The 66587-nt window shown below is 41.9% G+C and overlaps 7 protein-coding genes and 1 non-coding gene across 12 annotated transcripts in view; 3 read left to right on the top strand and 5 right to left on the bottom strand.

Moving 5' to 3' along the window:
• Positions 1-14526: 14526 nt before the first annotated feature.
• Positions 14527-17659, top strand: LOC142971838 (protein MFI-like). Its single transcript, XM_076112533.1, has 8 exons — positions 14527-14531; positions 15335-15425; positions 15511-15603; positions 15680-15733; positions 15836-16045; positions 16383-16513; positions 17298-17444; positions 17590-17659. The coding sequence occupies exons 1-8, from the start codon at positions 14527-14529 to the stop codon at positions 17657-17659; spliced, it is 801 nt and encodes a 266-aa protein (XP_075968648.1).
• A 4310-nt stretch (positions 17660-21969) lies between these two features.
• trnac-gca (transfer RNA cysteine (anticodon GCA)) lies at positions 21970-22041 on the bottom strand. The gene has a single exon. It is a non-coding gene; the product is annotated as a tRNA-Cys (tRNA).
• Positions 22042-22262: 221 nt separating this feature from the next.
• On the top strand, positions 22263-24811 carry pomp (proteasome maturation protein). Its single transcript, XM_076112579.1, is given in 7 exon segments — positions 22263-22299; positions 22302-22345; positions 22670-22767; positions 23134-23194; positions 24178-24279; positions 24405-24498; positions 24585-24811. Coding segments are annotated over 7 exon segments (489 nt in total). The 5' UTR covers positions 22263-22277; the 3' UTR covers positions 24653-24811.
• Positions 24812-27417: 2606 nt separating this feature from the next.
• Positions 27418-37533, bottom strand: slc22a17 (solute carrier family 22 member 17). The gene is made up of 9 exons (XM_076112578.1): positions 37057-37533; positions 33641-33744; positions 31807-31961; positions 31541-31706; positions 30831-30955; positions 29453-29558; positions 29062-29285; positions 28336-28447; positions 27418-28045 (listed from the first exon to the last, which is right to left on the bottom strand). The coding sequence occupies exons 1-9, from the start codon at positions 37531-37533 to the stop codon at positions 27769-27771; spliced, it is 1746 nt and encodes a 581-aa protein (XP_075968693.1). The 3' UTR covers positions 27418-27768.
• Positions 37534-45252: 7719 nt separating this feature from the next.
• Positions 45253-46037, bottom strand: cebp1 (CCAAT/enhancer binding protein (C/EBP) 1). The gene is made up of 2 exons (XM_076112497.1): positions 45715-46037; positions 45253-45558 (listed from the first exon to the last, which is right to left on the bottom strand). Exons 1-2 carry the CDS (start codon positions 45979-45981, stop codon positions 45253-45255), a joined length of 573 nt encoding a protein of 190 aa, XP_075968612.1. The 5' UTR covers positions 45982-46037.
• A 1445-nt stretch (positions 46038-47482) lies between these two features.
• Positions 47483-51472, top strand: ngdn (neuroguidin, EIF4E binding protein). The gene is made up of 11 exons (XM_076112561.1): positions 47483-47536; positions 47816-47875; positions 48195-48266; positions 48393-48530; positions 48622-48706; positions 48828-48880; positions 49084-49195; positions 49296-49470; positions 49611-49755; positions 50946-51009; positions 51296-51472. Exons 1-11 carry the CDS (start codon positions 47516-47518, stop codon positions 51313-51315), a joined length of 945 nt encoding a protein of 314 aa, XP_075968676.1. The 5' UTR covers positions 47483-47515; the 3' UTR covers positions 51316-51472.
• Positions 51473-52208: 736 nt separating this feature from the next.
• On the bottom strand, positions 52209-64851 carry pabpn1 (poly(A) binding protein, nuclear 1). 3 transcript variants are annotated; one of them, XM_076112555.1, is made up of 7 exons: positions 64382-64851; positions 61760-61868; positions 60870-60937; positions 60079-60185; positions 59254-59341; positions 58359-58546; positions 52209-52940 (listed from the first exon to the last, which is right to left on the bottom strand). In XM_076112555.1, the coding sequence occupies exons 1-7, from the start codon at positions 64514-64516 to the stop codon at positions 52745-52747; spliced, it is 891 nt and encodes a 296-aa protein (XP_075968670.1). In that variant the 5' UTR covers positions 64517-64851; the 3' UTR covers positions 52209-52744. The 3 variants fall into 3 exon arrangements, with proteins under 3 accessions (XP_075968670.1, XP_075968672.1, XP_075968671.1); XM_076112557.1 differs by lacking the exon at positions 64382-64851 and adding an exon at positions 63942-64099; XM_076112556.1 differs by lacking the exon at positions 52209-52940 and adding an exon at positions 53558-54118 and having other exon boundaries at positions 64382-64849.
• A 488-nt stretch (positions 64852-65339) lies between these two features.
• Positions 65340-66587, bottom strand: part of zfhx2 (zinc finger homeobox 2) — an 11949-nt gene continuing 10701 nt past the window's right edge. For all 3 annotated transcript variants that reach the window (XM_076112553.1, XM_076112552.1, XM_076112551.1), the window contains exon 5: positions 65340-66587. This exon is cut by the window's right edge and continues 1857 nt beyond it. The gene's annotated coding sequence lies outside the window, so the exon portion shown is untranslated.

The raw sequence follows: 66587 nt of genomic DNA, 5'->3' as shown, positions 1-66587 counted from the left end.
TTCAAAATTGAACTTTGCAGTGCTGTAGTATGATTAATGCATGTGGATTGCATAAGATCGTCAAGGTATCTAAGAACCTGGTAATTCAGTGTAAATCAGAGTTGGCCCAGAAAATCCATCCAGTGTGGTGGGGGGGGGATGTAAAACCTGTGATGCCTCACTTCGCCTTAAAGAGCTGTCCAACTGCTTTGATTAACTTCATTTCTGTGACTATCAAAGGAGATTTTAAACCTCCCACAGGGACCTGTGTCTGCTGTTTCCACCTCAAAACAATAACACTCCAGGAGTAAAAAGATTAAAACTTCAAATTGCATAAACTGCAAGTCTATGCAATCTAGTCGTCTTGTGTTTATTTAGATAGAATTTGTATTTGTTTTAGTTATTTTGGCTGGCGAAATATTGGCTTCCATACCAATCTCAGGTCCTTCAAAGATTCCCCTCTTTCTTCATTGTCATTTTCATCTCCCAATGTTCATCTTTTTTGCAGGTGTGCCTATCTGTATAACGTATCAGTGTATTTCAGAAGTCAGCTGGCATCACTCAGATTCCCTTCACATTGTTGAGGTGGACAGCAAGCTGGCCTCAGGTGCAGGTTCAACCAATTTTGAAGTCAGGAGGTCAGACAAAGCTGCATGCGTCACATCACCCTGTTTTACCGTTGTGGATACACTCACGTCATCGTGTTCACCTGGACAGCAAGCATGCAAGGAGAGGTATGGAGCAGTGGCAATTTTCCAGAAGCAGAAAATCATTTAGAAGCAGCACGTCCCGCAACACGTCTCACCGTCTACAAGTCATGGTTTAGGATATTTATTTTCTTCCATCAACACACATTTCAGCCTCTAGAGAACGATCACCCGCGGCAGGGCGACATCCACTGGAGCTCGGTGTAATCATGACAAATGGCCGCCAATTTAAAAGTTGACGAAATCATTCCTCAGCTTTTCAAGCCTCACGCTGCCAGAGGCATTTATGGTAATGCGTATCATGATGAGAGCTATTTTTGTATTTCACCTCCCGCGCTTTGTGTACTTACAGCACCATTTGTCTTCAGGGAAATTACTGTATGCATACTATTCTCTCTCTCACACACGCACAAGCCACAAACGAAGGGACCCTTGATGGGTCCATTGAGACCGCTGCAAAAACAAGAGGCATCGCAGGAGAGGATGTTGCATACAGGAGGGCAGGAGGAGACAGAGGAGAGACAGGAGAAAATGAGAGGTATCGGTGGAAGAAGCAGCAGGGGAGATAAGAGGACAGATATGCCACAAAGCCATGAAAGACAGAGAGAGAGAAAAGCGGTGTTTCGAAAGGTAATAATAGGAATGAAGGCGACTATGGGGGAGGGATTGAAAAGAGAGGGAGAGGGTATAGACAGTTGGTGGGAGGAGGAGGAGGATGCACCCCACACACGCACAGCATCATTCAAAGTGAACTCTAAGAGATGCAAAGAGGCACAAAGACATGTAGAGGTAGTAGGTTTGTCATCCACTTATGAATTGATTATATTGTGCAGTTCACTGTTTTGGCATTTACTTGGAGGGTCTACAATATGAAAATATCATGGACTGATTTGAGAACTGCGTCTGGAAAGTGAGTGCCAGTAGAACCAAATCCTCCAGCATTGACATCAAACCAAACACCCTCAGTTGGTTAAATGGTGAGAAAATATGTTAAAAAAAAACTCTCCGCTTGGTTCAACTGTGTGTCAGTCAAAATGCATTTAAAGGGGCGAGGTCGGTTAGGTGTCCGAACTGGGGAGGGGAACAATTTATTCAAATGTACAGTAGATATAGAGAGCGAGAGCAAATTGCTTTGGAGGTTCCGCTTGTTATTGCTTTGAGCGCACGTTAATAACTGAAGGTGTATCAGAATCTTCATCAACTCAGACCTCCTGTCGTTTGGACTGTGGTGGCTGGTCAGTAAGAGAAGAATGTTTGGAAGAAAATCAAGCTGAAACGATAAAAGTGAGCGGGACAAAGTGGGGGTTAGTAAACTGAGTCTCTAGTATGGGCTCATGGCAAAATCCACTGGATCGTATACTTCCTATGTGCAATTTTTCTGTTAAGACATTGTAGTCTCATGGATGACGTTAAACAACTGTTTACATAGACTGAGTGGTACTCCTCATGACTAGAATATGCTGACTATGTAAATCTTTGGCTTCACCTGAGGGCTTTAATATTCCATGGTCTACCCTGACAAAAATATATTAAGTTCACTCATTTTTCACGTATTGCTAATTTGTCTAGCAGCACACAGTATTTTTGAGCATCATGTTTTTGGGCTTTTCCCATTTTTTACACTGTAGTTCCCAGCATCCATCATCCGACATCTTTTTTGTTTTCATAATAGAGCTGGATCAGCAGTTTTGGGGGCAACGTATGTAAATGTCAAAGCTCGGCTGCCTGCTTATCCCGTTAATCATGCTCCAGTAGAAACATTTCAAATGCATGAATGTTGTTATACATGAATGTTGTTTGTGTAGATAAAAATGTAAATCATAACGCTAAGTCAGAATACGAATGCATGAAATCATATCACACTGTCCAAAAGCAGCCATACATTGTTGACAAAATAATCCTGCATATCCTCCATTGTTACACCGGAGACCATTTTAATATTGCCTTTTTATGAAATGGTGAAATGCATAATGAAATGTAATCTTGTTTCTTTACAAAATAGGCAGCAGTTTTTTATACAATCCCCAAATGGATGCTTGTACAATATGGATGAGTGCAAACTGAGTGTCAACCAGTAGAAGCCACCCTGTGACACACAATAAACAGCAGCTGCCAGGCTCAGCATCGCACGGTTGACGGAGTAAATTACAACTTCTCACTCGCGGAGATGCTGTCTACAGACAAGTACAAGACATGATGATGGCAGAGTGGCCCCTCGAGAGTGAAGCTGAAGCAGATCATTCTGTCTACTTACGCATGATTTTCTTATTGTACATACAGAAGGGATGTGTAATATTAGCCGTTTGTATTGTAGGGAAGAGGAAAGTCCTGTCAGTACGTTTTTTTATCGCATCTTTCCAGCTGTAGTTATTCTCTATTGGCTCAGTATGTGCCAATAGCTTCCTCTCCTATACTGGTTATGACTGATGACAGCCATTTTCCTGCTGTCTGGACTGCAGTCATCCAAGAGTACTCCCTTGTCATTCCCAATTTTCAAAGATGTTAGATAAAGAAAATATAGCCGGTTGGATATCGTTGCTCCCATCCGGATCCAGTGTGCTCACTCAGAAGATGTGAAAAGGAAGCAGGCTATCCACCAACACACATCTGCTCACAACAAGGCTTTTATAACTCCGGAGGTATTTATACACAAAGTTAAACAGTTTTCCGTAATAAAACGTTTAAATGTTGTTCCTCCACGAAGGTGTCTACTTAAATGGCTTTGAATTTAATTGCAACAGCGATCATCGATCGGCTCCCCGGATCAGACGATTTCGTCATCCTCTGTGACAAATTGTCTGTAATTAAAATGTTTTCAGAGCTGACACGCTGCAGAGATCGTACACAGTTTGCCAAATGAGTTTTGGAGAAAGACAATCATTTTATTGTACATACACAATGACACAACGATCTGTCTCCTTCCCTTAAAGAAAGACAGACAGGTATTGACAACAGCCAACTGTTTTTTTTTTTTATTTCAAACTAAATGTGTTTAATATTCCTGTGCTTATAATTTAGTATCTTTTAAGTTATTCTCATTTGGCAGTCCTGGTGGAAAGTGATGCAGTCTGTGTTTTCAGCCCATTCATTTCAGAGTCTCCGAGCTGGATACATTGACTGTTTTCAGGTGGTTTTGTATGCACCTCAGATACATGCTTATTTGAATTCTTTGGCAATAATCCTCTGCTCACAAATGCTCGCACAGAACCCTGGAGGTAAATATATATCTACTTTACATATTTTTCTTGCTTTCCAAGATTTGGCATACTTTGGAGAGAAGAATGGAGAGAAGGGAATTGGATGAGCTGCAAGTTCATTTGCAAGTGATTTACTGTTGTTATGTGAGAAGAAAGTTTACGTGGTCGATAGCTGAAACAGGGTTCAGCAACAGGCAGTATGTGCAAACAAGCCCAAAGGAGCTAAGGCTGGGTGTGAGGAAGGAATATCAGTGTCTGAAATGATAGGAGAGTTTTTAACTAGTCGTGAGAGTAAGGGCGCGGTCACACCAGAAGTGTGCAAATGTTTTAGCTATAGGTGGTGCTTGAACCTTGGAGATGTAGGAAGTAATCGCTGAGCTAACTCCCGTAACTAGCCAGGAAATAGTCAGTAACAGCAGCTCTCCAAAATCCTTTCTGTTTCCTGTATACACTGCCATTTATTTGCATTTAGTTCACAATTTCTAATCAATGAAGAGTCATTGAAGAGGTGAAAAAAAGTTATTCGAGCTAGCTAATAATAATAATAAATAAATAAAATAAAATAATTTGGTAAAATAATTTCATAACATTAACAAATATAAATAAAGCATTTGGTTAGATAGCCTGCTAACTATCAGTTACCAAACTCCTGACACACAACATTCTGCATACGATTCCTTTTCCATGTTTATACTCAAGTGGAGGGTTTTGCCTAAACAAAAAAAATGCAAAGCAGGCATAAGCTACGATAGCTTCTTCTAATTGGGACTCTCCAGCCCTCCGTTCTCTTAATGGCAGCACTGTTAAGATGGCTTGCTGTTGCTCCAGGGTGTGAATTTGCAAAATAAAAATAAAAGTTGAAAACAATGCAAAAGATTTGTTTGTGTATACCTTAGTGATGCATACATTTGCGCTGGTGGTTAGTGGCGAGCCTTTAACCAGTGTCATTTTGAAATTCCATACTGTACCCAACAAGTCATGTCAGGCAGTCAATAATAACATGAATAGTGTCTGGAAGAGCTGACATTTACTAGGCTGTGAGTTTATATATGGTAGACTGTGCTACGATTCTGGGCTGACGATAACACCTATCTGCAGCCGGGTTTAAAAAAGGCAATATCAGATTCATTTTGGCGTAAAGATAGGGGAGACCTCAGGGAAATTGCAAGGATTCATAGGGGAGTTGTTGAGATATGTCTTTTGTGAAGAAAGAACAAAGGATTCAGAAAGCAGTGGGTCAAGAAGCTTGAGGTGCATTCAACTCTGTACATCAGGGAACGTGTTCCATCAAATCAGCAGACAATGTAACTTTGAAGGAAGACGGGCAAGCTGTGTCTGATTTCTAGGAAGGTTCTCTCCTCTCACTCCCCCAAGACAGATACATTTAGACTTGAGGGCAGCAATAAATTGGCGAGACTTAGTAAGATTGATTGTATGATATTTGTCCAGTTAATTTGGTTTGAAACAACATCCTGTAACATCATTAGCCTGTATCGATGTAACAGCCCTGTAATTAGATTTGTGATGGTAACTTAAGTCATGATTGAAACTGAATAATACTGTGTCCACATACATTATATAACACAATACTACTTGTAGTACCTTGGTACTGACTGTCTTAAAGGGGTATCTGAAATATTAAAAAGCTTATCAAAGAGGTCAGTCTTCCTTGTGATAATTGAAATGGCCTAAATGATTCCAGACACAGTATACTAGAGAGAAAAACCATGCTGCCAATGATCTGGAAGGGACGCTTCGGTGATTCTGGCCCCATTTCCTGGTTTGACGTGATTTCTATCTGGACAATAACATCCGCATTTCCACCTGGTATTATAAGAGTCTGCATTATCTCAATTTTGCCTGCATTGTGATCAGATGTCAATATGCAAATTTACTCATTCTCACTCATAACTTCCTTGCTGCCATTGTTCGGGGCTGTCAATCATGATATCAGCTGTTCTGATCAGCTGGTCTCTTCTCTCCAATAGCACAGCGAAACAATTACATTAGCCTATCATCCTGCTGCTGTCTCTTTTAAATACGATTGTCTCTCTACCTTCAGTACATTCATGCTGCTGTTACGTGCCCCTCCACCTATCCGTCTCCGCCCAATCTTTGCAGATCCATCAGCTTCATCAACTCATCATTCTATCAGCCTCATTAGCCGTGGTGGCTAATGAGGCTGATAGAATGATGAGTGTCTGGGCTCCACGGGAGATTTATCTTGCTGCTGCTCAGGGCCGACGCCCCTCGATTACAAATCTCAAGCGCCAAAGACTCTGTCAAGACTTTATCATCACATATCATCTGTTAATAATAAACAATTATCTGATGTGTCTCTCCTGATTGATATGCTTTTACTTTTAGTTTTTGCCAGGTAGGAAAGTGACCGTTCAACATGTTAGGCTGATTTTTTCTGAAGCATGCGGTCTATTGATCAAATGACCCAGCAAGGATATCCAGATTCAGATCACATGGTAATGAAAGCCAAATAATGGGATATTTGTGACTTCGTTTCCGTGTCTTAAACTGATTAATGAACTAATCTTAATCCTATTCTACTTCTATGTAATAGTCTGTATATCCAGTATATACTGTTACTGAGAGCCTCGTCATTTAATATTTAGTCAACTAAGTGAGCTCCACGGGGACCAATACAGGGTCTAATAACAGCACCACTGCTGCCTGCAGCTTTTTCTGTTATACTGAGGTCTGCAGGAGTCACTTTGGATAAGCATCTTGAGAGCATCTTGTGATGGGATACCACAAGCTGCGACAACGAATCAGGCATCGGACCTCATCCAAGTTTCGTGACCTGGCATATACTCAAAGCGTATCTAGGACCACATTTTAACATGACACACACAGACTCACAAGGTTAAAGCATTACCAGCCACACGCTGGTGTGGAAAAGCAGAAAAGATGAATTAATGATTGTAACTTAAGTTAGAGTTGAAAATCTAACTTCAAATGAAAAACACGTTATTTCCTGGAGATCGTGTACAGCTGTTGTTTATTGCAGGTCAGATAGGTCGCAGACAACCCAATTATGAACACCATTGACACTTTAACAAAATCCCCAAAATGTATTAAAAACACATTTTATAATCCACACATACGTATATGAGCAGAACAAATGCAACTCGTGCAACATTCCCAGCAAATTGAACAAAGCTGCAGGGAAAGAAGACACTGCTAATGGATTCTTCTTGAGAATACTATCAATGCATTAAGCACCATCCCAGCCATTCGGAAATGAAATCAACAATCCAAGCACTCCGTTTGAAGACTGCGGCTTTACAAATGCACCTCGGAGGATGTGTGAAGAATCAATCTTTTGACTGACTGACTGATAAAAGAAAAAAATGTATTTGTGCAGCTTGAAAATGAAATTGAACTGTTACAGTAATAAGGGATTTCTGTTGCATTAATGCAAAGTATAAATAGTGCTAATGAAAAAAATAATCAAGGGTCAACTTGTTGGCATAATTGTGAATATTTATGTATTCTTTAAAGCCCCTTAAAAAGTATTTTTCCATTTCATGTATTTGCATCCATTAGCACGCCATTGAAGTATTTCCTGCTGGTCCTATAGAGATGATAAATGACTTACAACTACAAGTTTCCTCTTCCTTCATATAGAGGATGTGGCTCAGTCTGTGAACTTTGTCAAGAGTAGTTAGACTGCAGACTGTATAACCATTAAGATGCCAGCAGCACCTGCAGCGATACACCGATGTGTTCCTGTTTCCTTCAATAGTAGCCCATTGCAGCTCAGACCTGTCTTCCTGCCTTCATCTGCAGCAGAGCCAGCCTCTCTCTGCTGGCTTTGGGAAGTTCTGCACGGACTGGAAAGCCATTAACAGGGTTGTCTTGCACGTGCCGGCGCTGAGTCACCCATCCTGTGGAAACTCCTCCTGTGTCTGTGTCAAGAGTGACGGCTGAATGTCAACTGAATGTTGACCTTGTCTCTCGCAGTAGCAATTTCCAGCGAGAGACGAGCTTTAGATGCTTCACTTTTTAAAGTAACAATCTGCCCCTTTTGCAGATTTCTATTTGAAATTCCCGACTCTATACAACGACACAACAACTCTCATGTTTAATTAGTCCAAAACTAATACCAATAATTAACAAGGTTTTAGACAAGACCCTATGTATGCCCTATTAACACTATCGGACTGGAATTAAGAGTTACCAAGTGTCTTTTGTTTTGCTGATTGCATTCGCAAAATAAATCATTTCTGTTTGTCCTGAACACCCTGAGTCACCTGCATGTTGCTATTAGCACTTATTAGACAATTAGCACAGTGGGGAAATGCGATACAATCAGTGTCTCTATTCAAACCTTTACAATTGTGATGGAGGAGAAGAAAACATTGTTTTTTGTCCCAGTCAAGGCCATGTTAAAATAGCTCAAAACATGTGGCCCGTAACAACAGCGACTGAGGCTATTTCTGCCTTTTCAGGCTTTATCAAACTCCTCATGAACAGCTTTGAACAAGTGTGTTAATCTTGAACAATGGGGTTTGCCATGACTCAAGCACCTAAAAATAATAATAAAAAAGTATATCTGCACACAATCTGTGTGTGTGTGTGTGTGTGTGTGTGTGTGTGTGTGTGTGTGTGTGTGTGTGTGTGTGTGTGTGTGTGTGTGTGTGTGTGTGTGTGTGTGTGTGTGTGTGTGTGTGTGTGTGTGTGTGTGTGTGTGTGTGTGTGTGTGTGTGTGTGTTGCTTTTGATATCAGTACATGTGAGGTCATTTTCTTAAGGGGAAAGGCCAGTGGATAAAAGCTGCAAAAGGAGGAAGCACCTGTTCTTTCTCATTCAACACACACACACACAAACACACACACACACTGTGCGGCACATTCTATAGTTAAAACAAGAGTCTAAAGCTATGCTAGCAGATCTGTGAGGCTGTGCTTTGTGTTTGGCCTCCAGCTTGTTTTCAGACTTTTTACTCCGACCTGCCACATCTTTTGTTTCATGAAACGCTGCAGAGACTTTATTGCACTCTTCATTATAGATGAATTTGCACATTTTCGGACATACTCACTCACACTCATGGTGCCAGGGATGAAAAGCCAACACTCAGTCGGGGGTGCAGTCATATAGAGCTATTGCTGAAATTTACTCTGTTTTTACCACTTACAGCAAATTAATATAAAAGAGAATGTATAAGCAAACCGCAAAATGCATGCTTGCGGTTAATTTGCAAACATGTCACACTTTGAAAAAACGAAAAGAGTCCAGCTTTTCCGTTCCATTTGTTGCTGCCACAAGCGCAGTTCTGTTTAGGAAGCTTTCCCTTTTGTGGGAGAAATGTGTTAATGAGTGATACACTCCTGCTGTTTGCTTTTCAGTGGCACTGGGGTGATCCAGGGAAATAAAGGCACTGTCTCTCCGGGTAGCATTAATGAAGCACACAGTACACTGGTATTATTTCTACACTGGTTTCCATTGTGCTGGCCCTGAAGGTACCCCTATCTGAAAGAATCGGCACCACTTTTCCTCGCGGTAAATGAGACTCAATACACATGATATGAACTCAAATCAATGCATTCACCTCAAGACTTAGCTGCTATTTTGACCGAATGTTGAATATATTATTATATATACAAGTTTAATATTCAAGACGTCACACTTCGCTGGCCACATTTATTTAACAACCAAAAGGCCCAGAGAGTCATTCTAAAAAAACATAATGATTTATCAGTAGGAAGTGGCAACGAAGACCCTCCGAGGCCGCTTCGTCTACTGCCGAATATTTGTTTACGTTCAATTACATTCATGGTGGAAAACAGGAAGGCTTTGCCTAACGAAGCCTCGATTCCTGTTGGGCTTCTGCTTAAATTAATCATAATAACGAGACAAAGAGGCAGCAGTCTCAGACAGGCTTCTTGTGGTTTGTGATGATGTCTGCGTGCATGTGCGAGTAAGCGAGTGCGCGTGTTTGACTGTTTGCCCGTGCAATCCCTCTTGTCTTGTCGGCATCGACGTGGACAAAATAAAGCTATTGATTGCGTACACCTCCACCTGGTGAATGTGGAGACGCACACACAGACGCACACTTCCAGCATGATTACAAGCTTCTTGAAACAGTTGTGCAAGCTGTGATTACATGTGTATATACATTTAATATACATTTAAAGGAGACGGCAATTAAAGTCAGATTAGCCTCTGCTCCTATAGCTTCTGGCTCTTAGTGGAGGATATCATGCAGCAGATAGCATCATTAATCAGTCTGCCCAATAAGCTGAGACATTTCTCCGTCCATATTCTGTGTATCTTAATTGTGCAGGGCGGTGTTGTTTTAGCTAGGCCTACTTAACACTGTAACCAAGGTAAACACTACACTGGCTGTATAGGGTAAATAAACAGACTGTAAAAACATTGCAGAGGTCACATTCGCGCAAATACCATGATGGGTAAAATGTACTTTGCATTCAATCTGATCGCTCTCAGTCATAGTAATACTATCAAATGTAGTATTTGGCAGTAGCCTACTTGCTATCAGAAGTTAGTCGCAAGACCTGTTACAGACAAACATATGATGCTATGATAGAATCAAGTTCAGACTAGAAAAGAAATGCTCTTGAGAATTTTCAGGTGACTTTAACCACGTTCCTGCTTGGTTTTGTACAAGTACAAGTATCAGGGGATGACAGGCACCATTCTCAAGGAGCTTATCTCTTTGTAAAGCAGCACAGCAAATTGACAGCTGGGATGAAAACCAGAGTGACTGGGTCACCAGGAGGTTGAGAGAGAGACAGAGAGAGGGGAAGTAGGCATACAGACAGCAAGTGAAAGACAGGAGACCGATAACAGCGAGTCAGAGAGCAAACAGACAGATGGAGGAAGTGTAGATACAGTAGGTAAAGATTGACAGGCTCCTCTGAGAGCCTGTAGGGGAAAAGAGAAGGGAAATAATAATAAAAAAAGGCCAATTAGTGTTCAATCAGTTACTCTATTTAACCTGAGATGAAGTGAGACACATTAATGGAAGCTGCATGTTGCCTCAGACCACTGACGGCAGACACAGTGCTGTAGCTCTCTAGAAGACGAGGAAGTTAGGAGGGTAAAGACACACAAGGAAAAAAGGAAAGGAAGGAAAATGAGCAGACTGAGGAGACAGCGGTGAAGCTAGTTGGATGTATACTATTCGTTTTTAATGTCTGCTGAAGCTTGAATTCATACTGTTACCTTTTTGAAGAAGAAGCTGGATGTTTCAACCATTTGTTGATTTATTACTTTGAGGGAGTTTTGACCTCTCTGCTCATTTGGTAGGTTTCCTTTGTTGTTACAGCTGACTCAGTTTGTTGGGAGGCGTGTCCTGTGCAGTCTGCCTATTGTAGCCCGTCATTTAATGTCAAGACCATCCCAGCCCTTATACAGCCCATAATCACAAATAGTACATTTTCCTCAAGTCGATTTACAAGCTGTACAGCATGCAACATCCTCTACCCTTAAACCCACATGTTTGCAAATTATTTTTGATGATATGTAAATACAAATGTGAGTATATGTATGTATAAATAGTATATACAGTATAGGGGGAAATAATTAAAATCATTATTTATATAATCATGATTTGTTATATATGATAGAATCTTTCCATGTACCTGCTTGACTGCAGAAGTATGGGGCTTTAAATAGCTCTGGATGGGAATCACGGGCACTGATACTATTAAGTTCACTCCATCCAGATAATTGCACTGATGCTGTTTAATTCATCATGTCAGTAGATGGATGCATGTATGATGGATGGATACTGCCAGAGTAAATGGGTGCATCATTGGTTTTAATGTCAAAACTCATTGTACAAATCCAAACCAGTATTCTGTACTTCTTGTAACACTGATGTTTTTACAGATGTCGTTACACTTTACACGTGTGCATTAGTCTCATACTAACCCCTGCAATTTAAGGCATGAAGGGCTCCATGAAGTGATTGATGGTGTGTTCGGGTTGGTCTCACATCGATGAGGGTCTGGAAAGGCAGAACGTCTCCATTTGAGGGAGATCATTAACATGGCTGTCGTCCCTCCTGGGCCCTGAGGTAAAAGCCATTTTACAGATTGTTTCCTAGCAATCAGCAATCAAAGGAGGAAATGGCACAGTTAGTATGTGGCTGATGAGGAGTGAGTAGGAGAGAAAATCATTCAGCGACACGCGGGCTGTCTAAATATGGAACACCTAGTTGACATTCAGAGTTTATATGAAAATGATGACACGCATTGCAATGGTATGAATATGAATGTTGTCCTTGTGTCTTCCTGTTCTCATCAGTAGATGTGCCAGGGACAGGTCAAGGGCAGCATAAATTGGTCAAGACATCTGTAAATCAATCAGAATCTCTATTTCTTATTCCACACATACAGAGATCATTTTCATTCTGCTACAAACCCTTCAATGGAGAAGATTGAAACACTGGTATTGGAGTCAGTGTGTGCAGATCACAACATTCGTCTCTCCTCTCCCTCCATCTGCTCACATTTGATCTGAGGAGAAGTTTAAAAAGAAAGCGTCTTTTCATCAGGTCTCTGGCACTGTTTCAGTGGGTGTTGCTCTTGGCAGCCAAAGTACAAACTAATGGATGTAAAATACAAAGCTATCAATAAATTAGTAGAGCTGTGTGTTCTCATCACACGGGACAGGACAGAAATGTCAGCTGTATCAACAGCAAGCCTATATGCAAAGCCAATCTAATTTCACACTCATTTCACTTTTATAAAACCGATTTGTCTCACACATTCAGAAATGTATTGTACTGTCTGACAAAAGCTCCTTTCCCCTCTACCGCCTTCAGAACACAAATTCAGTCAAACCCAGCCAGTCAAGCCAAAGGTCTACAAAATATTCAGAAGGCAAGGCAAGTTTATTTGTATAGCACATTTCAACAACGAGGCAATTCAAAGTGCTTCACTTCTAAATCCAAATGTAGTTAACCTTGTGTAAAAAAAGTAATATTTCAGGAAAATATTGTCCGCTATGTGCTGGAAGTCTGAGAACCAGACTGATGCAAATGTCTGCCCTTGTTAGGAGTCAGGATGACAGAGCGTTCCCCCTGGAGAAAATAAACAGACTGAAAGAAGAGGCGGAATTCTGCTTTGAAGAGACACGGACTGAGTTTTGTTACGTGTCCGCAGGCTTTGGTGAGGAAACACAGGACATTTGCATAATGGACATCATCTGTCTAGTTGGCAATTCTTACCAGCAACTGTTTTGGTTCAGAGTTTCGAGCACAATTAGTTTTGGAGAGCAAACAATACTTTCTCCCAAGTTATCTGTGAGCCACGAAAATGTTGCTACCTTTGCAAATCCAGCAGCTCAGAAGAGAGTTTCTGACTGTGGATTCATCTTCCCTTTGATTTAAAGTGTTTGGTCTGAAACTGTCACGGCTGATTTGTTTTTGTATACGTGACTGGATTCAGCTATAACTGGGCTGATTCAGTTTGGCACACATGGTTGGTTGGAGACAAGTTAGTGACTCGCCTTAATAACATTTAATCCATTGACGACATGAAGCGCCAGACTTTATATAGCCAAGAAACACTGCAAATGGATTGGCCTTTGAGGGGCTGGTGCCATGAGAAATGACCTCATGTGTTCTTTTATTTCCAACAACAAGCACTTTGAAATGATTGTCAATTCAAGTTCACTGCCATAAAAAAGAATACTGATGATGGTGAAAATGAGAATTAAAGACTGCAAAACATGATCATGGTTTGTGTGTGTGTGTGTGCATGTCAACATGTATGCTTTTGAGTGTTTCTTTACTCTCTGTAACACTCTCTCAGATTTAGATTTCTACATTCAGTCATTACATACTCATAAAGGCACAGCCTGTGTCATGTGTAATGTGAGAGTGGTGGGTAGCCATATAAGCTACACCGTTACTTATTAAAGAGCTCCATCTAATGGCCAACAGGTAAAAATGTCATTTATTTACCTTGACCTGCACTGAATATAAATCAGGTCTGTTTTCCTCTCAGACGCTGATAAACCAATTGTTCTTTATTAAATAATCACTCCGGGTTTTTTTTGTGTGGCCCTGGTTTGTTCCTAAAGCGTTTAGTGAGTATTGTTTAAATTACTACCTGATGTCAGATGATTATGGATTAAAAATAAGGGCCACACATTTGTGGTGGTAATAGACAGAGAGGATGCCTTGAAAAACAAGTATTTTCATAAGGCAGAAAAAGTCAACTAAGTGTAAACATCTTCTCAGCTTCTTCCAGTCAGGTCCTGAATTTGACCCATTCAGCCACCACAACTTTCTCCCTACATGTACCGTTTCACTTGTTGTACTACTGTACTTATTAGCCATTCGACAAGCTAACTATTGCTAAATTAAGTAGCATATTCAACTTTGCCAGGTGTAGCTTCCCTGTGACTATTCTCATAGACACTCTGTTTGTATAAATATCACAAGGTGTGTAACATATTTTTGCACAAGGGAATGAACAGGTATTTGCTAAACTCGACTGTCAACAATCACTTTTTTTGGGAGAATATACCATTAAATGTAATGATTTATTGCAGTAACACATACACACTCGGTTGCTAGGTAACCTCATGAAATACCTCATGAGTCAACTCGTGTTAGCGAGTTGAAGACATACCTTCTAGTACAGACCCATCATGAGGTAATGCTATTGTTTTCTTTTGTATTTGACTGCGAATGCAACATTTTAGTCAGGGTACACTGTTAAATCTATATTGAATCAGGTTATTAAATACAGTGTGTAACCTTTTTGGTTTTATAGTTTTTTACAACGTCTTAGCGTTCTCTAACGTTAGCTAGATTAATTCACAGAATTATTCTCTAAACTATTTCTCCAGTTATTGCCACTTGGAGTTTTATTCCCTGAAAAACGATCATTACCGAAGGACCTCTGTGGCATATGAACCCATTTAACATTAAATGCATTATTGAATTATACATCACAACAAACAGTAATGCATATATCATATCTTGTCAATACATTTCTTGGGTCCTATAAGAGTTTGTATTAGCATTTTAATGTTGTAGCGGATGAGGTGGAGCTAATTTTAACTACATTATATCCTGTTGGGTAGATTAATCTGTAACAATAGATCTAATTTTATTAAAATGACCACGTTCTGTGATTTTAATTTGTGAGAAAACAACCAACTATAATTGTTAATAAATGCAGTGTAAGCAGTATATTATTTCCCTAATATAGTGGAGTTGAAGTATGAAGTAGCAGAAGATGAAAATACTTCGGTAAAGTACGAGTACACACCTCCAGATTGTACTTGAATACAGTACTTGAGTAAATGTGGTTACATTTCACCAACGGCAGTCAGAAAAACCGGGCTCCTCACAAGAAACATCAACGTTTTAGTAAAGTTACATGTTGCTGCACTGTCTGCCTTCTCCCCTCCTCATCCTTTTCTCTCTTCTCATTTCTCAATATTCCTCCAGCTTACAGGAAGAGGGTCCCCAGGAGCCGCAGCAGGAGACACTGCGGCAGACAGCAGCCACAATAATTCAGAAGACCTGGAGAAGACATGTGGTGGGTGCTGCTGCTGTGGGCGCACATGCACGAATGAAAGCCAACAGGCATAAATTCAAACATAAATTTTCTTCCCAAACTGTAGACCAGAGAGGTCTTCAAGTATTTCAAAGAGCTTATCGGTCATTGCAGCCAGCAGGATCCCCAAGCGATCCTAAAGACTGTTAATCCTCGAGAGGTAACGGAAATAATGCTCTCTGTTAAATGAAAACAACAAATAAAATAAATGGTGAGATTTGATTTTCCTGTGGCAGGCTGAGTTGCTGGATGGTGCTGCTGGTGCGTGCATAAGATTTCGACTCGGAGGGGTAGGAACTAAATAGGGAGATAGCGGTAAATCACTCAACAGCTTTGTGATTATGATAATGCACACATACTTCCTAACATCTTCCTTTTGCCTTTGCCTTCAGATTACCTTTCCTCCCAACATCTATTATAAGATCTTCACCCATCGACCCATCACAGACTTGTGTGCCAGCAGCCCAAAGGCCTACACCCAGCCAGGCCTTAAGAAGCCTGTGCCCCGGCAGACCAACAACGGCTGGCCTCTGATGCAGGAGGACCGATCGGGAAGGTACCAGCGCATGGAGAACAACAGCTGGAGGCTCTTCTGTAGCAAGGTGAAAAACCTGTCAGAGTAAATGTTCTCTTCTGCCCGTTATTTGTACAAATATTGGTGCAGAAAGAAAGATGCACTACCAATACAAGGTGTAATTTTGCCCTTTGTGGCAAGAGTCTGACTCAGTCTTTAAGAATAGATATCCAGCTACAACAGGCATTTTATGGCAGCTTTTGTCTTCATCATAGTTTGGTGGAAATTCAGCTTTATGAAACATAATGCTCTCACAAACTGTTTATTTAACAGAAAACAAAGCCAGACATGAATTATCTTGACCGCCACTAAAAGCAGATGTTTTAAAGTCAGTTGTATGTGCTTCCTCTCCATCTCTCTGATAGGCGGTTCCCATGAGTGAGCCCAAAGAGATTGAGGCTAAAGAGAAAATGGATTTTCACTATTCCATGTTGCAGCGGCAGCAAGATGTGGGCAAGTGGCGGAAGAAGAGGAAAATTGAATGGCTAAAGCAGATGTGAGTTTCATATATGTGTCTGTCGCTTAAAGCAAGTCTTTTGCTGTGCAACTGCCGCTGGGGCCTCAAGTGGTGAATACAGGATAACAGTAAATGCTAGCCTCAGTTTGTGTCTCTTGTGTTTTAATTAAGAAATTCCAGTCACGTATACAAGCATCAGTTTTTCTGAAAGATAAATTCCTGTTCCCCTTTGAAAACCCTAGGTCGATTTACAAAACATTGCTAATTTGATGGTATATTGAAGGTTGTGATGCTTTAATCCATTTTGCCAGAAATGACATAGATAGACAAAAACAACTGTACAAGTTACTGCACAAATGAATTAAGGGCATGTGCAATTTTTGGGTTCTATCTTTGTTTAGATCAGAAAATGGATTCACAAAACATTTTTATCATTCACCAAACGGAATAGTTATTTTATATTGATGGACAGTTTTTTTTTTAGGATTCTAGAAATACCTTGAAAATAGTCAAAAATGTTGCAAAGGGACCTTACAGGTTTGTATCCTGTAGGGATAGCAATGTTGTCCTATGGGTCTTTGGTTTGAGTGAGTGACTCAAGGATTAATATTATTTCTAACTGATTTTTTTGTTGTTCTTGTTAATACATGACAAGTCTGCAGTGAAATAAGTAATCTGTTTCTGTTCATCTTTACAACTTCCAAACATTTTAATCTCCTTTTATGCTCTTTGTTCTTTTACAAAATGTGGAAATACACATCTGAGGCAGGGTCGCGTGCAGTCTTGCGTATAAGTGTGTCTGTCCTCTCTTTGTTACATACAGGTACAACCAGGGCCGTCTGCAGACTCACCCAGTGGTCAATTCCGCCCAGGAAGTGATGGACGCCATTGAAGAGAGGGGACATGATGAGATACTGGACCGGGAGCTGGATGAGCTGATGGCCTGGACCAACGCTATCAACTTTGAGGAGTAAGATCCACTCCTCACTGTCAGCTAGTAGACAGCGAACCTTTGTGACTTTCTGTTGAAGAGACCGGTTTTAATTCAAACTGGGGTCAAGAAAATGTTGTATCTTTATCATTTTGTAACATATTTTGCTCTTTTTCCTGTGCAGGTACTTGCAGGAGTGGATGTGTCTGGCCAGTAGTCCCTCCTCTAAGCCAAGCAAAGGTGAACATCTGTAGTGATGGCAGCACAACAATTGCTACTCGTGGCTTTAAAGTATTTGCTGTAATGCTGTTTAAATTTATTCCAAATCATTTTTGAAATAATAAAGTATGATCAATGGGATTATCTTATGGTGATGTGTGTTATTGCATTAGTTAAGTAGACTTTATTCAAATAATTATTTCTGTTTCGTGTCATTAGAGTGACTGTGTATGTGAGATGAACTCCTGACCCAGAATAAACAAATCTATTATTGAATCTCTGTGACATCTAACGAGATCAAACTGATTACAACTGGAGACATCTGGCGCCCACATAATGTATTATGGGGGCGCGAGGGGGGGGCGATTTCTCCCTGTGTTCAAAAGTTATGGACCTAACGTGTCTAAAAATGACCTTGGCGATCATAATGACGCCAGTTGTCAATACTGCACTATGTTAGCATCTGGCAAAGCGTCGTGTGTTCACTGACAGTAATGTATTGAAGCCAGGAGACCGAGCTATCTTTACCGTGCCCTGAAAACGTGGATTTGCTCTGTTTTTGTTTGACTGCATTTCATTAGTAACAGCTAGCGATACGTTTAGGCTTGTCAAGCCCTTCGTCTAGAGGAGACTTCAGGCTTTCTAACGATGTATTGCATATGCAAATTAACCTTTCCTGGGGGCGTATACAGTCACGCGTAACCGTGCCAACTGCACGCTCCGCCATGCGCTTTAACGCACAGCAAGTTTGCTACTCACACAGACCACGTCTTCGACCATAGATACTTCGTTTTTGCAATTTGCAATGGCTAAAAATACAAGGAAAACTAAGTATTTCGTCAAAGAAGCACTCGAAAAGAGTTTTCAGGATTCCTCCGACAGTGACCTGGATTATGCCACAGGCGAGGAGGATTTGTTCGTGCGTCAAATTGATCCGGTCATAGACAAGTAAGATTATTCATATCACGGCTGGTTTACCCTATATTTATTTCATGTTTCACATGTGTTATATATCGTTATGCTATTCTGCTGTGTGTTGTTTGCTACATAGTCGCTTCTGGTGGAGAGACATACTTTTTCCACGTGCTACAGTCCATTGTATGTATTTGAGTTCAGGATGTTTTGTTCATTTGACCACATTTCAGTAGTTATTACTTGTCTTCTAGCAGTCTAGCTGAAACAATTATTGTTATTGGAAGTTGCATAAAGTAATTATAATCTTGTTTATTCTTTTTCTCAGTGTCGATGAGGAAGATGATGATGAAGACTGGGAGCCTCCACAGGCCTCTCCTGCTGCCACCCAACCGAGAGAAAAAAGAAAGTTACGGTATGTGTTTCATCTGTGAGTAGAAGTATTTTGCATGCTATTATTGTACTGTTACTGTTATTCTACTGCATTGTCCCATGGAGTTTTTATATTTGCATGGAGCTACAAATTGGTGAATATAATTATTATTACAGTAGTGATACCAACTCATTCTAAAACTTTTCTAACAGTCTGGATGAGGAGGACACAGATGAACCCCCTGGGCTCAGTCAACAACCGGGGCCATCGTCGTCAGTCCCTCCCCCACTACCATCCAGGACAAAGAGAAGACCTGCACCTCCAGCACCCCCCTCGAAGCTCACACCTTCAAGACAAAGAGGAAAGCCATTGACCACACCCGCACTGAGCACAGGTCGGAGAAGTGTGTCAACGACCCCATCCAGCTCAACATCAGCACAGCCTGCACAGACCCCCACTACACAAAGGAGAGGTGAAGAGGAAGTGGAGGAGACTTTAAAATGGCTTGAGACAGATAACCCTGACACGCAGCCTCGCCCACACAACTTTAGCCCTCGTCATCCAAGTGGCCCAACTGTCAGCCGAGAAGCAAAGTGGTCACCCTTCCAACTGTTCAAGCTTTTTTTCAACGTCACTGTGGTACATATTATCGTTACAAACACGAATAAGATGGCACAGAAACTGAAGGCGGCAGGAAAAAAATTCAGATGGAGACCCGTAACAAATGACGAGTTTTTCACGTTTTTGGCCATCATCATTTTCTGTGGACTGGTGAGGTGCCCTACAAAAGCTGACTATTGGAAGAAAGTACCGCCGTACAATTTCCGCTTTCCAGTGTCAGCCATGAGCCGAAATCGGTTCTGTGTCATCTTCTGGTGTCTCCACCTCAGTGACCCTGATGAGGATGTAAAAAATGAAGAGAAATGGGGAACTCCACAGTGTGACCGGCTTTTTAAAGTCAAGCCACTTTACGATGACATTTTGTTAGCCTGTAAATCATCCTATCATCCTGACCAGAGGCTGGCCATAGATGAGAGGATGGTAGCCACAAAAGCAAGGCTAAGTTTCAAACAATATTTACCACTAAAACCAACAAAGTGGGGAATAAAACTGTTTGTGCTTGCCGACATGCATGGCTACACGTGGAATTTTTTCATTTATGAGGGGAAGACAGCGGCACCGTTGACAGATGGACTGGGCTACTCTGCTGTGATGAGGCTTCTGGAAATTCCACTGTTGGGAACAGGATACCAGGTATATATGGACAACTTCTACACCAGTCCCAAGCTTCTGACTGATTTGGACCAAAAACAAATAATGGCTTGTGGGACTATGCAAGAGAACCGTAGGGGTTTCCCTGCCACGAAAGACAACAAACTGGGGAAGAGGGCCAAGCGGGGAGACATCAGATGGCTACGAGTGGAGAAGTTGCTGTTTGTCCAGTGGATGGACACCAAACTGGTGACTGTGGCATCGAACTTCCACCAAGCTTTCAGTGGTCTCAGTGCCACTAGGAGCCTGAAGGATGATGATGGAGTTGTCCGCAGAATTGATGTCTCCATTCCAGATGCTCTGAAGGACTATAATACCTACATGGGAGGAGTGGACCTTTCAGATGCACTGATAGGCCACTACAGTGTTCTCCATAAAACAATGAAGTGGTACAAAAAAGTGTTCTACCACATGGTGGACATTGCTGTGGTGAACAGCTACATAATTTACAAGGAACTTACAGTTCACAAAGGAGGGACCCCCGTGACACACAAAAGGTTTAGGGAGCTCCTTATCAGAGAAATTACCAAGCAGAAGCCTTCTCAGCCTTCACAACCAGCAACATGTGGGCCCATCTTTCCCACTGAACATGCAACAAAGGGTCGAAGGCAATGTGTTCTTTGCAAGAACAAGACACCTGTGATTTGCAGGAAATGCACCGCTCCCCTCTGCCTTCTTCCAAAAAGGAACTGTTTTATCCAGTGGCATGACCAACAGAAGTCATGAAAAAAACATATGTAGAGATGCTTGTAGCATATATTTTGTTGCCAAATGTTTGATGTTCATGGTTAGGGCATGCCTTTTATGCCTTTTTTTCTTTCTCAATAAATCTGCTCCACTTGGAGTCAAAGTTATATTTTGCATTGTTATTAGTGGTTATTACACAGTTATACACATTGGTAATACCAAAAATCAATTGAAAAGTTGGAAATTGTAAATTTTTGAGTATTTTAGCTCCAATTGATGAAATATATCAAAATGTAAAGGAAAAAACACCTTTAGTGTGTCAGAATAGCATTTGGTTACCATGTGTCCATTTGGACACATGGTTCTTTTTAGAGCTCCGCCTGGATCTCTTCATGGAAAAAACACTGTAGAATGGTCATACTTTGTCCAATCTTCTTCAAATTTGAGGCAGGTGTTCACTGATAGTGGAAGAGGTTTTAAATGCCGTACGTACTGTAGATGAGTGGGTCATTGCTGTGGCTTCCTGTGATGACAGAAAATGTAGACATTTACAAACCACATATTTGCAGACTGAATTACTCATATCCAGTTTGCAGACAAACATATCAAATCTACTGTGAAACAATAACTGCATCTGAAGAAATAGGAGACATACTTTCCAAAAGCATTATAACATTTAGTAGAGACCATCATGTATGATTGACTGTTCAATTTTTGTTGCTTTGAATGTTAGAGTGTATGCAGGAAAGAATTGTAATACAACGATCTGATGGACATTTCACTGGTGACTTCAGTATGTTTCTACTTTTCTGGCAATCATTTTATTTTGAATGAAGAATTGTATCTTTAAAAGGCTTGTGTCTTGATAGATTTTATATTGTTTATATCGACATAAACTTGGAATACTTTACTCATATTTATTTATTTATTACATAGATTTTCACAATTTTCCAAAAACTTTAAATAATGTTTCTATTAAACATATATCATGTATCAGTTAATCTACAAATATTGTACAAAGCATTAACAGTTTTGTAAAGTGTGTAGAACAGTTAATCAGATCCTTATTTACAAAATATGATGTCGCTATAACTAGAAAAGAGGGGGTACCCGGATTTGAACCGGGGACCTCTTGATCTGCAGTCAAATGCTCTACCACTGAGCTATACCCCCTTGTCCCCTCTACCACTGAGCTATACCCCCTTGTCCTTTACGGCGTCAATATAATTCGTGCAATCATCCATGAATATATGATCGCTATTTACTTTCCACTTGTGTTAAAGTATACTGGAACAGTTACACGTCAACAAATAAAAACAAATCGGCTATGAAGACGCATCGGTGCATAATACAACGGGCTTTTAAATAGCAAATTGTACACAGCACCGGTTTCTACAGGATGTGACGCAATGAAAACGCGACACAACCGGATATTCAAGTGTTTCGAAAAGAAAGTAGAAGAGACGGAATCAAAATGGTATTGTTGCAGTCTAATCTCATCTCATATAATATAATGTATTCTATCGTAACCATATCGATGACCATAATATTGTTTTCATAGTTATACACATATTTATTCCAACTCCTCTCATCTTTGTCACGTGTCACTGGATCCTCTGAAATCTCGCAACATTAGCGGTGATTTTGATTAGTCACTCAAGCTAATGCTAGCTAGCGCTGAGCTATGAGGCTCCTTACTGCCCGAAGACGATTTTATCTTTTGATATTTGTAACTGAGGTATGAGAGCTTAATATTAACAGTTGCTAACGGTGGATGTGTATCTTTATTTGTTTGTAACAGAACACTCGAGGACTTCGCTCTCAGCTGAAAGACAGTGTACCTGTGGCAGGCTTGTGTCCGCAGGGAGCTTATGGAGTGCAGGACACTCTGCGGAGCGGGTGAGACACCGCGACAATGTTATCATTTTATCCGTCAGTGTGTGTATGCTTTTAACAAATATAAAACACCATACTTGTGGGCCCTTTGTACCTGGTTCTCCATTGCATGTAGTGTCAGTATCGATGTTGAGAATCAAGAAACATTAACGTTACAGTTTGTCACACAGATAGAAGATTTTCTACTGTAAAATATCCTCCTAATCACGTTTCTTGATATTAATATCCGTGTCTATATAGTTATAAGTTTCATAAATTCATTGTTGGTCAGGTTATATTTTTGATATTATAGATATAGATTATATACATGTATTGTATTATGTACATAAAGCTGATTTTCTTCTTCGATTTGTTTCTTTTGCTCCACAGCTTTACCAGCGTAAAAAATGAGCTTCTTCCAAGCCACCCGCTGGAGCTGTCAGAGAGAAATGTGAGTAATCTGAATTGTGAGCAGTTTAGATTAGACGTCTTCTCAGGACTGTGTGGTTGTGTACAGAGTCATTAAAAACTGCACGCTATGGTCCTTTTTGACTTGTTGTAGTGGGTGTAAGCTCGGGTGGATCTCGTAACACTATCGATGGCTCGGTTACATTTAGGTGTCCCCTTCAGCGTTGCCAGTGTGCCAGCTAGGCCAAGGTGATCTAATTAAGTAGCACTGCTATTTTATATGTTCTTCAATTACCTGTTTTCCCAAACTAACAAGATGGCACTGACATCAACCAACACTAGGGATGAGTATCGTTAGGATTTTATCAATACTAGTACTGCTATCTATACTGCTTATCGGTTCTGTTCCGTATCGATGCTCTTATCGGTTCTTTTTGATTATTTTGTGAGGGGGAAAAAAGACAATTAATTAAAAGAATCAACATTTCTTTGTTATTCTGATGTAAACAAATAGTCTTTATTGAACGGCAACAGCAGAAATGTTTGAATAACTCCCTATTGTTGACTATACTATGTCAATGCCAACAACAAATGTAAATCTGAGAACATTCCTACAGGGAGGAGTATATTATTATTATTATTATATAAAGATATATTTAGAGTTGAGAGGCTCGGTCCTCTCCCGACAGTAAAGAAACATTTATTGTTACGGTGTGTTGGCTGGAGTGGTAGTGGGACTAGCAGCTTCAAAATAACTTATAACAACACAGCTGCTCCCTTTATTAAAAAATATGTATAAAACAACTCAATATATTGTTGAATGTTGTTGTTTTTTTCAACCTGAGTCTGTCAGGGAGCTCCTAAAATGGGTCTGATCAGGGCCCGAATATCTTTGATCGTAACTACACAACAGATGGCCTTGTTTTATTAGTAACAAGCAGATCAGTAGCAGTAAGAACAGGGGAAAGTCTAATGGTGGAAATGTGTCTTTCTTTCAATATATTTGTGTGTTTCTGTGGTGTGCAGTTCCAGCCAAACCAGGACAAGATGAACTTCTCTACACTCAGAAACATCCAGGGCCTTCATGCTCCGCTGAAACTGCAGATGGAGTACAGGGCAGCTAGACAGGTAACACACACACACAGGAGCTGCGCGTCCCAGTAATCCACCTCCCCAGTTCCTCCTTTGGCTCCTCTCCCTGTTTATTGTTTTTAAGTCACCCTTCTCTCTCCGTTACTCCCTCCTCCTTCCAGATCCAGCGCCTGCCGTTCTTACAGAGTTCAAACCTGGCTGTGGACATTCTGCGAGGCAACGACGAGTCCGTCGGCTTTGAGGACATCCTCAACGGTGAGAACGTCACCCCTTCACCGTCTCACGACCATTCGCACAACTTGTCTGAATATGACGTCTAACCACCTGCTCTTATTCTGCAGATCCAGGCCAGAGTGAGATGATGGGCGAGCCGCACATGATGGTGGAATACAAACTGGGACTGTTGTGAAGAAAGATGGACGCACAGCTACACACACGTAGATTTAGGTTCATTATTTGTCTGCATACATTTGTTTATCTGCTGTGTTGAAACAGTCACTCAGTGCTGTTTTTGTATGATTCCAATCCAGTTGGTGTTTCTAATAAACTTCATAACCTTCCTCTAGAAGCTGGTTTATTTGACAAATGATTTAACTTGCAATACAAAAGTCATCAAATGATCTGAAATTGTGCAGTACAGCCAAAAGTGTTGAGGTCTTAGATGTTGGATCTTCATACAACTGCTATTCTTCACAGTTTGGGTTATCTGTGAAGATGAATCAGTCATTTTAATAGCTTTCTGTTTTAAAGCTACACTGTAGCCGTTGTAGTAATTAGTTCCACTTTACTGATAACATGCATTGATAAGTTCCACTCATGAACGCTGTGACTGAAGGTGTTTGCACTGCTGTTATCAGCTGCTTGAAAGCTACGATGAGGGTTTTCTGTCCACGATACTTTTTGTTTAATAATCAACTAAATGAGTCCTTTACAGTGCAGACCTGTTGCAAACCATCTATGGGATACGTTCTTAAATAACTACTGATCATTTGCAAGTGTTCATGTGCTGGAATTTGATTGCACATATGAAGTAAGAGTAGATTTAGTATCCAATATAAAATAACTGCAGCGTCGTGAGAAACATTTATGCAAGTTGGTTGCGCTTATTGTTTTTTTGACAAGAGAATTGTACCATGTATGGCAAATAGGCTACTGGTTATTGTGTAGAGTAAAGCACCTCATAAATTAAAAAATATATATACCGGTATTTAAAAATAAAAGTCATGAGTCATAATTTATCGGAAAAAAGTCATAGTATAGTGTCATAAAAATAAATGAAAAAGTGTAAGTATAGTATGTCGAAAAAGTCAAAGTATAGCATGAGGAACAACATAATGAAAGTCATAACAAATATATATAGTATATCCAGAAAAGTCATACTTTAGTGTGTCGACAAAATGTACAATAGTCTTCTTAAAAATGTCATAAAAGTCATACTATAGCATGTCGGGAAAGAGTTTTAGTATAGTATGTCTAAAATGTCAACACAATTTTAAAACAAATCAAGGTCTCAGTGGACATAAAGAAACCCTTAAAGGCCCCACACGGAGGAGGAGCTAACCTGGGAAGGAAGTGTACACAATGGTCCCGACCAACAGTATGAAAAATATAGTTTTTGTGATACATAAAACATTTATACTAGATCATAAATACCAGTCAAATATTGATATGACATCACAAATACACAGTAAATACAGACACCCATCTAAACCATCAGCTCACATGATTCATACAAAAAAAAAAAAAAGCCCAAGTCTCGTTAATTTAACCAGTTTTATTTGACATTAAATCAGGCTATATAGTTAACTGCATCATACTCATTGAACAGCTCATCAGTGTTGTCAGACATAATACTACTAGTGATAATAAGTATCAGTGTATATTTGTTAGGACTGGTTGAGTGCAACATACAGAGTGAATAAACTACTAACAGAGGACGAAGCCGTCGGCTAAAGTGAGCGTCCTTCCTCCTCGACGCCAGAGTCCAAATGAAACACGTCCCGCTTCCTCGAAACACGACGCACCCATCAAAATACACCGGGATGGGTTTTTTTTTTGAAGCACTGAAACCGCCATGCTTTGGTAATTCTCCGTCGAGATTTAACAATATGCAACAAGGCATCAGCCAGCGCAAAATAAAGAAGCCATGAAGAAGAAGAAGCACATCCTTTGGTGCGCGGTCGAGGATTTGGAGCTTCTGAGGCCCTCTTCAGCTCCCACTGAAACCTCGTGGAGCACAATCACCGGGCCCGTTCTCCAGCATCGATGAACATTCAGGCAACATGACAAGACAAACCTCCTTCAAAACTTCCACATTTAAGTGCTGAGAAAAAAATACAAATGATGTGCCTGGTTACACAAGTCACCGTTTAAAGTTCTGCTGTAGTTTGTTTGTACCCGTCTGTTCTCTTACATCTGAGACTGGTCATCTAGAGAGGTATTAGAATAGTCCTTCAAACATGTGACAGTTTACAGCTTCACTGCTGGATCAGAGAGTCGGATTCATCTCAATCCTGTTTAACAATATTCAGCTTAATACTTTAAAATGATAGGCCTCTGGATAATTTATCGATTATGCTTAATAACAACATAAATAAGACATAAATATTGCTGGCTCCAGGCCAGATTCATTTTTATTTGTTTTGTTTTTTAGCTTCTGATCCCAAAATTGATATCAGTTGATTTACGCTCCTAAAACTGTCTCTTACATTTTAAGATTTGGGTGAAATGAACCACCGTCGTCTTGAATACGAATGTTTGACAGAGCTCTGCACCGCTGCACAGCGTACTGCACTGAACAGTTTCCAGCCCCCAGAAGCTAAAGAAACCGACGCTAGAGTATTTACACGGCACCCACACTCCATCGAGTCGTACAACGTTGGAGAACTGTGGTCCACATGGGAGACTTTTACCACGAGTGTCACGGAAAAGTATACAAAGCTGACATTGCTTTGATTTTGCACTTCTAGCTGTTGTCGTACACAGCAAAACACGACAAAAAACAACAACCGCTCTATGCAGGTTAAGACAAACGCTTGGCATAATTTGCGACTGCTCTCGGAGCCACCGGTCTGGAGTTGTAAGCGGCTAACATCTCTACGACAGACGCGTGGCGGGGGGGGGGGGGGGGGACAGCGTGCAGCAGTATGCTGGTGTGTCACATGACGGGGGGGGATCACCTGCCGTCTGGTCAGGAGGAGATGACGATGATGAAGACTTCCCTACATGCATCTGTGAGCGTTGTGTGTCTACACACACATCTCAGTGGCAGGAAACAGAGGATGGTGACGAGAAATGGAAGCTCGACCCAACCTGCCTGCGTTTGGAATGACTAACGGATGATATGTTAAGGAGCTAACGCCGTCTGATCACGTTCATCGCCATCGTTCATGGTCTGTCCACAGTCGTCTGCTCGGCCTTCCTCCTCCTCTGCATGAACACAATGGATGTGAATGTTCTGGCTGCAAAAGTTGGTGATTTGAGCGGAGTCCATCTCACTCTTTCGGGGGTCTTTTTTTTTTTTTTTTAGGTCTCTGGGTTGGGTGTGGCCAGCAGCGGCACATTGTCCCGCCTCCTCCTGCCCAGCGGGGGGCGCCTGTACTGCTCCCCGTCGGCCAGCGTCTGGGGCAGCGGCTTCCTCTTGCTCTCGGGCAGCAGGAGGATGGACAGCACGGCCAGCAGGGCCAGAGAGGAGTAGACCACGTGGTGCAGGAAGTAGCCGTAGTGGTTCCTCAGGTCCATGAGCGGGGAGGTGAGGCGGCCCACGCAGCCCAGGGCCAGCACGGAGCCCACGGCGGTGCCCCTGTAGACACACACAACTTCAGATTTGTCCAAACGAAACAAAAGTGTAAACATGTTTTTACCTTTGGAAAGCGCTAGGCTAGCTGTTTCTAGACTTTATGCTAAAAACATGAACTATTCTAGCAATGTTCTGTGTTTCTCAGGTCAGATTCATTTTGGCAGCACTAACGAGCTGAGCGGGAGCATTTTGACAGAGACAAAACATTAACACAATACCAACATATTTTCACTAAACTAAATAAAGCAAGGCTTCTATAACTTTTAACATCCGCGTCGCTGTGTTAGCGTTACCTGATGACGGTGGGCATGATCTCTGCGGTGAAGAGGATGCAGAGGGAGGCGGTGGCCTGGGAGGATAAAAGACCCAGCGCTGAGAACACTGTGATGGCCGTCTCACTCAGGTCTAAAGGAGGAGGAGGAAGAACAAGTTCGATGAAGTTTTTCAGTTTCTGATGATATATCATGATGAACTAATTTCTAATGTGGAACTCAAAATATTCATATCCCTCAGCCTGTGTTGCATGATTAAAGCACAGCGCCTGACACCGTTTTGACTTTGCTGCCGCTGCAGTGCCCTACATTAACTGAATGTCATACTCGTTTTCATCCACAAGGGGGCGACTGACACCGAAGCAACTGTGAGTGTGTTTCTACAACCGGCTCTGGAAAGACAAAAGGCACCTGGAATGTGTTTTTCCATTAACAGAGCGGACCGGTTTGCTTTTAATCCATTTCATAATGCATGAAGCACGAGCCCAACAGGACGTCAGTGCTGTATAGATGACCTAATATGAACACAAAGCTGAGCTTAGCATCAAGTAAACTAACTTTTACTTTCATTCCAGTCAGGATTTGAGGAAGGCTAATACATACGAGGCTCACTTAATGTCTCTACAACAACAGGGGAGATGGAGGGTGACTGTGTCCACCTTGTTGTCAAAGACTACAACCAGCTCTCTTCATCTGACTCTAGATAGACCTGAGGAGAAGAATCTCCTGCCGCTAAAGCCTGCTTACACTCCATGAGTCCCAGGAGGATCAGAGAGGCCAGGCCCGTCATCGTCATGGAGAGGAGCAGGATGCCACGGCGGCCGCACCTGTCTACGGTCGCCCAGAGCAACAGCCAGGCCCCGCCCCCTGCGCACACAGACAGCAGGTACGTCCAATAGAAGCTCGGGGCCGTGCCTCTGACGTCACCTCGGAAAGAGCTGTAACAGTGACTGATGCCGTGAGAGATGAATCTGAAGGAGGAAGGAGGAAAACACAAAGATCGAGCAGTCGCGTGTTTATGAGCGGGTTTAAATAGAGAAGTGGTTCAGAGTGGGAGAACGTGTGAGAATCAAAACACTGAGGAGGAAATATGAGACCGCAGCAGCAACGAGTGTGTCGAGAGTGTGGGAGGACTTACGAGGTGAAGCCCAGCACACACATGTTCTTCCAGATGTTCCTGCTGTGGAAGAGCTCAGGGTAGGACAGGCGGGGGCGTGAGGAGGGGGCCGGCTCTGAATCCAGCTCTGCAGCGGACGAACGGGACAAAAGAAGCGTTTTAATGTTCAGCTTAACGACACAGAGAATGAAGACCGGATTCTCTTTACAATCAATAGCTCACTGTCAACTGTATTCACAGGACTCGAGTTAAATCAATGCTGTTGCAAATACTTTTAATCAAATAGAGGTTGTTTGATACTCTGGCTGCACCAGGCTAAATACAAATTGATTCCCAATTTAGCCTTTATTAACAGTATATAAACAATACATTATTTATAACACTATATACAATCTTTACCACTTTGTATTTTAGCCATTTAGTTGTTTATTTATGTTTTTGTCTATGTATAGTATGTCATCAGTATAGAACTCTGTTAAAGTATCCGTAACAGATTTTAATAAAAGCAAAAAACACATTTGAAGAAAAGAATGGTTTTTTGAATAGAATTTTGCAATTGTTATTATTTTTACACACATAGCGGTGAGATCTATGGAACCCTCAAAAACAGAGGATGTAAAGCCAACGTCAACAACTTTAACTTAAGGGGGCAACGATTCACTAGACAAGAGCAAACGATTCACTAGACAAGAGCAAACGATGTCACTACCTGGGACAACTGTTTACATATGAACTGTTTGTAGGTGCAGGTCATCACACTTTATCATGACGCCATGTGTCTTTAATAAATCATGAACTTTAATTAAGCATCATTACCTACTCTTGGCAGTGGTGTGAGATAGGTACTCGTGTTTTGAAATGTGCCGAGTAACTCATAAATAATGCCGCCTTCATGAACTGAACATCCATTCAACGCGACAGGGATGCAGGAAAAACGTGAGCTGCTCTCAGTGTGAGCGAGAATACGAGCGCATTCACACCTGTAGTTGGGTTCATCATGATACATTGTTGCATTTTAGTTCTGATTTGGTTCCCACAAGTACACGGATGTGCACATCTTTGAGTAACTGATTATATGAATTAATAGCTATTATTAGAATGCAAATCGACTGCACGTTATGAATAATGAGCAACAGGGAGAGACAGGCCTGTACCCTTTTGCATGTTGCCATTTAACTGGTGCGAACGTCGGGGAGTGCACGGACGCGTGCATGAGGCGTCTCAACAATGATTCAGGTTGTATAACTGTGTGACCGCTGTCGCGCACTTTTTAAGGGACTTAATTTACCTGACAAAGTACACAAAGTCGGCTGTAAGCACAGTAACCGAAGCAACCCGTTTTGGTGTGAAAGCCCCCTCAGAATCTAAACTCTGCACACACACACACACACACACACACCTGTGAAGCTCTCGTCGTCCCTCATATCTCTGTTGGAGTTTCTTCTCTCAGTGAAGGAGTTCATGTCCGCTGATCTCTCCGACAGAAGGAGCCAGCGAGGAGACTCTGGAAACACCCCGGGAATGCTGCAGAGGAGACCAAACACAAGTCGGGCTCACTCTTTTGATCTTTACCGACCTTTACCGAGCACCAAAACACACATTTGGAAAATAACACACGTGCGTCACAAAGAATTCCTTACTCCTTAATCCAGCTTTGCTTACGAAACCGCAATGCATTGCTATCCATCAAACTTTAATCTCTGTTAATTTGGTTTTGAACCCGAAGGCTTATCTTCTAACAGAGGTCTTAAGAGGGACTGGGGACCCGAAACAAAGTGGTCCTGATGCATTCCGACATGAAGTCAAAGGCTCAGTGTGACGTGGGGATTGGAATCGATACGATCCAAGAAAGCTTCCAGCAAGTCAGTTGGCATCACGGCACTTTATCAAAAGACTATCGGCTTCCTTCACTCTCTCGTCACTGCAGTTTCACAGGAAAATAAAACAAATGTACATACTTGAGACAGTACGGACACACAGACAACAAGAATATCTAAACCTGAAAAGACAATGTGGGGAATCAAAACCATGAAGCTGAATATGTAATAAGAGAATCACCGGAGGCTTAGAAACAAATGAGGACGTGCAACCAAACACACACACTCATACCCATAACAAAGGAAAAGTGTCAGTGGGGCGGCGCCGGCTCCCAGCAGGCCCCTCCAGGACTGGCAGCCCAGGGCGACGGCCAGTAGGAGTAGTTCTCCGGCTACGGTCGTCAGCCCGGCCAGCATGGTCACCACCAGCCTCAGAGAGGGCTCACACAGCTCCAGACCTGCCGAGTCAAAACACAACGTCAAAGACTCTGTCGGTTTAACGGATCTTTCCACTCAAATCAAACGCGGTGCGTCCCTTCAGACGTTTGAAATACTCACGAGTGATGTACAGCGTGAGGTAGACGCCACCGCTGGCTGCCGCCAAACAGAAGCGCATGACGATGAAGATGGAGGGGTACGGAGAGACGCACACCAACACCCCGAACACCACCGACAGGGTCAGAGAGGTCAGCAGGGTCTTGGACCGGCCCAGTCTGCAGGGAAACAGAGATATGCTACGTTACGGAACGACACACTACACATGTATTATGACAGCAAAAAAAATGAACAATGACTACAAGTTATTGATAAATAAAAATGAGATATTGTTGATTCACTATTCTAAAAGTATTTTCAGTCATTTTATCATCTAAAAGAAAATCAAATCAAGACAAAAACATGAAAACCAACAACAGCAATAGATGATGAAGTAAATGCTAAACACCGGTTTCACATGTTTAAATATTAACAGCAAGAGGGTTGGGAACAGAAAATAGGACAACGGCCCACTGTGAATAGAAGAGATAAGATACAATAGAGAACCATTAATACCGTTCCCACATTCATAGTTTCATGGAATTCACAAATAAATCAGACAAAGTGGCAACAAGATCAAATGTTTCATTAAATTCACACAATTTTAAGGCTGGATTTTTGTCAAATTGAATTTACATTTTAAGATGAATTCTAAGGTGCAGATAACCTGTTCAAATATGACATTACCTGCATGTATTAAAACTTTCACAAAGAAAGAAATAGAGAATGAAAAATCAGCTCAAGTGTGGAGCACAGCTGATCACTAAATGTGATGATTAGACACTTTTCAGCTGAATGCCAAAGCAGCATTTTTGTTTCCAACGGGCGGATGAGCCCTGTTCCCTTTTCTCCCGTGTTCCCCAGGAGGCAGCATTCATCCACTCGTCTTAACAAACAGATGCTACGCTCAATTGGTCAGCAAATTAATGAAGGCTGTTAGCCGATTAAACTGGCATCATCCCCCCCCCCCCCCCCCACACCCCCCACTCACACACACACACAACTACGACTACCCCCGTGTGATTTTCAATCTGACAACACAGGCCGGATCCATTATGTCAATTATGGGATGTGCTCGGGTTGTGCCTAATGCAGACTGCCGAGCATGAGGTTGTCGGCTCTGGCAGAGTAAAACGTGCTCAAGAGGTTTACACTCTCGGACATTAAAACCTTTCTGCCGTGATCGCTTGTAGTGCAGAAACCATTTTGAAATAAATATGTAATTGTGATTATTTGAACTGACATTGCAATATGATTTACGATGTATGAGAATAATGATGATTTTCCCATCGTTATTCTCATTTGTATTGAAATACATTTTGCGGGGATCTTTGCCAAACAAAGATGTTTTCTTACAAAGGAACAGTGTGTGGTATTTAGGGTGTTTTATTGGCAGACGTGGAATATCATATTAATAACCATGTTTTCATTAGTGTATAATCTGAAACAGCTTAGAAGGAGCCGTTTACATCTACAAATGGAGCCGATCCTCATCACAGTTGCACCACCATGTTTCTACAGCAGCCCAAAGACACTTATGTGTAGAAAAGTGGTTGTTGTGATACATTCTTTCACCATCTACTTGTACGTTGTATTTTGTGTGCGTAAGTGTTCGTGTCTGTGTGTATTTTGGTCGTGAGGTAGTGAATCTGCAACATAAAGAACAAGAGACGGAAGATTGAGGAACAAGCTTTCCAAATCGACCCAGAGTAACCTTTTAACAGAACTTCTGCTGGCCTTGCATGTTTTGTCTTTTCTACAGATGACAGTCTTCAGGCTGCAAGAGTGTGAGTGTGACTGTGTGTGTGTGACTGTGTGTGTGTGTGTGTGTGTGTGTGTGTGTGTGTGTGTGTATTACCTGTCAGAGGCAAAGCCCAGGCCGAGACAGCCAGTCAGGACGCCCAGGATGAAACACACCTCCTCCACTGGGACCAGCCAGTACTGACCACACACCAGATCCCACTGGACAGCACAGACCCGGGAGGGAGAGAGACAGATCAGTTAGTTATCATATGTTCAGGTTAGGCCAGCAACATACTGTACATGTTCGGGAACAGGAAGTCATCAGGTAGACATCACCACACATACAGGAGAGCAGAAGGCAGGCTGGTGAACACAAGGCACAATGGGAACACTCAACCAATAACATCCAGATGTGCACACACTGGAATAATGTTTCATTAACATTACACTAACTTTTCGACCCCGGTGCCCAAACAGGACTGCAACTAAAAACTATTGTTATTATGAATTATTCTGACAACTATTATTGGTTTAATCGATTTGTCAAATAAAGGTGAGAAAGGGTGAAGAGAAAAGAGTGCGCGGTGAGGTCCAAACACCCAAATACATTGAAAGCTTTATCTATTACAACGACAGAAAACCACCAACTGGGCCTTCAATTCATCAACTGATTACCAGAGATGTCTGCGATTGGTTTTCTGTAAATGAAAAGCTTTTTGTAGATCAAATTCATATTATTCTTTTCACCAGTTTCATTTATTCATAGTCCAAATTATTACTCAATTACTTAGATGGTGAAAGAAAATCCGTTTCTGGTCCTTCTTGGATGTAATAACACTTGTATTGTACATTATAGTGTAGCCACATGGAAAGTTAGCAAATGTGTTTTTAAAAGAAACACACAGAGTTTTAATCACATTAAGCCGACCAACTGACTTGCATTAACAGCTGAGCTCTGCTAATGTCGCTGTCTGCTGGCCGCTGAAAGCAAAAAGGATTTTAATGATCCAGAGAGGGAGAGCAGAGGGCCGCTGGTAAAAAAAAAAAAAAAAAAAAAAAAAAAGGCCTTACATAATTAAAGCCCTCGCACAGAAACATAAAAGCCTGTCACATAATATCAGCCGTCCTACCGCTGAGGCACAGAGACACGACAAAGCACACCAGCCGGGTAAAAGGGCAACATAGCAAACCACAGTGCTCATACGGGTGGAACGCTTTGGACAACAGGAGGCGAGTAACATGTAAACAAACGGCTTCGTAAACTCCCCAGACTGGTTTTTGGAATGAGGCTCACGCACCAATCAGGTATGTCCCTTTGGAAAGGCCCGAGACCCGAAACCATTTCCTCCTTATACATTTCTGACTGAAACTGCTGCTGCTGCGGGATGCTGCTGCAGACAATAAATCATATTTTGTTGTAACTTGCACAGATAGATAGATAGATATATAGATAGATATATAGATAGATATATATATATAGATATATATACAGTATACCCAAAACAGCCAGATATATCAAAAATAGAACTACTGCTACATAAGTACTATGACATTATTGAGGATTGACAAATGTACGTAACCTCCTGCTGTATTATCAGCGTACTGACAGGAAGTGTCTTTGCATTAGCCCATAGATTCAGATGTTAAGTGGAGTTTGCCTCCAGTGAAGTGACACACTGTTTATTGATCAGGGGCCTTCCTGCTTCCTGCTCAGCAAAGCGAAGCGGCGCTGGAGGAACAGATCATCCTGTCAGCAAAAAAAAAATAAAAATACTTTCTGAGTTAAACTTGATTTTAAAAAGAGCCAAAACGTGTCCGTCCGCTCGTCCGTCCGTCTGACTCTCGGTATGTGGACGAGACTGAACGGCCGCTACCTCCTGTATGTCTTTAAGCTCCTGCTAAATGCCTCCCTCGGCAGCGTTTACATATCGCTGCAGTGATGTGGGTGGATTACCAGCGAGCCGCCCTAATGCCACGGACCGGAGGGCTGGGCGTGGCTCCCACATCAGCGGACACCAGGAATGAAAGCAGACACACAGAAGTGTGAGCCGCTGGCTACGCTCTGTTAAAAGACGTTAACGAGAACAAGTTGACGTTTTTACTATGAAATCCAGCTCTGAGAGGAAATGCATGTTTCATTTTGTGTAATCCTTTAAGAACATCAATTGTGTAGTTATGAGCATAAGAGGCGAAGAAACCACCTGAAGTTGTTGATACGAGGTGAATATCATAAGTGACAAAACACTCACTGTTCCACTTCAGCCTATCGTCAGCCTGCCTGTGTGCTGATTAAATAAGGAGCAAGTTACAGTGGAAAGGTTAAAGAAGTTCAGATCCTGAGAGCAGAGATGCAAAATGAATGATTGAAGTTCTCCAATCCCTGCTTTGTAAACAGTTACTAAAGTGCCCACTGGTGAGACATTCCTATGTTTGTTTATGTTTTATTCCATTAAGTAAAAAATTGCTTTTAGACCTTTTAGATTAAGATATGTTTACCTCGATGTCCATTCATTTAAGTACACTGTCTCCCTCTATCTCAATGGTAATCTGGCTGTGAGCAGGGATCCTTAGCGACATGTTTACAGTGATGCAGGTACAAAGACACGGTCTGATGAAAAACTTAAAAAGAGAACTGCAGGATACTTTCTTTAACTATCGAAATTGATTCAGCTGACTCAGACTTATTGTGTTCTTCCTTCTCAAAACCTGGTGCCTAAGTTACCCACAATGCCACTCGACCACCGAAGGTTCAGTCGGAGATTTGGGCGTGTTACGCTAGTAGCGGTGGACGTAAGCTTCCTGCCCGTAGCAGAGATGAGGAGCAGACCTCAGAGGTCTGGGAAGCTCACTTCCTGCTCCCACCACATGAAGACACAGACTGAGTGCATGAGAGACACCATCACCCTAAAATGAACAGATCTGTGATTGTTTTTCTTTCTCATCATGTGATGCTGTGGCTTAGCGGGGCTGTGAATACAGCATCAGACTGTCCTGGGATTAATCTCAGTGACATCATTCTCATATGACTACCCCAAACAAAAAGGTACGACGCACATTCAGCACCTGCATCAAACTGGTGGAAAATGTTATCAGGGCTCTTCTGAATCTCTGACGTTTGGAATTGAATGCACCAACAGAAATGAGTTTTCACAACAACTCCTGTCGCCACACAAGCATAACACAATTAAACTTAAAAAGCAAGTAAATTAAATGCTACGATGCATTATAAACTAGCACGAGCCAAGGCTCCACAAGCCACCAGGAGAAGACCTTTTTATAGTGCCAATTTATAGGTTTAAATTATGTGCAAATAAAGTTTAGCAAGGGGTTGCAAAAGGGGAGGCTGCATGCTCAGCAAGGCCCTCCTGTGGATAAATGGGGGATACAAATGAAACAACTGTTTCAGCATTTCAAGGCCCTAAATCCATACATAAACAAACAAAAACAAAAAAGGTAGCCCTCCCACAGAAAGCCCAAACAATGAACCAGGCCAGGACCATGATTAAGGAGGATCCCAGGCCGGAGCTGTACCTCAGTGACGATGTTGTTCCTCAGCCCTTCCGTGACGTTGTAGTCCCAGCCGGCCTCGCAGTCCACCACCGCAGACTGGCTGCCGTTGACATACTGCTTACACTGGGACAGGCCCCCGCCGTCCCCGGGCCTCTCCCCCTTCTGCCAGGGCAGGGAGGCGTTCAGCACTTCGGGGGACGGCAGGGGCCCCGGCAGGTGGCAATGGTGGGGCTGCGACAGGGTGATGAGGGGGTCGGAGGAGAGCAGAAAGGCCAGGAAGAGGCTGGGCAGGATGGAGAGAGCAATCAGGACCCTCTGCTTCTTCCGGCCCAGAGCCAGCACCATCACCTCCCCCGTGGGAGGCAGCGAGGGCGGGGCGGGGAGCGAGGAGGAGGAAGGGGCCGGGGAGGAGGGAACCGGGGAAGAGGGGAGGGACGGAGGGGGAGCGGGACACGGGGAAGGGGAGACCAGAGGGGGAGAGTCCGGGGATGTCATCATTAGATAAGGTTGAAAGTGGAGAAGGGAAGGGGGGGGGGGGGGGGTTGTTGTGATGGTTGGTCACCCAGGCAGAGGGGGAGAGACGTGGGAGAGCTCTGTGGAAGAAAAGAAGTACACAGAATTATTGTATAGTTTGAACACCCAACGCGGGGACTGACATGTAGCTAGATATTACACAAACATAATGGCATCACATGACACATTTTGACTTTAGTCACTCGTGTGTGTTCACCTGGTAACGCCCGCTGTGCTGAGCCCACATGTTGCACGGAAGTATGTGGAGTGACACTAATGTGAAAGTTCACAGTAACGTTGCATTTTGTCCAGAGTAAGAGGGGGGACACACTGGGTCCTTTCACGGGGAGACTGCACCATTTTAAAAATATACCGAGCGAGCAAATATCCGCCCGGAGATTGGTACTGAACAGAAGAATGCTGTAACCGTATGGGAGCAGATTATTTACATAATCCAATCCTGTCCAACCACAGAGAGTCAAACTACTGCCGGGTTAGGAGACCGTACCTGTGTACTAGAGAAGGTGACGCAAATCAAACTAGAGAAAGAGAGCTGAAATCTGACATTTTATAGGTCAGATAATCAATCAATAAAGAAGATGATTAATTACTGTTTTTAATGCGGTTTATAAAAACACCACTGGTTGGTTATAGGCCTAAAACAAAGCTGTATTTGTCAAGATCCCAGCTGTTATCCAGAATATAGAGTGTCCAGTCAAGCTGCCTTTAAGTGGAGACAGAAACAAAAGTACAATTATGAGGAAAAGATGGGCAGAACCCCCCTTTAAATAAAGTGTAAAGGGCCCTTCCCTCTCTGTGTTACAGGCGGCTCTCTGCGTGTTTCCCGGTCGGGGGCCTGAATGTGAACAACCTGTGCTTTCCTCAGCCTCCTCCTCTGTCGGTGCACATGGAGCTCCTCTAGCAGCCAGTGTGGCCGTGTTTTCTTTGCACAGGGCCGGGGGGGGAAATAAAGGAATCCCACAGGGTTACATAAGAGCTTTTACACGAGGGGGGGGACGGGGGGACGTGGAGGGAATGTAACACACAGGGGCTGGCTGGCCTCTTTGGAAGTACTGACACAATACAAAAGAGAGAGAGAGTGTGAGGAGAATAACATTACAATGTATGAAGCAGCTGGGCCAGGCGGGTCGTACCGGACTGACGAGACTCACACCTGCCCCCCCGCCCCCCCCCCCGGTAGATTGGTCCAACACACAGCGGCTGTTAAAACGTCCGTCTGGCATTCAAAACAGACGCATACTGTTACTCACCCTTTTACAAAATGTTGTCCACTGGTAGGCGGAATGCTACAGCCCGTTGTCTTTTCCAAAACATCCAAAGCATTGCGGCGCGAGCGGGGAGACAATTGAGTAGAGGGCAGTCTCGCCGCATTCACCGTGTCTCCTCGGCTCCGTCGGTTAAATGAAAAGACATGTCTGTCCCGGAGACGTGCTGCAGCCTCTGAGAGACACCAGAGCTGTGGTTGACACGAGCAAGGACACTGGACTCCTGTTAGCCACTTGGAGATGAGGTGATGCTAGACTCCTCTCCTACCGGTTTTTTTTAACCTTACCGGTTTAGTCCTGGTTTGTGGTTTCTGCCGACATTACACAGAATGATTAAATGAGGTATGATTGTGTCCGACATCACCTTAAAGGGAAACGCGTCGTCAGTCAGCCAGTCGCGGACAAAGAGCGGGTGGAAAGCTGCATCGGGAGAAGCCTGTTTATAGAGACGAGCAGCTCCGCCGGTGGCGGTACACTTCGTTACAAGTCGGGTAACATCGTCAGAGCGACGTCCCCTCGGCTCACTGCTGTCAGAGGTCGTGTATGATGAGGAGATACGTCACTCGGCTATACATTATTCATTTATTTATTGACCGTTTGTTTGGCCTGCATTGATCATTTTCGTTTATATTATTGTATAAAAATCATTGTTAATTTTAACCATGACATTAGATATTGCAGATATTGTTATTGAGAGAGGATAACAGAGAGTACACCAGACTCATTCTTTAGGTCTTGCTATAACTTGATTTGCACAAAGCTACTAATTGCTTGCCTTATGATCTATATAAGGTGGTGGAGAGGAGGACTCTGAAGAAATTATTATCCACATTGGACCACCCTCTCCGCCACCTACTGCAGGGGCAGCGGAGCACTTTCTCCAACAGACTGATCCAGCTCAGCTGTCACAAGGACAGACACAGAAGAACATTCCTGCCCTCTGCTATTAGACTTTATAATAAATCACCTCTGGCCAGATCATCCTTCACATGACTACATACTGCTACACTGTTGTTGTTTGCTGTTGGTTGATCTTTGCACTACTGTTTTTTACCTAGTTAGTTAATTCAACACTATTCTATTTCATTGTATATACTGTGTATTTTTGTTATTTTCTTTTCTTATCTTATATTCTTATATTTAATATGTTCTACTCTGTTATTTTATTGTATATATTGTGCATTTTTCATACTTAATATTTGTACTCTGTTACTTCGTTTGCTGAAGTATATCTTTGCTGCTGTAACATACAAATTACAAAGTATATATCTATCTATCTATCTATAATCATGCCATGTTGATTCTTTGATACTTGAAAAGGAAAACAAATGTACGTATTATGATGGAAAATTTGATGTTTTCTAATGCTTTCAACAATAAATTTGTCATCATCATCATCAGTAAGGCAGACATTTTGCAGGCATCAAATAATATACAGCAAACAAAGTGTTGGTATTTGGACAGCAGAAGAAGAACACCGATTAAAGGGTAGAGTGAGACATCTGTTTTTTAAATAAATATCTCTACAGAAGGCCTACTGTGTAGTTTTCTGCCGCATGGTGGAGCCATAAATCACAGGTCACCACAAGAGACACAGGTCTAGAACAAGACATGGTCCAGGCACTTGTTCTCTCTCATGAATATGCAACGATTAACATGTCATTGTCATAGATAAGAAATGTCACATATTGTCTGCTTGGAAAACATTGTTCCCTCATTAAGCTTCACCCATATTTTGTAATCTTCTACCCTCCTCTATGTACATAAGGCTTGTCAGAGCCATCGCTTCTAATTCTGCACTACAGTTTTTTTTATGTTCTTTTTCCTCTTCCAGTACACCAGTCCTGGGGATAACAAACATTTCCACCTTGTTTTTAGGTGAAAAATAATGAGAGATTTAATGGACCTAGAATGTACAGTAATAACATCCTATATTATGGCCAAATACATAACCATTGGTTTCAGCCAACCGTTTGGTAATGACTGCTAAGCTTCACTTGATGGCACTGACGCAGTTTGTTGCGCTGGTGTTGCAGCAGCCAATAGTGGAAGTCTGTGGCTCTATTGGACAACAGAGACATTGCTGTAAATATGAATGTTGCGCGTCATCCAGTGTCTAAGAAAATATTATTATTTAACATGAAACCACAAATACATTGTGTATTTAATGTTAGTGTCTTGCTGTCATGCCAGTGTTTTTGAGTGTGTTACGCCCACAGCATGACCAAGATGGCTGCCACTTCCAAAAAATACCCTCCAAATACCAAGATAACGTCTATTTCTTACAGCGTATGAATATTTGTGAGAAATGATTTATTGTATTAGAAAGTTGGATCCTTAAAAGAGCAGCAATAAAAGAAAAATGAAAAGTGTTACACTTTTAAGTAGATGAATCACCCTCAATTAGTCAAACAAGCCATGGAAAACACTTGGTCCCTGGTACTACACTGCGGACTCTCTATCACGGCAGGATTCACTGTTATTGATTATGTTTGTACCCTCACTAAAAGGTTTTTGAAGGTATGGTGGGAACCTGAAGATTAAGAAAACAGGCATCTGACCACAGAGTTTTACTGGGCTGCCTCTAGTGGTGAACATGTATGGAGTGCGAAAGTATTGAAATAGAGGTAAAAAGTTCATGTTTGGAGTAGATATTGTGCTGTTTGTGTGTTGATATATTCACTTATTCTTATGCTCTTGAGACAAACGTCCAAAAAGCTCCTCAACTGCAGTCATGACAACACCTTTAATGAACAGGAGCTGTGAGATGGAAGCTGCTTCACTGGGGCTGTGGTGGAGTTGATATGGTCTGCTGCTGTTGAGTAACATGCTAGGGATTAGGTGAAATACAATCTTTCTTCACTTTGTGGAGATGTCGCAGTCCTGGGACCACAGATTGCTCCACACGACGCTGCGGGACATTTCAACAGACACGGTCACACAGGGACTTCTTGTGAACCGCTCAACACATGAGTGTAAGAAGCCTGTGTCACACTTTCACTCTGCTTTGTAAATGTTCGTTAAGGAGAAGACCGTTACCTAAATTACACAAAACTTCATTCAAATGTTTGCATTTAGCTTCAGTCTTTTAGAAGGAACCTTAGTTTGACTACTATTTTATTGATTTTGCTCTTTATAATTAACAAACATCAGAGAAAAAACATTAAAAAGACGTATATACATGTACATGCATACATACATACATAAACATATATATACACACACACACATAAATACATACATACATAAATATATATATACACACACCCACACAAAAATACATACATACATAAACATATATACACACACACACACACATAAATACATACATACATAAACATATACACTAGTATATACACACACACACATAAATACATACATACATAAACATATATACACACACACATAAATACATACATACATAAACATATACACTAGTATATACACACACACACAAACATATAGATACATACATACATAAACATATATATACACACGCACACATAAATACATACATACATACATATATACATTTCTACAGCTCAATTTCTATTGTTCAATTCCATTTATTATTTTGGATTCATCAAGTATATGTGAACAAAGTCTTAATCAAGGTATTTCCCAGTCCCATGCATGTATTTATACAATACACACACATACACTACTATAGATCAACTGCATGTGTATATATATTTGGCTGATTTTGCATCCTGTCTCTCATCAGTGAGGCATATTTTCATCTGCAGCCACTCTACCAGTCTTTACATGATGCTCCCCCTGTCCAACATCTCACTACGATCGCTCTTCCTGTCCAACACATTCTCATTTTACATTTAAGGACAACTTTCTTTTCTTTTTCGCACAAGTAGAGTGTGGCTTGTTCTTTTGAGCACTCGTGTTTGTAGTTTGTAATATTCCAGAAACGGATTGTCCGTGCAGAGCTGCACAGTGTAATGAAATCTAATGAAGCACTCGGTGACTGGATGTGATTGGTTTTAGTTCCAATTGGATTAATCAAAGGGCACAGTTAACAGTGTGCATGCTGATTGAAGTAGTGTTGTAGTTATTTTGAATTCAGTTTAGTGAGTTGGAAAATTGAATACCAACATCATTTTACAACATGTATAGCTCTAAAATGATGTTAAAATAATTTCCAATTGCTCTTATCTTTAAAGTTAAATCCAGGAAGTGTTGAGTTTTGGTGAGAAACTATAATGATGACAAATTACACGTTTTCATTGTGTAAAAAGGTCAAACATTTGTATAAAAGAGGTGTATCCAGTTGTGTATCCAGAAACTATACATGGAAAGGGAACTGAGTGTGTGCTTTCTTCATTTTGAATATCACACCACGACTAATACGTCGTATGATCTTTCATCTTGGGAACCAGATGCAAAGGAATCACATACTGTTTATTTGTCATCTAATAGTGTTAAAAATATTTTTGCCAAATGTTACAACTATTGTTTTAGTGAAAGATCTTATTTTTTTTTTTTTAAAGGAAAGACAAATGCCTGGCTTGTTGCCCCGGCCCCCTCCTCTGCGTCTCCTATCTCTATGTCCCTTCAGTACCATCACAGCCACAGGAAGGCCCTGGCAGCCCGAAACACTGATACTATCTCTGCGCTCCTCATCTCCGTCCTCCGCTGTGTTGAAATCTTGCCCATCCCACAAAAGGAAACCGCTGGTGCACAACGGTCCATGGCACGACGTCCGTTTCTGTGGGTAGACTTATGGTAAATAATGTGGCAGGTGCATGCCATGTTCACTGATGCAGGATGAGCACACTGGGGTTATATCACACCAGTTTCTGTGAGAATTATGTGTTGTTTAAAGTTGCAGTGCTCTGTAATCAAAGCTTGTAAAGGCTATTTTAGGACTCACGTGTTTAAATAAAGGATATTTGAATATGTTTTGTTGACGTGTCTATGTTATATTCATGTTAAATGTGTAGGATTGGCAGATATAAAAGAGGTTTCATCAAAGCTCAAGTAATTATTTGTTTATTTAAAGAAAATATGTGACAAAAGTATTGCTTTAACGATGCATTACAATAAAAGTCATAAAACACGTTCGACAACCGGCAAGATTACACGTTATTTAAAACTGCAACAACATTATTTCAAGTAATCCCACGCTCATTTAGTGACAAAAGAAGTAATATACAGAGAGCGACACTTAGATTTCATTGAATCCCCTTCAAACCACAGTTGGTTGTGTAACCTCGTTGGGCAACAACACTTACAATCATATCTGACAATGACAAGAAGTGTCGAGGCAATGTTTGTTCAATCAAAAAACAAATCTGTACAATGCACAAAATGGTCTTCTTCTGAGGATTATGCATGTATGTGAAGATGTTGTTTTTACCTTCATGACATTTTTGTTTCTGGACAGTATTAAGAATTTCTGGAGCTGTGGTACAACTTGCCCCATCTCACAGAGCAATTTTACTAATCTTGATATGCACAGACTCGCTTAAGGTGTCTGTGCACTCTCCAGTCACTCACAGTTTAGGATATACAATTACGTCTACATTCAAACCCTCCACATGTCTTCCTACTTTATATTCAGGTGCCTAATTCAATTATTCAAAAGGTCTAGTGAGCCATTATTTCAGAAACACTGAGGTTGTGACGAACGTCCCACACACACCAAAAACGAATACTCAAATTTTTAATTATTGATTTAGTTAAATGATACTGCATATTCTCTGTTATTTACCATCTTGAAATGTTGTTTTAAAGCCTAATCCACACTGAATTGACTATTAGCAGAATTGACAAGCAACCTGTCAAGCTTCAGATTTTTCCACATGTTGAAGGCGTGCATATCGGGTCGTAGTGATATACATCTTAAGGGTCAGCTGGAAACATTGAAAAGTCAGCTGCAGACAGATGTAGCAATAGCTTCCCATGGCAAGTTACAACTGATCAGATCAAATCTGCCAGCGACAGTCGTTTCAGCCAACAAAAGACCTCGCTTGTCTGCTAAAAATGAGACGCTGCTTTTAAAGTTGAAAACCCATGTTTTTTTTATTAACTACAGCAATTTTTTGTGTGTATTAAATATGTCATCTTCTCAATGTAAATTGAATATGAAGCCTACTGTAAAAGCACAGAGAGCCCAACAAGAAAAGCAACCAATAGCCACAGTTTACAGGGCTTTTATGTAAATGTGCCATAAACCCCAGAAAGAAAAAGACGTGACCTCAGTGTCCTCAATGGCCGTTATAGCCCTGCCAGTGTGTTATGCTTTCTGTCCTCACAATTTTACAATACAAAACTACGACTGAGCCCTTTGACACTTGGCATTACTTCCTCACTTCTTTAGTTGAAAAATCAACAGGGAGGCATTTTTGAGGCCTACAGACACTTATCAGGAATCTAACACCTACAATCAGATACAACTGCGGCTCTAGATGCTGGACGCCCCCGCTGCTCCCTCACCGGCCCCCTGCAGGTGCCGCTGTGACAGGATGTGTTTGAGAGAGTCTAGCTCCTGTGTCAGCTGCCCTATCCTCATCTGCAGCTTCTGGTTTTCCTCCTGCAGCAGCAGGGCCCTCTGCTGGGTCAGCAGGATCCTCCTGCGGGCCTTGTCCCGGCTCTTCCTCACAGCGACGTTGTTCCTCTCGCGCCGCTGCCGGTACTCTGCGCTGTCCTTGCTGATGCTCCTCTTGTTTACCGGGGCCCGCAGAGTCGGCAGGAGGAAGGAGGAGAAGTCCTGGAGGTCAGAAACACAAGCATGCTTACGTTGAGGGGAGGCGAGATGAGAGTGGTGTTTGATGATTTTCCCCACTTAGAAAATGTGTAGGACTTACTCATTTATCTATAATCCACACATGTAAAATCTATCTCACACACATTAACACACACATACCTGCTGAGTGTTGGCGTGGCTCTGGTGGTGGACAGTGCTCCCAGCGCTCGAGTTGTTGCTGAGACAGGAAGAAGAAGTGTACGGCAGGTAGGACAGTCCCATCATGTCATCACTGCCCCCTCTCACCAGGCCCTGAGACTGGTTGTACTGTATCATGTCCATCTGAGCCAGCTGACCGGTTGGGGTGGTATGGTTCAGGGTGTGGGCCTGACCTGAGTATGAGCTGGCCCACTCCTGGATGACTGAGGACACTCTGGAATCAGACATCTGGAGTGGGTCGGAAGCAGAAAAAGATGAGCTTTTTCTCTTCTTTTAAGTTTAAATTTTTCTTTTCCCTTTTTAAATGGAAGCAAAGAACCACATGCACAATATACAAACAAAGACGACTCTGCCAGCTATAAAAGTAATACACAGGTAAGATAAGTAAACTAAGAACTCAAATAACATAAAGGTTGAGCTATTAAACAACCCAACAACACATATGTGGTCTAATTAGCTCCAATTTGTCCAACTCCAACAATAAAGGCTGCACATGATATTGTCCTGGTAATTATAATCAAAAATAATAACCTAATAAAGGCCTTAATGTGGTGCATATTGTGTACTTTTACTTTTACTTTTGAAACTTTAAGTACAACAATGCGGGACTCGTAATGGAGTATTGTTAATGAAAATAATAATAAATGAGACGTTATAAACGGCCGATGCAACATTGGGGCAAATAACAATTTACAAGTAAAGAATACAGTTTTTAAAAGATAGCTTATTAGAGATTAAACAATTAGTCAATTTATTGATAAGTTGATTGCCATAAAGTGAATCAACATTTTTGATTATCAATTAATCATTTGATTAATGTCTTAAGGTAAATAAGAAAAAGAAAAAAGAAAACTTTGTTTCCAGCTTCACAAATGTGGATATTTGCTGGTTTTACTTCTCTTGAGAGCAAACTTTGGGTCTTTTTGTTGTTGTTGTTGTTGGTTAGACAAAATAAGCTCAAACAACTGCACTTGGGTTGTGATGTGCATTTTTCATTACTTTCTGACAGTTTAACGACCAAAGAATTTTTTGATTTAATTGAGAAAATAATCAGCAGATGAATTAACTACGAAGGAAATAGTTTGATGAAGCCCAAAATTGATGGAAAACATACTTTGTACAGGAGAGGACAGAAATGAACTGCAGACACACACTAATAAAGTTAGGATGGGACTTACCATGACTTAGCTCTTCACAACCTCTCTGAATATGCTTCAGGTTCCTCTGACAGTTTAACTGAAAATGGTCTGAAAGGAGGAGACAGACAGGAGTTTGATACCTGTCTGATCTCACATTGCTTCTTCCTCTCTCTCTCTTTCTCTCTCACACACACACACGCACACAAACACACAGACACACAGACACACACACACGCACACGCACACACACAGAAATGACAGGAAAGAAAGCACACCGACAGAAAGCGAAGCAGAGTGATTGTCTTGACTCCCATCATATTTATAGATTATGTATCTTCATGACTGATAATTATTGACAGTTTTTAGTATTTTTTAAACTAATTATGGGACAAGGATATTCAATAAATTTTAGTAGCAGGTCATATCTAATAATGAACTAATTGATTAATTCATAGTTTTCCGTGTACCCCGCTTTTGTTGCCACTCACTTGCTACATTTTAACACCGTAACAGTGGACTACAGTCTGTGCACTAATCTTGTATCACTGCATCGTGCAGAAAGCAAACCAAGTGCTGTGTGACTAGTGTCCCTCTGCGGCCTCCATAGTCTACATTGAAACAAAATGGCTACCCCTGTTGACAACGTGAGTGGAGCTTAGCTAGCTGCGAGCTAATAAAACATTTATTTTATCGTTCTACAATGCATAATAATACTGTAGACAATTATGACAATGTAACATGTACTCTGAAACTATCTGTTACACCTGAGATTGATAAAAGCGAGTGGTGATGGTTGTTTTGTTTTAATACCTTCAGCTAGCCACAAGCTAACTTATGTTTTAGTAGCATTTCTACAACGTTCTCCACGTTTTACTGTAGTTAAATGTTTGCATTGTGTTTCTGACTTGTTTCCTTTCTGACAGGATTTAATTGAAAGCGATTTGCCTGCAGCTGTACAGCTGCTGAGAAATCTCACAGAACAGGTAAGAACTGCGCGTCCGTAATATTACTGTAATAATAATGTTTATTGGTAGAGATATTGTGAGTCCTTTTGAAATTATACAAACACATACATTAGCACACAGTTAGATCTCATTGAGGCGTATTAATGCATAATAGATCTGATCATAATGATCCTGTTGTTTTATTGTGTTTTCTTTTTGTCTGACCCGGTGTGTCTCTTTCATCAGGATGATTTGAACAGTCACTTTTATCACAGAAAGCTTGCTTATATATATATATATATATATATATATATAGTGTATCTACATTCACAGCTGAACCACTGACTTCTCTCTTCAGGTGATCTCAGTTACAAGTCATGTCCGTGAGCTGATAAGAAAAGTCAAAGATGGAGCTTTTAAGACATCAGAGGTGAGTGGAGACTGTTATTAAATACTTATATATATTAAAACCTTTTTCTTTGTATTGGAACAACAAGGATTTGTTTTCCCAGGTCTGGTCCAGACAAACAGCCCTCTCTGTCTTCTCTCCCTGCAGGGTTTGTCTTTCTTGGACCTTCGGTATCACCTGCTGCTCTTCTACCTTCAAGACCTCACTCACCTGATCAGCATCAAAACAGAAGGAGGCCAAATAAAAGACAGCGACGCCTTGAACAGACTGGTCACAATCAGAACGGTGAGATGATTGTCAAAACGGGCCGCTATTAATACACCTTTTTTTTTTATTCTTACATATTCAGCTAATGCTTTTCTCTTCCTGTTTTAAGGTCCTGGAGAAGATGCGCCCACTAGACCACAAACTGAAGTACCAGATTGATAAACTGGTGCGCACAGCGGTCACCGGCAGTTTAGGTAAGCCTGCTTTTTGTTTGTTGCGCTGAGCGCATCCAACAACGGAGAAGAAATTGTCTGATTTCCGTCCCTCCGTTTTTCACAGGCTTCATGCTATAACAATGTCTTTTGTTGATTTCAGCCAAAAATGACCCGTTGCAGCTGCGTCCTAATCCTGAGAATCTCATCAGCAAAGTAAGAGCTGAATATGGTGGTCATACAGTTTGGTTTATCTTAAATTAACCGTATTGATTGCTTCAAGACATTTAATCAAGTCAGGCTACCATTGACTGGGGATAAAACAAAAACCTTAATATTTTCTAAATGTCTAATTCAAATACAGAACATCCAGTAATGTAACTGTCTGACTGACTGTGTTTCTTCGCTTCATCAACCAGTTGAGCGAATCGGAGGAGTCTGAAGGTGAAGCTGAGAATACGGCCGAGAAGAAAGCAGCCCACTCTAGTGGCAAGAAATATGTACCGCCAAAGATTGCCCCAGTGCATTATGGTAATGTCTTATTAAACCATTTCTTGTGTCATTGCTTAAAGAACAAAAGACCAAAAACAAAATTCTCATCTCAACCTGTGTCCCGCCCCCCCCCCCCCAGATGGTGACATGACGGAAGCGGACAGGAAGAAGGCTCAGTCGGAGCGCCAGCGGCGAGCTGCCCTCAGGAGCTCAGTGATCCAGGAGCTGAGACAGCAGTACAGCGACGCTCCAGAGGAGATCCGGGACAGAGGAGACTTCCAGAGCGAGCGGGAGAGCCGCGAGGAGCTACATAGGTGTTTAATTTGTTTGATCACGTCGATACAGGAAGGCCGATATGGGACTGGATGAGATGCGGGATGGAAGCATGTAGGGGCTGGGTGTAGTTTTACAGATATCCATTTTCCATCAACAATAACTTCGTTCTTCTTCAAAGGAAAAAATACGAGGAGTCGATGATGGTGCGTCTCAACATGCCACAACGTCAGAAGGGCACCAGAAAGAGAGGCATGATGTCCACGCTGAGCGGCATCACACACTTCGGTGACATCTCGGCGCTGACGGGCGGCGAGGGGGGACAGGTGAGCTGGAAGTGACAACTTTACACCAACCTGTCAGAAGGGGGGTGGGGGGGGGGGGGGCATATCTCACTCGCTGAGGAGCTACAAGAGAGGCCAAGGTTCATGAGGTCAAAGAGCTTCAGGAAGAGGACGCTGTTTGTGTAGCGCAGCTTGATGTAGGGCTGAGCTGTAAGTGGGGCGGGGCCTGGATAACGGTGGAGGTCTAAACAGACGTGAGTACAGCTTCCCGCTGTCACACTATTTTAAATACATTGATAAGGCAGGCTATGCTAAATGCAGCCTCTGCTCCAAGGAGATAAAGTACAGCAACAAGGGCTCACATGCTCTCTCATCACACTGCCAGACAGAAGTACACTGTAAAAGGTGTTCACTGTAATGACCACAGCCAGTGTACTTCCAGTCCCAACAGTCCCACGTTGCTCCCAAGGGCCCTGAAGTAATGAAGTCATGAGAGAGGGTTAAGGTGCCTGTACCTGCATTTCAGCGGGTTGCTAATGCAGAGGTGTGTATAGATCACAGCTATTATTTTACTCTTGATAAACTACCTCAACCAGAGTAGATTATCATTTTAATTTAAATAATTGAACTGGATTGAATGCATATTAATTGCAAATAGAAGATAGGCCACAATTCTAACAGCTTTACAGTAACAGTGGAAGTTAATATGAAGCCATACAGTAACAGGGTTCAATGAAAACAAATCACTTTATTTGTACAGGCGATGGTTCTCGCTCCTCTTGCTATCTTTGTTGTTATGACTAAAACTTGTGAAAATGAGACCTCGGTCTCAATGGATTTTGTCTAAATAAAGGTTAATAATAATAATAGAGCTGAAATACTGATTAATCACTGAATAATGAATTAGTTTTTTGCTTAAAGTAAATGTCTTACTTTATTTTCTTCTCAGAGTACACCAGAATGCTACATTTTAAAGCTCATATTTAAAATACAATTCTCCCGGGGGAGCATGACAGCCAAATTAATTTTCCACATGAGGTCGGCCAAACTGTATTAAGGGAAATCCACGTGCTATGTTTAGAATTAGTGGTGGACGACACGTGAAGCCACCAAACGATGTTAACGGGCTCATCTCCGTGCAGTATGAATGGGAGCATTGTGGCTCGTTTTTAATTTCGATCACAGTCTTAATGGGACTGCTGGCTCTTACACGTCTGTCTTTAATGGTGCAGGATGGGGAGAACTCTCGGCCCAAGAAAAAGAAGAAACTCATGAAGAAAAAAACGAAAAGAAGAGGTGAGAACATTCAAATATACCAGATGGCACAAATGACTTTACTGCTATTTCTTTGAAAACATAAAACGGATTACGGTGAAATAACTTGAACTCCTACGTGATGTCCAGAGAACCTTTCCTACATGGGCTTTGTGTTGATTCTGCTTTTATTGTAACACTAGAACCATGTGATTGGTGTAATTGTTTTTAAAACGATACAATATTGATTTAAAACGCAGCTAAAGTGCTTTTATTTGCATTTCAATTCTGTTTCCTGTTAATAATCACCCGTGTCCTTCCTCTACAGCCTTCAAGAAGCACAGATAGACCTGAAACGTGACATTCACTGAAGACCAAACGATGACACGGAGAGTTCTTAACAACCGTCATCACTTTAGTTTATCCTTAAGAGTTTGTTACCATTAATTCCCCACTTCAGTGTGATTGTTTTTCATTGTTTGTGGAATAAACATTTACTGTTGGATTTGTATGTCATGTTATTTATCTCCATTAGAGGGCAGTCACATTGCTTCCTTATCAGACAGTTGGGACAAAACGCTCCTTGTGCCATCTAATAACCCTCTCTGCCAGAGAGCCGTGATGATGTAGAGGAAATATGCAGCAGATGACATTTTAGGACACATTTACAAGTATTGCTGAAGAAACCCATTCAATTTGACCTGCACACGATTGCTGGAGAAGCAGCCAGATGCTGATTCAAGGTCTAATCACAGCCTGGTGCAACAGTGACAACACAAAAGTTTGAATTATGCATTCCTGTTAACATTAACTCACCACAGTAGGGGAAACAAGTGTTTTATTTGTCTAGTAACCAGAGTGTGCAGTTGGATCATCGTGTTACATTACGCACCATCAAGGGATAAACATTAAAGTTTACCTCTCAGTACGAGGGTAGTCTTGGGCCTTAACATTAAAAGATTTAGGGTTTGGCCTGCGATGTCAGTTATGACCACTTTACTCGTTTTTGTCAAAACGGCTTCAATGACAAAATCAAATGAATAAATAAATATCCTGATTTCATGTTTTTTTGTTCCATCTTTAACCCTCTATGTTTCTGAATAAATTTGATACGACAGGCTGAACACACGTGAGCCGTCCTCTTTGTTTACGTGTCCACTGGTCAATACATGTGTGGATACTATTAAACCAGCACTTAAGCAGACCAGAGGGGGCAGGCCAGTCAAAACAAACACACAATCTCATTTTTACACAATGTCTTTATTTTATTTTTTTTCCCTAATACAGACTCATGGGTTAAAAATAAAAATAAAAAAGCAGAACATTTGTTCAAACCCACTCCCCCTTTTCAAAAAAGAAAAAAAGGTCTCCACACAAACCCCGCCCCTACTTTCCCCACCCTAAAATAACAGCTCCGGCCCACTCCGTTTATTAAATTAATATTCAATGCCGTTAGCGCTTCAGCCTTCCTCAGACAAGCCGTGACTGCACTGCGCGTAGTCAGAGAAAGGGGGCGCATCAAGGTCCGCACTGTACACCCCAAAAAACACCCTCGTCTCTGGTCCTGCCTTCCTCACTCTCACGCAAACTTGCCTTCCTGCCACTCAGCTATGTTGGCTTCAGCTCTCTGTATAGAAATCATGTGTTGGATTGGCTGCCTGTTAAGTTCAGTGTGTACTGCGGTGTTTGTTGAACAGGTGTGTGTGTGCATGTGTGTGGGCGCGCGAGTGTGTGTGTGTGTGTGTGAGTTGCAGTGTGAAAGGGACTAAAAGCATCATCAGCGTTTGCTGTTGTAGTAAATGCCCCCCGCAGCGGGCCTGTGGTCGCCCTGCCCCCCTCCCCCACCCCCCCACACGGACAGGATGGGGTGAGTGTGCATAGCGGGAGCAGAGAGAGAGAGAGACGCTGCGGAGACAGTGGGGGGGGCCTGCGCCACCTGGGGAGGGGTCGTCAGTCTCCACTGGTCTTGAAACCTGAAACGACAAGAAGTGGTCTAATATACAGAGAGAGGACGGGGGAGGGAAAGGAGGAGACAGGAGACAAGGAACACAGAGGGGAGGGGAAAACAGGTAGGTGGGGGGGGAGGGATGGAGGGGTTGCACGAAATAAAAACATTGATGTCTGTCGAAAGAATAAAACGAGCTGTGGCCATGCCTGAGTTGGAGATGACAGGTATGGACTAGCAGCAGGAGGAACCCCACTCCCACAGGAAAAATAAAAATCTATGCATGTACAATCCCACTGAACATTGAAGGTCCATCACTGTCCAGAGAACAACAATCCATGGTGTGATGAGCCAAAGAGGGTGGGGAGGGGAGGGGGGGAGAAAAAGCATGAGTTATAAAATGCAGCGAGGAGGGGGGGGGCAGAGAACGGCGAACACAAAGAGGGTGGAGGGAGGGGTAGGGAGGCAATGATATACTCCAAACCACAAACTTAAAAACACAAACAAATATTCTGGCTAGTGGAAGTTTCACATATGTACGGTACATTAAAAACAAAAGTAAACAGTATATTCTCTTGTTGCCATTTCCCTCCCCCCCCCCCCCCCACCCACGGTTTTTTTTTTTCTTTTCTTTTTTTTTTCCTCTTTTCTTTTCTTGTTTTGGTGGCAGTGGAGGGTGAGTGGGTGGGCTGTGATGGTGTGAAAGCAGGAAGTCACAGCCAGACCAAAGGAGACACATCTGCAGCCTGAGATACCACCATCTTCTCTTACATCCCCCCCCCTCCCTCCCTTCCCACCCCTCAAAAATTAACAAAAAACAAAGAAATCAGCCACCTTACTCGTTCCCCAATGGCCAACTGATACCTTACCAGGGGCGACCGCATCAACCTCCGCACACGCACGCTCACACACAATCGCACACTGCGGCCAGTCAGTCTCTCTGTCCAGGAGAGGTGTTTTTTTTTTTTTTTTTTTTTTTTCCTTTTTTGTCTTTTTTTTCCTCTCTTCTGGGATTCTCTTCTTTTATTGTTGGGGAAGGGAGGGAGGGGGGGGGGGGTGACTTTTTCATTGTGTGCGTGCGTGTGTGTGTGTTTTTTTTTTTTCTAAATGGAAGAGAGAGGGGAGAGGGTTGATAGTAAGGGAATGTTGGAGAGGGAGGGGGGTGTTTAGTAAGGGGAATACCACGATGTTGTTCGCCCTCGGCCCCTGGAAAAGAGAGAGAAAAAGAGGGTGAGTTTTTTTCTGGTTGGCTTACGAAGACTGACACCAATTTCCTGGTGTGATATAATATATATATATATATATATATATATATATATATATATCTATATATATATATATATATATATATATAGATATATATAGATATATATAGATATATATAGATATATATATATATATATATATATATATATATAGATAGATATACGTGTGAGATTGTGGCCAGAGAAAGGCAAACCGAAGGGGAAAGAATATATTTACGTATTTCAATGACAGAATGTTTAGGACAGTGTTCACAATCAGTCATACCATCTTAACGGTATTGGGCCTTGGATCTCACAAGGTGTTGTGTTACAACCAATCAATCTGGAAGAGCAGACTACAGTGCTGAAAGAAGCTGAAAGCAGCTCGTCAAGAGAGGAAAAGTGTTTAAGTTCCAGATGTTGGAATAAGGATTTGTGTTTGGGTGTGAGGGGGGAACAGCAAAGGCACTCTCTCCCTCTTTCTCTCTCTCTCTCTCTCTCTCCGTCTCTCTCTGCGAGAGCCGCCTCTGGGGTCACTGTGGGGAAAGACCTTGAGGACAAACAGCACCACACATATACCCCCCCCGGATAAGACACAGTGCACATACATATATACACACATACACAATCATCATCATTAGACACTCAAAACACTGCCTGACACATACACAAAAGCCAGGCAGCAGCAAAGCTTCCACACACTATCTGCACTCTCTCTCTCACACACACACACACACACAATCATTCAGTGGCAACGAACACAAAAAAAAATGTCACACTGGGACTGACGCCAGCGGTTGTCCGGCTAGATGCTGAAGTCAGGCTGCAGTAATGAACCCTCATTTCTGGGAGTGAACGCTGTAAAAGGTGAATCTGGGTTGGAGTATGCGTGTGTGTGTGGGAGGGGTTCATGTACATGCGAGGACATGCACTCTACATGAGCACCAAACATCATGAGTACAGTATGCGAGATTTCTGGCTCACATCAAAATCTTGGCCTTTCACCATGCCAACTTGGGAAGATGACAACATGACGTTAACGGACGCAATACACGAGAAAACACTTCTTGCAGCCGTGGCACCAATTTTCTTTTTTTAAGTGCATGTGAACATGAATGAGTCTTTGTTCTCAGTCAGGGTGCAAGGATTTGAGGTGCAACACAAACGCTACTATTTGGCTGCGTTGTCTTTTAATAGAATTAAATCCTGGCAGCCAACGCTCTACTTCAGCCGGCACAGAACACAAACTAAAAACCTTGCTGTGGCCTTGTTGAAGCTTAACTTCTTATCACACAAAGCCGAGCAACACCGTGATACTTTAATGAAACATATCTCTTGGACGAGCAGTGGGGAATCTTCCCAAGCGCACAATGGGTCAATGCAAAGATTTTGTTTGTCTTCACCGTGGATGTGTTCCAAAGACAAAACACGGCACAAGTGAAAAGTGTTACTTAGTTTAGAGCCGAGCCCAATTCTATTCAACTGCAGCACTGACGTAAGTAGACCAGTGATGAATCCCTAATGTTGCAACCAGGCGGCCCTTCTGCATTCAGGAACGAGTCCTTAATCCCAGAGCAGAGGTAGCATTTCGGTTCCCTCGTCTCCAAGGCCAATGGGTTTTTTTAGTTAAACGGTCTGTGGTGAACACAAGCGAGATTTTAACATTTTGTTCTACAACATCGAACACGTCAGTAGATACCACTCTAGGGGATTTTGAAGCTTTTTAGTGTGTTAACTTAAACAAGTGGTTAAACGAGACTACTAAGCAGCCTCGTGTCTACTCACGCCACTGTGGCGTAGTTATTTTACAGCTTAACGTTAGCTTCAACTTATGCCGATCGCATTCATGCTTTCAAAAATATAAAAGTGGTCATTTGTGAAGATTATTTTGCTTGTCGGTACCATAAACTTGTGTTTGCCAGTTTTCTAGAGGAAAACCCCCCGTCGGCTTTTTGTCGAGGGAACCAGTGCGATGCCAACTTTCAGGTTGGCCTAAATAAAACGTCTTCCCTACAGCGCTCTATGCTCCATTCAACCTGACTGACTGCAGAAGACGGAGCTTTAAATGCTAATCTTTGTGCCGTTTTTTTATTTTTTTGCACAGCAATTTGAACGTTCAGGTTTTTTCTTCTTCTTCTATTCCGTTGGATGTCAACCCTTACTTTAATTATCTTCATCAAACTGCAAATCAGTCAGACAGAACTTAAAAGTTCAACGATCAAAGCAAGTCTTACAAACCAACAACTTAAAGTCTGTAAAGTGAAATGCTAATTATGTGTCTAGTCTATAAACCACCAGATTATACATTACTATCAGTACTTTTAGCTTCTGGAGACTTGAGGCTTTTCCCCTCGTCTCGGTGTGCCTGGTCCTGCAGCTCGGCCAGATCCCAGAGAGTAAACGGGCAGGGTTAGGGCTTCTTGGTATGTGTGGGAGTGGCTGGGGTAAGTGCACGGAGAGATTACAGAGATTCTGACCTTGAGGTTCAGACACTTTCTCACACAAAGGAATGAATAGACATGTAACCCTTTCTTGTCCTTATTTAAAAAGGCAGCCTTGCTGAAAAGGGAATTCTTTGCACAAATACTTGAGTGTAAGAGAAAGAAAGGAGAACTACACACGAGGTAAAATGGAATAAATAGGAGCCTGTCAGAAGAAGTTGGCAAACTGTTTCATCGCTGGAATAAAGGCCTCTGTGTGAAGGGTTTTCGTCCCTTTCCAAATTAACTGCCGCAGCATCTTTCTTTGTTGCACATTAAGTATTAAGCAACAGCCAAGGCCTGAAGGTTCCAGATGCTTTTCCGGGATGATCAATCAGAATCTCTCAGTCTCAAAGCTCAGTGCATGTGTGGGGAAGCTGGCATGCTGATCAGTGGGTTTATTACCACACCTTCTTTCTCATTTTAAATAAATAAATTTGGCTACACAAGGCTGATATGGAGTAACCAGTGAGATACCGTAGCCTTGATTTCTCACTGCCCTCAGGGGCGAGCCATACTTTATATAAAAAGAGACAGTTCATATCTATGTTGTTTAATTATGCCCGAAAACAACCAGATTGTTGTATGCATCATCTTTATAGAAACTGTGCAGCTCCAGTTAATAGGTAACTGCCAAGTGTTTAAATCACATACTGTAAACATGGTTAAATTTGCAGTAGGGCCCCACTGCAGAGCTCTGAGTTAAAGCCCATCAAAACACTGTGTGGAGAGCCACCAGATCCCCTGAGCACAGCACTCTGATCAACACCAGGCTTATTCTGCTGTTGAGTATGGATCACAGTAATGCGACCATAGTATTGATGGAATGGAGCATTAAATGCAGTAGAGTGAGGCAAGGCTACGGGTCACACAGCACAACGTTTACAGTTATGTAAAATGGTTTGCACTTCTCCCTGCCATATATGGTCCAATCACAAATCACATTCCAAGATTTCAGCCTCTGGAGCGTCACCCCAGTACTTTTCTGTTATGATGCAGGAGATTGCATTGGCCTTGACTCAAACATGGTTCTAACTAATGCAGAATGTATGAACAGCCTGGGAAGAACTAAAAGATGTGCACTGAGTCCGTTAGGATGGTTATATGTGATGTGGCATGCAATGAGTCCCTCAGTCCCACCACTGGTGTGATGTCTAACGTGACTACACGGCATGTATCAGTGTTTTCTATTAAGTAATTATTTTGACAATGCTCATATTGCTCAGTCTATCCGGTATTTTCAGCGTGACCACATTTAGAAATCTCTTAAACCACACTGTCCTGCCCATTCAAGTCTAGAGTGCATAAGCAATATATTACTATAAACCTCATCCCAGTGGTTCCCTATCAAGTACATCAAATGGAGATGATCAGTGTCGTCTAACTGGACATTAGATTTCTTGTCCTGTTTGTGTGTCTAAATACAAGGAGAGGACAGTGTTAACCCGGACTCTATCTGAAGGCCAAAACAGGCCATATTCTAACACGCTGTGGAGTCATTTATCAACAGTCCAATCCTTGTTTTCTCCTCAGCTGTACAACAAATAATCATAATTGCAGGTCTATGTAAATCGGAAAGAACAGATGCTAATTCTGGCTGGTCATCATAGTCTGCCTCGTTTGTCGTGTAATTTCCTTGTAAAACAAACACCGGGTGAGGTGCAATGCATGCAGGTGCCGTGTTTCCCTCCCCATGGTGTCTGAAGTGATGCGTCAGCTCACCTGAAGGCCCGTCCTCTGCCTCGGGGGGGTGTGTAGCCACTGTAGTAGCGTGCACGCGATGAGAAGCTTCCTCCTCCTCCTCCTCCGCCACCTCCTCCTCCTCCTCCTCCCCGTGACCGGAAGCGAGCCCGTGGAAAGCCGCGGTCTGTGGTGCTGATGCCTGGTCTGTTTGTTCTCTTAGCGCCCACCTGAGCGGTGACAATCAAGCAAGAGACCGTTACATAAAACCAACAGCCAGGCATACAATTTTGATTTTTTTCAAGATAAACGAAAACTGCGTGAATTCTGAATTTAGCTAAATATGTTTTGCTCTGTCAAGCAACAAGAATTAGACTTGTTTCAAGATCAATATTGAATGAATCTGGTACAACCAAAAATGCTGGCTTGGGTATCGAGTCTATGCATCGATCCCATATCACGTTCTTCATATCATTTATAAACTAATTTACGCTACACAGGAACAACATCATATGTCACTTGCCAGTCGACCGGTACTAAATATGTGTAAACTAGTAAACACTCTTATGCAGCCTGTTTTTCCCTGATAATGAGACATTGTGCACAACAAATGTGTTCAAATCAGCAGCATGAGAGATAGTTAACATAAGCAGTTAGTAGCCAATGATGCTTATTCTGCAACTGTTTGTTGCGGTAATCACTGTGATTATCGTGTAAATGCACCAACATTCAACAGCTCAAAATGATGAAGCCACAGTATCTGATCACAAGGGATCATCTTTTTTTCACGCTTGCAATCAAGATCAAATTAATTCACGTTCCCCTTTTACGTCCTCTCAAAACAGTGTCACTTTTCATTCTGACCTAAAACTGCTAAAACTCTCAATGTGAGAACGTCCCAGGTGAAGGAATAAAAAGATATTTAAAATGAGCTTACCTTTATCTGCCTTCCTCTGAAAAGGGACTCATCCAATGCCATGGCTGTCCTAACAGACTCTTTGTCTGCAAACTCAATATAGGCAAACCTGAAGAAAACAAGAAGAAAAACAAATCAATCACCTCGATTTGAAAATCGGGGGGGAGGAGACTATGTGCTCAACACTTGATCAAGATCATTTCTTGTCCAGTTGAGTTGGAACATTTCAAAAGGTCTTCATCTTATCTTTACCTCCGGACACCCAGAGCCTCCTCACATTGAAGTCTGAGGGTTAGGTTACTTACACAGAATAATGCACCAATCACACATTCCTTCAGAACTACAGACGTGCTTAAGAAAAAGCAGCAACATGTAGAGCATGACGGCACCGGTATCTTGATTCCTGAGGATCGCAAACAACGAAACGATAAAGGAAATCTACTCCACCGAGTGAATAACTTCATTTGTTTAAAGCTAAAAGCCATTTCTGTTGGAGATTATTTACCTTTATAGAAAATGCGATACCGACAGCAATGGATACCAGCATTTTGTGTTTGCTATTTAATTGTCGTTATCATTAAACACAGGAAAAGTGAAACCAGAACTCACAAAATGTTGACAGTTGTTCAATCTAGTCCCACTCAACCGTTATGGTTTATTGCTTCTTTATTTCCCAAAAGCTATCACATATACCCATTCAGTTTTAGTGACACTTCATTCGTATCGATGCCGAATACAAATCTGTCCACCCACTGTTGGATTTTTCTGCCAACAGCATGACTTTGGTGCATTTGCTGATTCATCCACCGCGTAGTAAAGAGACACAGTGTAATGACGGAGTCTTACCCTTTGGGATGCCCTGTGTATTTGTCACATAGGATGGTGACTCTGTTTACTGAACCACAGCCATGAAAGTGAGCTTCAAGCTCTTCTGCCGTGGCCCCGTAGTCCACCTGAATAAAGACGGGGGGAGAGGTTCGACATGAAGAGAGCTGCACCCACACATCCTGGACCAGGAATCTAATTTAGATTTATACTTCACTTTAATGTACTAAATCAGACAGACAAACGAAAACAACAAATACCGCATTCGTTTTAATAAACAGACTGAGACATTTAACAATATTAAATAAAAAAACAACACCAAGAGCAATGTTAAGTATGGTGCCCCCCCCCCCCAAAAAAAAAGGTTAGCCTAAATAAAAAAATCAATCATTGTTAAATATGAATACAAATGTGAGCGAAACTGACGATCCTTTGGGTTCAGTAAAGGTAATTCTTGACTCTTTGAACACCCAAACAATGAACTTTGGGACGTATTTTACTGCAAGACCACAACCCAATGATCACGGCAAAGCTACAAAGTAATGATATGCGTTACATAAAACATCTTTAAAGGGGATTTCAATACTTAAAAACAATATTACAGTCCTGGAGTAACAACAACCTAAATGCAATCAAGCTTTTTTTTGCAGACTTGAAAATGAAACCAATAAAACATTGCAAAAGGACCAAAGGGGTGAAATTTATAGGAAATTTACGATTCGGTGTCGAACCGTTTCTTTAAAAATATGATCATTTTCTTTGAGGTCCACCCGATGTGAACAGAATGACATCTATACGAGACAATTACTTACGTTTCCGACATAAATAGATCTGCCATCCGCTTCCATCTTTTCCTCGATGGACATGATGACTGGACCGACTGCAGTGTAGAGGCAGAAAACACATCGGAGTAAGCCACTAAATGAAGGGTGTCCCCGACTGAGTATTTACACTCTTTTGCTCATTGACTGACTGCGTTATTTTAACATTTTTATCAACAGTATTATAAATAGACTGATATTCATACCAAAATATGCTATATCATGATTTATTAGGGAACAATTCTATGTTAATCAAGACCTATAAAAAACAAAAATGTCTTGTATTATTTTGGTATTATCATTCCTATAATAAATACACAAATGAATTAGGAAGTTGAGCATTAGGTAACAGACCTATTAATTAATACATCTGAATCGACTCTTCCAACGCTGCAGTCTCTTATTAATACTCTATTGTTGCATTAATAAATTGTTCAGCCATAAAACAAACATGCTGTATCAAACCAGCTCTTGCAACTACAGAGTTAGATGGCTTATTCTAACCTTAAATTTACTTTAAAGGCAGCTTTCTATTCATAGCATATTAGCACAAGGACTTGGTTTTGACATGTGGATGGTTTTCTAATAATTCCGTGCACTACACTTATAACCAAGTACCGATCTAAACTCATATTTCACTGTACATTTTAATAATCTTTTAGTTTGAGGTCACTGGTTGAATGTGGAAGGGTTACGTTGTTATTTACATCGTGAGATTAAATTAGTGTTTTTTGAAGAAGGCACAAAAACAGAGGATTGAAATATTTTAAGATTATTCTCATTCATTAGGTAATAGGACAGTAAAGAGAAGGATAGGAAATGTGGACAGACGGGGAGAAACAAGATGTCCCCCTCCCACATAAATCCACACACTAACGCACCTGGTGGGGGGCTGAGATTCATCTGTTTCTCCACCTCGTTCTGGAGCTCCTTCAGCTTCTCGGCTTCTTCCTCCATCTCTCTAACCCGGGCTTTGATTGCCTCCAGCTCCTGCAACACACACAACAATTCCATTAGAGCAGTCAGTCCATCACGAGCATGATACAACACAGTGAAACATTAACCACAAATGCTATAATCACATGATGTGGATGACAGTTCTGCCACGCTGACCAACTCCCAAAACTAGCCATGGAAATGTAATCATTAACCAATGTGGCCATAACACCCCTTTGCAAACACCAGGAGGAGGGCAGGGCAGCAAGGAGATGCTGAATCTGTGTACGTGATGGTGCGTGCGTCGTTTCTGCCCAAAAGGAAACGCACACTCTGTCTGACTGGTCCTTAGCCTCTTATGTACATGTTTAGACAGTGTTATCGACCAAAACGTCTTAATTTGGCATTAGTTGCCGCCTACAACTTGAAAGTTTACCTTAAAGCCATTTGAAAAATGTGCCTCATCGGGTCATGATATGCTTGAGTGGCATTCAAAATATAATGGGCACACAAAATTGATGAATCAGTAAGACACGCTCAGTGTACAAGTTTCCTGTCACCTCTCAATGACTATGAAGCAAATGTTCAGAAACGACATTACACAGATACAAAGAACCCAAATGATGAGTCAACATATTGGTAAACACAGGCTGTAAATACAAATTTCAAGACATTTATCATGTACACACACACCCATACCAGGAATGTGCTTATTTCTCTCTGTTATAACAACTAAATTACTATGGGCTCATGCACCGGATGGTTAACATTTGCTCTAAATATACTTTGACACCGAACACGTCAATAGATAATTTGAAAATTTACCAACAGGAAAATTGATTCGCTGCAGCTCTACTTCAACTGAAAATCAATAAAGAGCCTTTTTGGAAACTGTAAATGTATTTGGGGGAGTGACGATGATCGGGTCCCACGAATAAAGACTGCGAAACCCACAAAACCACCACTGTCGGAAAAAATGTCTCGTTCCTCCAGTGAACAGAGAGATGGCCGTGTCCTCACGTGGGAGCGGACCCTCCTGTCTGACAGTGGTGCACTGCAGCACAGTGGGAGTCATTCCAGCTCCATCCAGGGCCGTTGCCTGTGCTGACAGGGTTCGCAATGTAAAGGCTCTTTGTACCACTGGGTGCAGTGACACAGACACCCCATATTAAATGCAGGTCCTCAGACCAGAGCCAGGGTGACTGCACGGGGACACACTGCATTTGATGACAATGGCACCATCGTTTCTCAGCCCTCCCAATCTTCAGCCACACAATCATTGGGTATGTCATGATCATAGAAGAGCAAGTGATCCACCTTCACAGCAAGATTGTTAAAAAACATAAAATAAGCCATCCGACAATGACACCTTGTAGCTACTATATATTTTTGTCGCATATTCTGTGCATGCTCCTTCACTCTTCTTCTTGCTCTAGTAAAACATTGAAGGATGCAAACCCAGCCCCTCAAATACCGCAACCCCCTGCTTCTGCGTTGCATTCCGCGCTCTCTTAATACCGACAGACAGAAGGTTAGCACACCCTCACAACTCTGGACTTGCTGCATAGACCTCATCAGTGAATATGCACGAGTGTGCAGTTATTGGGAACATTTTAATTAGGCCGACTAACGCCGATCTTGCATCCTCGAACCACCACAGCGTTACAGCGAACCCCACGTCCCACTGATGTGCGATGCAAACCATTGTCCAGAATGAATGACAAAGATGATCAGCTGCACGTCTGTCATCTCCACCCCAGCTTTGTTAACATCTGCTAGCGTGTTAGCATGCCAGGGTGCTGTTAGCCCATCAGGCTAATAACCGTTTACGGTGCACATTTCACATTTTATCTCGTGGACTAGTGATCACGGTCGACGTGTCCTCTGGTCATTTTAACTGCAGCACTCAAGTGTTGGAGGTTTGGGATAAGCTAATGTTAACCGTCGGTCATTTTACAGGTACACACACACACACACACACACACACACACACACACACACACACACACACACACACACACACACACACACACACACACACACACACACACACACACACACACACACACCGGTGACTGCAGCAGACAGCACACTACTGAAGGTAAAATGAATAAAAGATGTTATTACCGTCAGCAGGGCGCCTTCTCGAGCAGTAGACTCGCACAGCGGCGGCTAATGGCGGCGGCCTGTCCTACCCTTGCCCCTGACTGTCTCCTGTATCGCAGTCTCGCATTTTTTTTTGAGACGAGGAATCCCCCCCCACCCCCAACGGCTCGAGCTGCTCCCTGGCGCAGATAAACTGGCGCCGCTGTTGCGCCAAGATGGCTGCTGACACCACGCATGTCACCACCCATTTCTACTGCACTGCGTGAACCACAATGGCGGGTTTTAATACCGACCTAGCGATAGCAGTAACGTAACGTTGCACGGCATGTGACCAACGATTTGTAGAGGGGGAACACAAATAACAAATAGCTTTGCCTGCTTCCGCTAACTTCTTGGTTTTGGCTATAACGTGTCCTGGTGCCATGTGGGCTCCCACAGCTGAAACAATGCCCTTCACTTACCGGGTCTTCGATTGCGGCCTCTCCGTCTTCTAATCCCGGTTCTTCGTCACCGACACCCGGGTCTTCCAGCTCGGGATGTCCGAGGTCTGAGTCTAGCAGGGATTCCTCCGCTAGTCCGTTACCGAACTCCGCCATCGCCCTGATCCAACTGTACCGACGCGCCTCGTGGCCAAACCAACGCACAGGCCCCTACTCACGCACAAGGGGGTAGAGTGAGCGCGGCGGCGGAAAGAAAAAAACGGCGGAAAACGCCGCTTAGAAAAGTTAAAATGGGGAATAAAATGCTAGCTACAGTTCCAGCCACTACTCAAACAGCACACCACGATGAACAAGGACTGCTGTTTCACTCACTACCTTAAAGCAGCGGTCCTAGTTTACGACAGAGAACCTAGTTTATTTACTTAAATGAGTATATAAAAAAGGCGAGGACTCTACGCGAGAGCGGCGGCGTCCCTTCAGTTCAGAAATGGAAGCTGGGGGCGGAGTCAAGTATCACTGCGGGCGTACAACTCTCAATCCTATTGGTCAGTGGAGGATTCTAGACAAACCTCTCCGATGTCTGCCGCCTTCCTATTGGATGGTTGTACAAGACTTTCCGGTTCCCAAATCGCATGTATGCTTTTAATTGGATTACGTTTCTGTCAATCACATCCCTGTCAATGGTAAGTAAACCGGCAAAGCCAATTGTTTAGCAAATGAATTCCAGGCACATTTGAGTGTGTCATATGAATGATCTCATACAGTGTGACCTAAGTGACCTTTATTTAAAATATGCCACTCAAGTAAAATATGTTTATCTTTATATCAATTATTTAAACCTGTCACATACAAGAAACAAATACCCCATTTCAAAGTTATATATTTCCCCCAAAGATTGATTTAAAAGCATTTTGCGACAGAACTCTTCTCTATTTACACACCCAGGTCTGCTTCTTGCACTGCAATCAGACAGATATGCTTTGTTGTTCAACTGATTTTATTTGTTTTTCTGTATATCAAAGAAAGCATAATGGAGACCAAACACAAAAAGGCAGGTACAAGTGAGGAGGAAAAAGAATAAGCTTAATCAAAAATCTAACAATTCATAACAACACTGCCACTATTATTGTTCAATATTCATAGGAATACCATATTGTATATGAGCAGAGAGGTGGCATTTAAAACCATTATGGATCAATAATAATCAAAAACAGTGATGGGTAGTAATGATAAATCGTATAAGTAGTAGTACAGATATAACAATAGTGATAATCAAAGTGACAATGAAACATAAGAGAATAAAAAGCAGATCTCCATAAAAACCTATCTAGTTTGGACAGTGCAACACCGTGTCTGTGTGTGTGCGTGTGTGTAATCCCAGTCTTGGAAGTTAAAGCACTCCAGTCCTTCGCTTTACACACAAGATACAGTTTCCAACAGAGTACAAATTATTACTCATGAAAGGACATGGTTAACCCTCCTCGTTTCAAAAAACACACCAAGTGACTCTTAATGCCATGTTAATGGCTGTGTTCGTTTGAAATGTCTGTAGCTTGTGCAAAAAAATTGTGTGGACTAGTGCAAGTGTCAAGCCGTGGGACGTCCTTTACAGTTTGCATTTTACGAACACCTCTCCTGCTCTCTGTCGACCTCAGGATTGCTTTTTGGTTTTTGAATGACAGAAAGCAAAGGGAGGATTACTTTGGAATATCAGTTATTTTTTTTAATATATTTCTTTACAAAAGTTCATGTTTTAGTTTTGCATTTTGTTAAAACTATCAATAGTAACATTAATATACAACTTAAATTGAAGGAAAACATCTTTAGTATGTTAAGTGTCCTTCAACACAGCACCATCTTATTAGCTCTCAGTCAACACGTTTAATGTTTCCTAATTTGCTCTCAAGAGCTGAGTATTCGTTAGTCCCTTGAGGATACTAGTAATACCCAACTTTCTCCCTTGTCATGGTTTCCAGATATGAGATCTCATTTCACAGCACGTACATTTCCAGAATTAGTAACTCTGTATCAAAACGAGGGGGGGGGGGGGGGGGGGGGGGTGTAAGGGAAACTGCCCATTTCAAGCCCTGTTCTCTTCATATTTCTAGAGGCTTGGCTTTTGACCTAAATAAAAAAAAAAAAGTCTGTTACACCAGTTTTTAATCGCTTATAATTGGCATTTATATAAATATTGAAGCAAATAAATTGAGTATCTTTCCTGTCTTAT

Source organism: Anarhichas minor, unplaced genomic scaffold (assembly GCF_050575085.1).
Source record: "Anarhichas minor isolate MPS153535 unplaced genomic scaffold, ASM5057508v1 ptg000050l, whole genome shotgun sequence".
Lineage (NCBI taxonomy): Eukaryota > Metazoa > Chordata > Actinopteri > Perciformes > Anarhichadidae > Anarhichas > Anarhichas minor.
This window is presented reverse-complemented; position numbering and strand designations above follow the sequence as displayed.

Excerpts from the sequence above, each read along its gene's own strand:
- LOC142971838 (XM_076112533.1), top strand. Across the intron at positions 15,426-15,510 it reads AGACCTGGAGAAGACATGTG|ACCAGAGAGGTCTTCAAGTA; the intron begins GTGGGTGCTGCT and ends CCCAAACTGTAG. Across the intron at positions 15,604-15,679 it reads AGACTGTTAATCCTCGAGAG|GCTGAGTTGCTGGATGGTGC; the intron begins GTAACGGAAATA and ends TTCCTGTGGCAG.
- slc22a17 (XM_076112578.1), bottom strand. The coding sequence starts at position 37,533 with ATGATGACATCCCCGGACTCTCCCCCTCTGGTCTCCCCTTCCCCGTGT. Across the intron at positions 29,286-29,452 it reads TGTGTGCTGGGCTTCACCTC|ATTCATCTCTCACGGCATCA; the intron begins GTAAGTCCTCCC and ends TTCCTCCTTCAG. Across the intron at positions 28,046-28,335 it reads ATCATGCCCACCGTCATCAG|GGGCACCGCCGTGGGCTCCG; the intron begins GTAACGCTAACA and ends GTGTGTCTACAG.
- cebp1 (XM_076112497.1), bottom strand. The coding sequence starts at position 45,981 with ATGTCTGATTCCAGAGTGTCCTCAGTCATCCAGGAGTGGGCCAGCTCA. Across the intron at positions 45,559-45,714 it reads GCCACGCCAACACTCAGCAG|GACTTCTCCTCCTTCCTCCT; the intron begins GTATGTGTGTGT and ends TCTGACCTCCAG.
- ngdn (XM_076112561.1), top strand. The coding sequence starts at position 47,516 with ATGGCTACCCCTGTTGACAAC. Across the intron at positions 48,707-48,827 it reads AGCGGTCACCGGCAGTTTAG|CCAAAAATGACCCGTTGCAG; the intron begins GTAAGCCTGCTT and ends TGTTGATTTCAG. Across the intron at positions 48,881-49,083 it reads CTGAGAATCTCATCAGCAAA|TTGAGCGAATCGGAGGAGTC; the intron begins GTAAGAGCTGAA and ends TTCATCAACCAG.
- pabpn1 (XM_076112555.1), bottom strand. The coding sequence starts at position 64,516 with ATGGCGGAGTTCGGTAACGGACTAGCGGAGGAATCCCTGCTAGACTCA. Across the intron at positions 60,938-61,759 it reads GAATCTCAGCCCCCCACCAG|TCGGTCCAGTCATCATGTCC; the intron begins GTGCGTTAGTGT and ends TCTACACTGCAG. Across the intron at positions 58,547-59,253 it reads TCAGAGGAAGGCAGATAAAG|GTGGGCGCTAAGAGAACAAA; the intron begins GTAAGCTCATTT and ends GTCACCGCTCAG.